This window comes from Bufo gargarizans, chromosome 3, assembly GCF_014858855.1.
Source record: "Bufo gargarizans isolate SCDJY-AF-19 chromosome 3, ASM1485885v1, whole genome shotgun sequence".
Classification (NCBI taxonomy): Eukaryota; Metazoa; Chordata; class Amphibia; order Anura; family Bufonidae; genus Bufo; species Bufo gargarizans.
The window spans coordinates 468,092,819-468,164,907 of record NC_058082.1 but is presented as its reverse complement, the minus strand read 5'-3'; the positions used below and the strand labels follow the sequence as shown (position 1 = coordinate 468,164,907).

Sequence of the window (72,089 nt, the reverse complement as noted above, 5' to 3'; positions counted from 1 at the left end):
CAGCTGTACATATATATTTATATACATGAGATACGCAGGTTATACCAGCTGTACATATATATTTATATACATGAGAGACGCAGGTTATACCAGCATGCTCCATATCACTATATACAAGAAGATGTATAACTTATATCAGCTGTACATATATAATTATATACAGGAGATACCCAGGTCATACCAGCTGTACATATATAATTATACCAACTGATGACTCGGCGTTCCTCGGGTATTTATTTATTGCAATTTTATATTAAATAACAGTGACTTTCACAATGGCCGCCCCTTTAATGGTGACCGCCCCTTTAACAGTAACTTTTACAGTGGCCGCCTCTTTAATGGTGACCGCCCCTTTAACAGTGACTTTCACAGTTGCCACCCCTTTAACGGTGACCACCCCTTTAACAGTGACTTTCACAGTGTCCGCCCCTTTAACAGTGACTGCCCCTTTAACAGTGACTTTCAGAATGACCGCCCCTTTAACAGTGACTTTCACAGTGGCTGCCCCTTTAATGGTGACCGCCCCTTTAACAGTGACTTTCACAGTGGCCACCCCTTTAACGGTGACCGCCCGGTAACAGTGACTTCGGTGACCGCCCCTTTAACAGTGACTTTCACAATGGCCGCCCCTTTAACGGTGACCGCCCGGTAACCGTGACTTTCACAGTGGCCGCCCCTTTAACAGTGACTTTCATAGTGGCGACCCCTTTAACGATGACCGCCCCTTTAACAGTGACTTTCACAGTGGCCGCCGCTTTAACGGTGACTGCCCCTATAGCAGTGACTTCAGTGACAGCCCCATTAACAGTGACTTTCACAATTAAAGCCCCCTTACGGTGACCGCCCTGTTAACAGTGACTTTCACAGTGGCCGCCCCTTTAATGGTGACCGCCCCTTTAACAGTGACTTTCACAGTGGCCGCCCATTTAACGGTGACCGCCTGTTTAATAGTAGCTTTCACAGTGGCCACCCCTTTAACGGTGACTGCCCCTTTAACAGCGGCTTTCACAGTGGCTGCCCTTTTAAAGGGAGAGGGGGGGGCACCCTAGGGATAGACCGCCGACTCAATTAACTTTAGGGAATGTATATATTCTGTTCATGTATAGTATCACACTATGCTTGATAAAGACTCGATAAAGACACACTATGCTTGATAAAGTCGAAACGTTGCATGCTGGGTGAAAAATAAACACAGACTTGATTTGAGAAGTTGGTGTGCCGCTGTTTTTCCTTTTATTTCTGCCCTTTTAACAGTGACTTTCACAGTGGCCGCCCATTTAACGGTGCCCGCCTAACAGTGACTTTCACGGTGGCCGTCCCTCTAACAGCGACTGCCCCTATCAGCAACTTTCACATTGGCCGCGCCTTTAACAGTGACCGCCCCTTTAACAGTGACTTTCACAGTAGCTGCCCCTTTAACAGTGACTGCCCCTTTAACAGTGATTTTCACAGTGGTCGCCCCTTTAATGGTGACCGCCCCTTTAACAGTGAACTCCATGGCGCCCGCCCCTTTAACAGTGAACTCCACAGCGCCCGTCCCTTTAATAGTGGCCCCTGCCCCCATGCATGTAGCAGTGTAGTTGTGCCGTCATACGTCATATGGCTGAAATATTTCCGGACCTGCGAACTGCTAAAACCTGTGATCAGTTGTTATGGAACCTGGAGTAGGACCTGCGAGCTTCTATTGGCTGATAAGGGACATGTGACCGTGTGTATGGCAGTTGGGAAATGAAGTGAAAGACTTGCAGGCTTGTTTTGGATAATGCAGGTCATTTTTGGGGAATATCTCCGGAACTGTACATCCTAGAGAGCTGAGACCCCACAAGATTTCATTGAAATCGATGGTTGTGTTTTTGAATGATTGCGGAACATACATACATACACACACATATACACTGCCTGTCCCAAAAAAAAGTCACCACCAACAAAAAGTAAAAAAATTCTCAATGGGGTTAAGGTCTGGACACTGTGGTGGCCAATCCATGTGTGACAATGATGTCTCCTGTTCCCTGAACCGCTCTTTCACAATTTGAGCCGGATGAATCCTGGCATTGTCATCTTGGAATATGTCCGTGCCATCAGGGAAGAACAAATCCATTGATGGAATAACCTGGTCATTCAGTATGTTCAGGTAGTCGCTGACCTCATTCCTGGAGCACATACTGTTGCTGAACCTAGACCTGACCAACTGCAGCAACCCCAGATCATAGCACTGCCCCCACAGGCTGGTACAGGAGGCACTGGGCATGATGGGGGCATCACTTCATCTGCCTCTCCTCTTACCCTGATGCGCCCATCACTCTGGAACAGGGTAAATCTGGACTCATCAGACCACATCACCTTCTTCCATTGCTCCAGAGTCCAATCTTTATGCTCCCGAGCAAATTGAAGCCTTGTTTTCTGGTTCACTGATTAGTGGTTTTCTTATGGCTACACAGCTGTTCAGTCCCAATCCCTTGAGTTTTTCTTCGATTTGATGTCACCAAACGTTTAAGTGATCGCCAATTACAATCATTCAAGATTTTTTTCCGGCCACATTTCTTCCTCGAATACGATGGGTCCTCACTATCCTTCCAGTTTTTAATAATGCGTTGGACAGTTCTTAATCCAATTTTAGTAGTTTCTGCAATCTCCTCAGATATTTTCTCTGCTTGATGCCAATGATTTGACTCTTCTCAAACAGACTAACATCTTTTCCCCGACCACGAGATGTGTCTTTCGACATGGTTGTTTAAGGCCCCTTTCACACGGGCGAGTATTCCGCGCGGGTGCGATGCGTGAGTTGAACGCATTGCACCCGCACTGAATCCTGACCCATTCATTTCTATGGGGCTGTTCACATGAGCGGTGATTTTCACGCATCACTTATGCGTTGCGTGAAAATCGCAGCATGTTCTATATTCTGCGTTTTTCACGTAACGCAGGCCCCATAGAAATGAATGGGGTTGCGTGAAAATCGCAAGCATCCGCAAGCAAGTGCGGATGCGGTGCGATTTTCACGCATGGGTTCTAGGTGACAGTCTATAACATGGTTATAAGGGAAAATAATAGCATTCTGAATACAGAATGCATAGTACAATAGTGCTGGAAGGGTTAAAAAAAATAAAAAAGTTAACTCGCCTTATCCTCTTGATCGCGTAGTTCCCGGTCTCTTCTTTACTAGCTGTGGGCTAAAGGACCTGTGGTGATGTCAGATCACATGCTCCATCACCATGGTGATGGACCATGTGATTGGAGCATGTGATCTGACATCACCACAGGTCCTTTAGCCCACAGCTAGTAAAGAAGAGACCGGGAACTACGCGATCAAGAGGATAAGGCGAGTTAACTTTTTTATTTTTTTTAACCCTTCCAGCACTATTGTACTATGCATTCTGTATTCAGAATGCTATTATTTTCCCTTATAACCATGTACTAAGGGAAAATAATACAATCTTCAGAACATCAATCCCAAGCCCGAACTTCTGTGAAGAAGTTCGGGTTTGGGTACCAAACATGCGCGATTTTTATCACGCGAGTGCAAAACGCATTACAATGTTTTGCACTCGCGTGGAAAAATCGTGCATTTTCCTGCAACGCACCCGCCTCTTATCCGGGCAAAAAACATGACGCCCGTGTGAAAGAGGCCTAAGAATTGAGAAGCAACTCATTGCACCAGTCGGGGTTAAATAACTTGTTGCCAGCGGAAAGATAATCGCCCATACAGTAATTATCCAATAGGAGGCTCAGAACTATTTGCTTAGTTAAATCCAGGTGGTGACTTTTTTTTCTGGACAGGCAGTGTATATACGTCCTTCTTTATATATATAAGAGACTAGCAGAAGGACGCGGCTTCGCACGGGTATATTTCATCTATTTCATTTAATGTTTCTGTGTGTCGTTAAAAGATATTGACAGTATCCACTATAACAGTGACCTCTACAGCACCCCGCCCCTTTAACAGTGAAGTCCACAGTCCCCCACCCCTGAACACTGACCCCCCACAGTGCCCCGCAACGTTAAAATGCGACCTCCACAGCATCCCATCCTGTTAACTTTGACCTTCACAGCAGCCTGCCCCTTTAACAGTGAATTTCACAGCACGCCACTCCCTTGACAGTGACCTCCTCAGGGGCTCACCCCCTTAACAGTGAAAGGAACCAGCCTTATTAAATGTAATTGGATAAAGTGGGTTGAAAATAAAAATTACTAATCCAGCTATATTCTAACCCTTAATCGTAAATAGTATTTATTATTATTACATCACATAAAAGTCCTATGAAGTCCATGCACAAGGTGTCCACCAATACCTAAAATAGGGGGATAGATAACCCTAATAATGATCCTAAAGCTAGGCCCTTTGCCCAGGGGCGACTCCTAATGGTGGAGACCCCCCGTCCTCGAACCTACCTGGCAACTCCTAGTTCACCCTACAGTGTGCGGGCTGGTAATGACCATATTAGTGGACAGAATTGGGCATGGACAGTATTGCACAGTGTATACTGCCCTATCGGTAATAATACCGACAGGTACACTATGCAACTGACTACACAACAAAAACAAAACAAAAACGACACCTAAAAAGATACCTAATGGTGACACAGACGTATCTGTGCTCAACCCCAACGCGTTTCCCCCACGGTGTGGGATCATCAGGGGGCAATTGGATATTGTAGAATCAATACAGTGATAGATGTCCAGAAGAGAGAGGCCCACACTGGGACCGCCCCAATACACCTGCTGGACAAACTACTGTGTCAGATGACGGTCAAAAGAGGATGTCAGGTGACCGTCATAAACAAGATTAAAAAAGGTTGGACCAGATGACCTTACTGGGAGGAGCGAAGGGAGGAAGGTAATATGAATCGACCGTAATGATAGATTGGACGCTCAAATGTAGATATAACGGAATGTCACTGGAATCTGTAGATAGAGAGGAGAGAAACATACATGTGTACATCCATATACGTATAAATCTATCAGGCACCAAGATAAGTTATGTGAGGGACCTTCACCAAGATTAAGGACCTCCCTAAAGAGGGGTCACTCACTGTGTCCAGATGAAGTACCAATACATATGGATGTGCCCCCACTCTTGGACAGGGCCAGCGTCCGCCTTGTCGATACAGTAAAGCCAAATGATGTAGCATAGAAACCGATATACTGAAACACGTAAGAATTGCCAATAGGTAAGATGTGAATACTGAAATTACACAGCAGAGCCTAAGTGAGGCGGAAGGGCATACCTTAAGATAATTCAGCCTGTCCCTGAAAGTAATGAGGCCATTCTTCCTGTAACACCTATATGACAAAACCATATCATCAGGCGTTTGTACCAAGTACACGTAGTGACCTGCTACACAATCATGTGATAGCTGGGGTTACTCACTTTTAGTGCCGGCCGATTGCTTATCCTCCCATGGTTGATGACTTCTCCCAGGGTCCAACAAATAGCCACTGACGGCCACCCCCTTTTTATACTAAAGCGCTCCCATTATTGAATTAACATAAGGTCCCATGTAGTGGTCGATGATATCCATTAGGGAGCCGATGTTGAAATGTGGGCTCCAACGTGGACCGCACGCCGCACAGAAGACTTCCGGTGTCGGCACCCGGATGTGACGTCAGTGCGCTCCACCATGGAACGCACGACGCACCGAAAGACTTCCGGTATCGGCGCCCAAATGTGGCGTCAGACACCTGCGCCGTCAGCTGGAGCGCAACTTGCGCAGACACAATTCAGGCTGTGAGTGGCGTGTGATGAGCACGACAACACCAGTGGACCTGCGCTCCACAGTGAAACGCACAGCAGGTCAGACAATCAAGTACCGTGTGGAAAAAGAAACTCACCACGGAATTCATAAAAAGGATATCCCTTATAGCCAAGAGGGATTAAAACTATTAGGCACAGGCCGGAATATGTCAGATTTAAATACCAAATGGGGTGGGAGGAAAACGGACTAGCCGATGGGGAGTGGTACCGCCAAGAGGGGTATAGAACCTATGTAGATGCGCAGAGATAGTTTGTTAAAAGATATGAAGAAGATATAAAGGTCAGTGAAAATATATTTGTTCACTGATAATGATAATCCCGTAAAGGTGCTTCACGCACCAGGCATAGTATTATTGGGACGAGACAATCAACCGAACCCGTGGGTAGCAAGGGAATAGAGGAAAGGGTAAGGGGAGAGGAAAGGGGAGACAGGGAAATATACCGGGAATAGACCCCAGGATCAGACGGGAACCTCAATCACAAAAAACATGAGAATGTGAGTCTCTCATTGAGTCCGTGGGGGGACTGGGATCGGAGTCTATGGATCCATTCACATTCTTTCTGTAGAATTCTCCTATCCCAGTCACCCCCACGGGGAGACGGATGGACCACATCAAGAACAGTGAAACGGAGGGACTTCGGGTTACCGTCATGGATCTCATTCACATGAGTCGCAATCGGTGTCACTTCCTTATTCTTTACATCATTAACATGCTCTAGAATCCGTCTTCTGAGCTCTCTGATTGTCTTCCCGACATAGTCCAAAGGGCAGCTACATTGGCAGAGATATACTAGGCCCTTCGATTTACAGTTAATAAAGTCACGTATCAAATAGGTCTGACCCGTTGTCGATCCAGTGATAATCTTGGCTGTGTTCACATATTCACATGCCTTACACCCACCGCATTTGTAAACGCCTATGGGCCGACGGTCCAACCATGTACCTTCTTTGACAGGTGTCGTGAAGTGACTGGTAACAAGCCGATCTCTAAGACTTTTACCCCTTCTGTAGAGAACAGGACGGACGTTCGGGTACTACCTCAGAGAGATCAGGGTCCATCTTAAGGATGGCCCAGTATTTATTCAGAATTTTCTTAACATCTTGATTGGCAGTGTCGAAATTGGAGATAATTCTTAACGGTTGGGAACTATCTACTCTCTTTTTTGGGGTAAGTAAGTTGCTACGTGCCTTGGTCCGTGCGTGTTTAAAGGCGTCATTAAGCACTACCTGAGGGTAGCCTCTAGCCGCAAATCTGACCTGAAGGGTCTTAGCTTCCCTAAAGAAGGCTTCATCACTGGAGCAGTTTCTCCGTGCCCGGAGGTATTGTCCTCTTGGAATACCCTGTTTGAGGGAAGGGGGGTGATAGCTGCTCCAGTGAAGAAGAGAATTGGTGGCCGTTGTTTTCCTGAAAAGGTTAGTGGATAGGTGGTCCCCTGCAATTGTCACCTTTATGTCCAGAAAAGTAATACTGGATGAATCATGTTCATAGGTGAAATGAAGACCAACTTTATTACTGTTAAGGTCAGAGACAAAGTGTTTAAACTCCATCAAATTACCTTTCCAAACAACAAACACGTTGTCGATATAGCGGGTCCAGAAATGTATATTTCTGGACCACCACACTTCATGGTCAGGAAAGACGTGTGTATCCTCCCTCCAGCCCAGGAAAAGATTGGCATAGGTGGGGGCACATGAGCTCCCCATCGCCGTCCCCTGAGCTGGTGGTAGAATCTAGAGTTGAACTAGAAAGTAATTATGCGTAAGGGTGTACTCAAGTAGCCTAATAATGAAGCTATTGTGTGATTTGTATTGTACACCCCTAGGCGCCTAGAAAGTATTCGATGGCTTTGAGGCTATGTGTATGTGGAATAGAGCTATACAGCGCCTCGACATCGATGCTACAGAGGATACAATCCGGATCAAGTACAAGAGCATCAATTTTATTGAGGAAGTCCATTGTGTCCCTCGTATATGCTGGGAGGGACACAACGAACTCCCTCAACACCTTATCCAGGTAAATCCCACAGTTCTGGGTGAGTGAGTCCACCCCCGATACTATAGGGCGGCCCTTCAGTGGGTTAACCCCTTTATGGACCTTAGGAAGCCCATAAAAGGTCGCTATTAGGGGTTTGATTGGTAACATAAACTCAAACTCAGGGGTCCCTATCACTTTCATCTCCAGGCCGGCCAACAAAATCTGTTTGAGATCAACCAAGAATATCTCAGTAGGATTGGATGGTAAAATTCTATAACCTTCTCTATCTTTAAGGAGATCCAGACACATCTTAATATACTGGTTATTATCAAGAATAACTAGGTTGCCGCCTTTGTCAGAAGGTTTAATTACGATACTGCGGTCTTTTTCAAGAGACTGTAGAGCCTGCATCTCCGTTCTAGAAAGGTTAAAAGATCTTGGGCTCAGACCAGCCAACTGTTCGAGGTCATTTGTAACCATCTGTAAGAATATGTCCACATGCTCGTAATTGGCTGGGGGGGGCATCCTCTTACTTTTAGGTTTTAGTCTTGTGAATGGGCCAGCTCCACTGATACGATTGTGATCTCTATTCAAATCGACGAGGGTTTGAAGATCATCAAAGTCGCCCTCATCCAAACCCAGTTTCGTGCAGGTCTCTCTATTGGAGGTTCTGAAAAATTTATGCCACTTCAGTCTCCTACAGAAGAGATGAAGGTCCTTAGTCCATGAAAAAAGACTAAAATTGGTAGTGGGCACAAAAGACAGGCCCCTCTTAAGGACCCCCACCTCGACTGCAGAAAGATCCCTGGTGGACAGGTTGATAATCTGAAGGTCTGTTACTGACCCTTGTCCAGTCGGCCCCGTAAAGGATAGGGCATCACGCTTTTCTCTAAAAAAGATGTCGACGGCTCACCCCCTTAACAGTGACCTCCATAGTACCCCGCTGCCTTACCAGTGATATCACAGTACCCTGCTGCCTTAACAGTGACCTTCACAGCAGTTGCCTCTTTAATAGTAGCCCCTGCCCCCTTAAACATTACCTTCACATTGTCCGCCCCTTTAACCGTGACCGCCACAGTGCCCGCCCCTTTAACAGTGACCTCCACAATGCCCACCCCTTTAACAGTGACCTCCATAGTGCCCGCCCCTTTAAAAGTGACCTCCACAGCACCCTGCCCCTTTAACAGTGACCTCCACAGTGCCCGCTCGTTTAACAGTGACTTCCACAGCGCCCTGCCCCTTTAATGCTAGGGCTACACAACGACATGTGTCGCGCAACATTTTGTCTCAACAAATTTTATAATGATAGGCTATGATGTCGCACTGCTACATGCTGCGACTGCGACACAACAGTAGCAAAAAATCCATCCAAGATGGATTTTTGTGTGACTGTCGCATCGCAGTTCATCACCATAGACTATAATTATAAAAATTGTCGTGCAACATTGGTGCAACATCAATGTCGCTCGACACATGTAGCAGTGTAGTTATGCCCTATGTGCCATGCGAGTTAGTGTCGTCGTGTAGCCCTAGCCTAAAGCTGACCTACAGCAGTGAAGAAAAATGGCTGGGTTGTTAAGGCAGTCCGGTTTTCACTGATCCGTTGTTCCGTTTTTTTGTTTCCATTGTGATTCCGTTTCTGTCCCGTTTTTTCTGTCCCATTTTTCCGTACGGCATATACAGTATACAGTAATTACATAGAAAAAATTGGGCTGGGCATAACATTTTCAACAGATGGTTCCTCAAAAATGGAACGGATACCAAAGACATATGGAGTACATTTCGTATGTGTTCAAATTATTTTTGCGGACCCATTGACTTAAATGGAGACACAGAAAGTGATTTGCGGGCAATAATAGGACATGTTCTATCTTTCAACGGAATGGAAATATGGAAACGGAATGCATACGGAGTACATTCAGTTTTTTTTGCGGAACCATTGAAATGAATGGTTCCATATACGGACTGTAAAAAAAAATACGGTTGTGTGCAGGAGGCCTAAACTGTGTGTATGTGGAGACTAAGGGCCTGCGAGCTTCTATTGGCTGATAAGGGACATGTGAACGTGTGTATGGCAGTTGGGATATGAAGAGAATGACCTGCAGGCTTCTATTGGCTAATGTAGGTCATGTGATGTGCCATATTTGCATTTTTGGGGAATATCTCAGGGACGGGACGTCCTAAAGAACTGAGACCCCCACAAGATTTCTTTCCAGGTAGCAAGGGATGTGTATACCAAGTTTCATTGGAATCGATGGTTTTGTTTTTGAGTGATCGCGGAACATACATACATACATACATATATACGTCCTTTTTTATATACAGTGGATGTCCCCCCTGTTAAAATGTCAGGTTTCTGTGCTGTAAAAAAAATGAGACAAAGATAAATCATTTCAGAACTTTTTCCACCTTTAATGTGACCTATAAACTGTACAACTCATTTAAAAAACAAACTGAAATCTTTTAGGTGGAGGGAAGAAAAAAATAAAACTAAAACAATGTGGTTGCATAAGTGTGCACACCCTCTTATAACTGGGGATGTAGCTGTGTTCAGAATTAAGCAATCACATTCACAATCCTGTTAAATAGGAGTCAGCATACACCGGCCATCATGTAAAGTGCCTCTGATTAACCCCAAATAAAGTGCAGCTGCTCTAGTTGGTCTTTCCGGAAATGTTCTTAGTCACATCCCACAGCAAAAGCCATGGTCCACAGAGAGCTTCCAAAGCATCAGAGGGATCTCATTGTTAGAAGGTATCAGTCAGGAGAAGGGTACAAAAGAATTTCCAAGGCATTAGATATACCATGGAACAAAGTGAAGACAGTCATCATCAAGTGGAGAAAATATGGCACAACAGTGACATTACCAAGAACTGGACGTCCCTCCAAAATTGATAAAAAGACTAGAAGAAAACGGGTCTGTGAGGCGACCAAGAGGCCTACAGCAACATTAAAGGAGCTGCAGGAGTATCTGGCAAGTACTGGCTGTGTGGTACATGTGACAACAATCTCCCGTATTCTTCATATGTCTGGGCTATGGTGTAGAGTGGCAAGATGAAGGCCTTTTCTTACGAAGAAAAACATCCAAGCCAGGCTGCATTTTGCAAAAACACATCTGAAGTCTCCCAAAAGCATGTGGGAAAAGGTGTTATGGTCTGAAGAAACCAAGGTTAAACTTTTTGGCCATAATTCTAAAAGATATGTTTGGCGCAAAAACAACACTGTATATCACCAAAAGAGCCCCATCCCCACAGTGAAGCATGGTGGTGGCAGCATCATGCCAAGGGGCTGTTCTTCTTCAGTTGGAACTGGGGCCTTAGTTAAGCTAGAGGGAATTATGAACAGTTCCAAATACCAGTCAATATTGGCACAAAACCTTCAGGCTTCTGCTAGAAAGCTGAACATGAAGAGGAACTTCATCTTTCAGCATGACAACGACCCAAAGCATACATCCAAATCAACAAGGAATGGCTTCACCAGAAGAAGATTAAAGTTTTGAAATGGCCCAGCCAGAGCCCAGACCTGAATCCGATTGAAGATCTGTGGGGTGATCTGAACAGGGCTGTGCCCAGGAGATGCCCTCGCAATCTGACAGATTTCGAGTGTTTTTGCAAAGAAGAGTGGGCAAATCTTGCCAAGTCAAAATGTGCCATGCTGATAGACTCCTACCCAAAAAGGCCGAGTGCTGTAATAAAATCAAAAGGTGCTTCAACAAAGTATTAGTTTAAGGGTGTGCACACTTATGCAACCATATTATTTTATTTTTATATTTTTTCTTCCCTCCACCTAAAAGATTTCAGTTTGTTTTTCAATTGCGTTGTACAGTTTGTAGGTCACATTAAAGGTGGAAAAAGTTCTGAAATTATTTATCTTTGTCTCATTTTTTTTACAGCACAGAAACCTGACATTTTAACAGACTTTTTATATAGATTCTTATGTCCTGACATGTATTCTCAGCCGCTTGGGCTTTCTGCTTATAATTTCTGTATTATAGAAGGCCAGGATCTTGTACTTACAGACCGTCTTAGTGGGGGGGGGAGCTAGGTTTGGGCTTGTCCTCCCTGCCAGTGGTGGCCTCTGAGATACCCGTCCCATTTAGGGGCTGGGATTTCCCCTTATCTACACTGGCTCATGGCGCGCACGTTCACGGCCATACTAGCGCCGGATATTATATCTTATCTTTATCTTCATAACTGATATGCTCCCAATGAGACTTGTACAGTTGAAACGCGTTGAGTGTGACCTAAGCGCTACTAGTTAGCCATGAAGAGTTTCTTTCAGTGCTTTATCATATGCACTGACATTATCACAGCACCGACCAAAATAGGTGTCAGGGGTACAGTACTTGAGAGTTGGGACGCCAGAACAGATACCTCCCAATAGCTCTGAATGAATTGCTCCTATTGACACCGGACATATAGTGTACTGTATTTACCTTGGTCACTACCATCCTCTCTCTATGTTGGCACAGTATAGGGATTAACCTGTAATCACCTGCAACAGAAGGTGTTATGTGGCACTCCTATTTTAAATGTATTTATCAATAAAAATATATGATTTTGTTTTAGCGTCTACACAGACAGTGACTCCATATCACAGTATACAAGAAGATGTACCAGCTGTACATATATAATTATATACAGGAGATGCCCAGGTTATACCAGCTGTACATATATAATTATATACAGGAGATACCCAGGTTATACCAGCATGCTCCATATCACCGTATACAAGAAGATGTACCAGGTGTACATATATAATTATATACAGGAGATACCCAGGTTATACCAGCTGTACATATATATAATTATATACAGGAGATGCCCAGGTTATACCAGCATGCTCCATATCACTATATACAAGAAGATGTATAACTTATACCAGCTGTACATATATAATTATATACAGGAGATACCCAGGTTATACCAGCATGGTCCATATCACTATATACAAGAAGATGTATAACTTCTACCAGCTGTACATATAGAATTATATACAGGAGATACCCAGGTTATACCAGCATGCTCCATATCACTATATACAAGAAGATGTATAACTTATACCAGCTGTACATATATAATTATATACAGGAGATACCCAGGTTATACCAGCATGCTTGATATCACTATATACAAGAAGATGTATAACTTATACCAGCTGTACATATATAATTATATACAGGAGATGCCCAGGTTATACCAGCATGGTCCATATCACTATATACAAGAAGATGTATAACTTATACCAGCTGTACATATATAATTATATACAGGAGATGCCCAGGTTATACCAGCATGCTCCATATCACTGTATACAAGAAGATGTATAACTTATACCAGCTGTACATATATAATTATATACAGGAGATGCCCAGGTTATACCAGCATGGTCCATATCACTATATACAAGAAGATGTATAACTTATACCAGCTGTACATATATAATTATATACAGGAGATGCCCAGGTTATACCAGCATGGTCCATATCACTATATACAAGAAGATGTATAACTTATACCAGCTGTACATATAGAATTATATACAGGAGATGCCCAGGTTATACCAGCATGGTCCATATCACTATATACAAGAAGATGTATAACTTATACCAGCTGTACATATATAATTATATACAGGAGATGCCCAGGTTATACCAGCATGGTCCATATCACTATATACAAGAAGATGTATAACTTATACCAGCTGTACATATATAATTATATACAGGAGATGCCCAGGTTATACCGGCATGTTCCATATCACTATATACAAGAAGATGTAGAACTAATACCAGCTGTACATATATAATTATATACAGGAGATGCCCAGGTTATACCAGCATGCTCCATATCACTGTATACAAGAAGATGTATAACTTATACCAGCTGTACATATATAGTTATATACAGGAGATACCCAGGTTATGCCAGCATGCTCCATATCACTATATACAAGAAGATGTATAACTTATACCAGCTGTACATATATAATTATATACAGGAGATACCCAGGTTATACCAGCTGTACATATATAGTTATATACAGGAGATGCCCAGGTTATACCAGCATGCTCCATATCACTATATACAAGGAGATGTATAACTTATATCAGCTGTACATATATAATTATATACAGGAGATACCCAGGTCATACCAGCATGGTCCATATCACTGTATACAAGAAGATGTATAACTTATACCAGCTGTACATATATAATTATATACAGGAGATGCCCAGGTTATACCAGCATGGTCCATATCACTATATACAAGAAGATGTATAACTTATACCAGCTGTACATATATAATTATATACAGGAGATACCCAGGTCATACCAGCATGTTCCATATCACTATATACAAGAAGATGTAGAACTTATACCAGCTGTACATATATAATTATATACAGGAGATGCCCAGGTTATACCAGCATGCTCCATATCACTGTATACAAGAAGATGTATAACTTATACCAGCTGTACATATATAATTATATACAGGAGATGCCCAGGTTATACCGGCATGTTCCATATCACTATATACAAGAAGATGTAGAACTTATACCAGCTGTACATATATAATTATATACAGGAGATGCCCAGGTTATACCAGCATGCTCCATATCACTATATACAAGAAGATGTATAACTTATACCAGCTGTACATATATAATTATATACAGGAGATACCCAGGTCATACCAGCATGTTCCATATCACTATATACAAGAAGATGTAGAACTTATACCAGCTGTACATATATAATTATATACAGGAGATGCCCAGGTTATACCAGCATGCTCCATATCACTGTATACAAGAAGATGTATAACTTATACCAGCTGTACATATATAGTTATATACAGGAGATACCCAGGTTATGCCAGCATGCTCCATATCACTATATACAAGAAGATGTATAACTTATACCAGCTGTACATATATAATTATATACAGGAGATACCCAGGTTATACCAGCTGTACATATATAGTTATATACAGGAGATGCCCAGGTTATACCAGCATGCTCCATATCACTATATACAAGGAGATGTATAACTTATACCAGCTGTACATATATAATTATATACAGGAGATGCCCAGGTTATACCAGCATGCTCCATATCACTATATACAAGGAGATGTATAACTTATATCAGCTGTACATATATAATTATATACAGGAGATACCCAGGTCATACCAGCATGGTCCATATCACTGTATACAAGAAGATGTATAACTTATACCAGCTGTACATATATAATTATATACAGGAGATACCCAGGTTATACCAGCGCGGTCCATAAAAATTGATATTACGTAAAAAGGCTGAGCTGTACCTTTTCTATAGAATGTTATTCAGATACGAAGATACGTTTCACCTCATGCTTTGCTGTGTAGACTGGGCATTGCCCTTGTGATCAGTGGTATGGGGTACTGGGGGCAGTGCAGATACTCAAGTAATTAATCATTGGAAAGTTCTTAGTGACAATCTGACTTTACACCTGAGTGACGAGGCATTTCCACCTCCAGCAGCTCTTTACAAAGCATCCCTCTGATTTCGTAAGAGGAAGACAAATAGACAAAGAGCTTTGGAGAATTATTTTTAAACATATTGTATCTCGGTGGCCAAGCACAGGTACTGCCTGAAGACAGGTTCTTCTTCAAAGATTTCCTGCTGTTTAGCTCTTGCCTCACCCACATATTCCGAGGCTTTATAACCTCACACTGAACTGCTTGGACGGACAGTTGCTACCTGAGATACCTACATGCACTGCCTGCCATGGGACCGAGGATCTATTTATTTATTATGTGCTTCCTCCCATGTAAGTTATACTATAGATTTATGTGTCATTTTCAATGAGATGAGAGGGTCAGTTTTTTTTAAATTATTCCTTTAGAGAAATATACGGTACTCTAAAGTATATATTTTTTAATTATTTTCATATTTTATTTTATCTTGTAGAATGTGTTTTAGTTATTGCATCATTGTTTTATCTTTGTATTATAATTTTTATATAGTTTTTATACTATTTTATATTTTTGTTTCATTTATTCATGTTATTATTTTAATTAGTATTATTATTAAATTTTTTTTACTTTTATCTACATTTTTCTAATTTATTTTAAAAATACTATGTTAGGGTGGCTGCACACGATGTGGATTATGCGTGGTTTTTCTGCTTGGATTTTGTGCAGGAAAAAGTGCGGTGTATTACAGAACTACCAAAGTGATTGAGGTTTGACCTGTTGTGAGGATTTTAAAATCTGCAGCATGTCAATTATTTGGGGAATTCTGCACCTTCTGTAGAGGGTTTTCCCCCTGGGCTTCAATGAGGTTGTTAACATAAAGAACAAAAAGGAACAAAAATCCACGCATAAAAGCTGCCCAAAAAATTGCGACAAAACTGCTATAAGTAGTGTGTTTTTTTGGCGCAGATTTCTTGTAGATGTTCTTCAGACAAATCCCCGCCATTTGCAGGCACCCTCTCAAAGTTAATAGGTTGAAGATGGACCTAAAGGCTGTTTGGCACTAATGTGGTCTATATTGGCCGGATCTCCGGTGCCGACCGCCGCTCCCCAACCCATTAGTTCATATCTGATAGTGGGTCTATTGTACCGTACCCATATGATGATGTCAGTTCAGTACCGCAGTCCCGTGATCATTAAACACTGTGATGCAGTCAGTTCGAATCAGGATAGCGCAGTCGGCCCGGGATACGCAGCCCGCTTTTCCTGAGCCGATCACATTCGTGTCAAACAGCCCTCTTTATAATTGGAAGTCCTCTTTCACACGGCCGTAGTGCTCCCGTGGTTGTATTGCTGGCCGCATACGGCGGTTCCGCAATACACGGGGCACCGGCCGTGTGCATTCCGCATCACAGATGCGGACCCATTCACTTGAAGGGGTCAGCAAATCCGGAGATGCGGTGAGAAACTGAAGCATGGAACGGAACCCCACGGAGTGCTTTCCTGGGGTTCCGATCCGTGCTTCCGTTCCGCAACAAAATAGAACTTGTTCTATCTTTTTGCGGAACGGACAGATCAAGATAAAGTTGAATGGGTCTGGATCAAGTTGAATGGGTCTGGATCCGTCCCAGCCGCCGCACAGATGTTGCCCGTGCATTGGGGACCACAAATTGCGGAACATTGCGAAGGCATTGACTATATTAGTCAGAAATGGAATCAATTCTGCTTGTGACGGGACAGATTCCCGGATCCGCATTCTATGCCTTTTCATCTTGTGTATTGTATTTTACCTAATCCTTTCGTGAAGCTACAGTCATTACCAAATCCTGTGTAACATAAATTTACGATTTGGACGGCGATACTTGCAAACTTTAAGACATAACGCAAGCAGTGACCTTGTGTCCTCCGATGCGTCCGCGAACAGAATAACTTATCACTCTGGTTTATTATAGGATTCATATTTGCATAGGATGTCTCTTATTCCCCGCAGCCCTCTAGTGTAAATACATTTCATTTTGACGATCCATCTTCATGAGATCTCACATACCATATGTCACCTTGGTTGCTCTTCTTTGTACACTTAGGCGTGATCCTCCTTTATGGATAGTGCTCGTCTTGCAGGAGCGCGCGGCGTTATACTGATTTATAATGCTGCGTGTCTATAATGTGTCTGCAGGACTTTACTGCTACAGAATCGTACTGAAAGAACGTTGTCAGTATAGTTCTGTAACAATAAGGTCATGCAGTATGTATATGGAATGAATAATAATACTAATAATAATGCAGAGGCACACAGCATTATAAATCAGTATAACGCCGTGCGCTCCTGCAAGACGAGCACTATCCATAACGGAGGATCACGCTCACACACGGAGCGTTATTCCCACACAGGACAGGCTCATCTGAACCATCCCTAGAGGATGCCTTCACAAGCTGCGGAAAATTCTGCCAGAAAATCCACAAGGTTTTGTGGTGTGAAGTACAGTGCAGATTTTGTTGCAGAATCAGTTTGCCATAGGATAACATGGTGGAAGTCATGATGTTGCCGATTTTCTGGGAGAATTTTCCACAATGTGTGAAGACGCCCTTATAGAGGGGCAAAATAATACTTTCTTCTCTAGAAGCCATGCCTATCCTAATACCAAGCAATATCTTGTCGGCTTTTGATGACTCAGACTGGCATTGAGCTCTCTACATCTATATATCAACCATTGCCTCCAAATCCTACTCCATTGTAGACTCACCCGATAGTGATCCATTCAGGGTATCGATAGCATGCTTAGTTTTTGCCACAATATCCATAACCGTAAGCTCATCGGCATAAGGGCTCATGCACACGACCGTATGTATCTCCAAAAAATACAAATGACGTCCGTGTGCATTGTCCTATTAACGGAACATCTGGCCCCTAATAGAACAGTCCTATCCTTGTCCGTAATGCGGACAATAATAGGACATGTTCTATCGTTTTGTGGAACGGAGTAACTTCCTTTATTTTTTGTGGACTCATTGAAATGAATAGTTCTGCATATGGTCTGCAAAAAAAATAAAAAAATAAAAACGGAGCGGACACAGGAAAGGAAATCCGTTTGTGTGCATGAGCCCTTAACCTCATCTGCCACTTTGCTGCCCATGTGGACAGTTTTATTATTGATATTTTAATTAATAATATTATTACTTTTATTTGGATGATAATGGTGATAGTTATTACTGTTGTTGTTATTATTTACATTATTATTTCACCAAATCCCATTTTTATGGATACATATTAAAATAATTCTAAGATCCTTTATGATTATTAATCATCATTTTCAATGTGTAAAACGAGCATTAAAAAAAATGTAAATAACTGCAATGATATCTGCTCGATATAAAAATATAATATTTACTGTATCTGTTATGTCAGCACGCTCTGGGTACTAGGTGGCGTCAGTTTTGCTTGCATCTGCGTTGGCGTACTTTGCACCAAATCTTTCAAATGTCACTCATTGTTCGATTCGGAGCATCAAATTTGTCTAGAAAAGGTGACTCCACTTTGTTTATGCCGGCCCCCTGCTAGAGCGACTTTGGGATCTTTTTTGAGACTTTTTACAAAAATTGAAATGATAAATCTGGCGTGAAAATCTAACCACACCCACTTTTGAGAAGCTGGGGGGGGGTCTAAAACTGCAAAAAGTCTAAAAATTTGGCGCTAAACTGCACTTGCCCCAAAATGGGAGACTTTTCTATGGCAGATAACAGGCGTAGGACCTTGATACATTACCTCCTATAAGTTTATTGTAACGTATATAGTATTTCTAAGATTCCTTTTATTGTTTTATACTTTTGAAATGCTACATGCCCGTGATGTCATACATGTCATGTACATAACGAGTACATTTTGAGCTTGGGGATAGTGGGAATTATTAATTATCCATGGAGATTCTTAGACCATGTTCACATGTGGCGGAACTGTTGAGGATTTTCCGGGCGGCGGTTTACAGCACAATATGTGTGGAAGGATTTCCTTTAAGACTATTACCACACATAAAGGATCAAAAAAGAGCGGAACCTTCGCTATGCTGCAGGTCGGAATGACTTGGAAGTATGGCTTGGTACGACGCAGCTGCCCCTTCTCACAGGGTGTGACCTTAGCTTAGGCTCGCGCCACGTTTGGTGATTACATGTTCCTCTGAACGTATGTCTCATACCTAGTCTACTGCGTACTGTTCATCTCATGAAGAGAATGTTAAGTGCTTTATCACTGAGATCCCCACCAATCACGAGAACGGGGGGTCATGAATGGAGCAATGGTTGAGCATGCCCACTGCTGCTCCCTACTTGCTCTATAGTCATCTATCTTCAGCACGGTAGTGGACATGCTTAACTGCCGCTCCATGCAGCTGAAGGACACAGGATCCCCATTCTTATGACCACTGAAGGTCCCACTGATCAGACACCCACCACCAATCACCTATCCTGTGGGGCTATCCTCTGGGACTATACTCTTAGGTAGTGTTGAGCGAACTTGTGTTTTAAGTTCGACGTCTAAAGTTCGGGTTATTGAAGTATCCCGTTATGGGTTCTAAATTCCGTTATGGTCCGTGGTAGCAGAATCCATAACGGGATACTTCGATAACCCGAACACGAACTTTAGACGCCGAACTTAAAACACAAGTTTGCTCAACACTACTCTTGGGCCCTAATGCAAATTCTGTAACTGGGCCCCACCTACCATGTGCCATTGGTGTCTTCTTATATGGCAGGGTGGACTTTGGACACCCTCAATCACCAGTGCCCGGGGTGTTACTGATGACTCCCTCCTATGTTTGGTAAACAGTGCCACCCTCGTACATGGGTTGGGTCTGGTATTGCAGGTTTTCACTGGTTCGGAGCTACAATACCAGAACCCTTCTACAGTGTCCTAAGGGCTCATGCACACAACCATATGTATTTTGCGGTCCACAAAACACAGATTCGCAAAAAAAATGGATGGCATCCGTGTGATGTCCGTGTTGCATCCGTTTTTATTTTTTTGTAACAATGCCTGTCCTTGTCCACAAAACAGACAAGAATAGGGCATTTTCTATTTTATTTGCGGAACGGACATACGGACACGGCATGCACATGCAGTAATTTCCTTCTTTTTTTTTTTTTTGTGTGCGCTCCGTGGCTGTCCTGCGGGCCACATTTCGGGATCCACAATACACGGGCACCGTTCCGTGTGCATTCCGTATTAATGGGTCCGCAAATCCGGGGATGCGGAATGGTGCAGAACGGAAGCACGGAACGGAACCCTACGAAAACACAACAGAGTGGTTCTGTGGGGTTTCGTCCCGTATTTCCATTTCACAAAAAAATAGAACATGTTTTTGCGGAATGGCCGTATCGCGGACCCATTAAAGTGAATTGATCCGCGACCCACTGCGGCTGCCCCAGGGTGGGTGTTCGTGCATTGCGGCCCGCAGCAGGCCACGGGGCGCCTACACGTTCGTGTGCAGGAGGCCTTAATGAGACAAGTCTTTCGTGAACTTCGTTTTTTAGTGCATAAAATACACACATTATTATTATGTGCAAGTGACATCACTAGGGTCAATATTTCCGATATTCACATCATCTCTACTGTGAAATCATAAAGTCTATATTGAATATAAGCAAGCCATAGTTAAATATTAACCCCGCTCAAGGATCTGGTGCAGCGCATAGCTATGCACAAGGGCGTCTGAAGCAACGGGGGAGACTTCTCAACCATGTCTTACGAAGCATGATTCTAGGAACTAGCAAAAATTGAGCAAATTGTTGACCTGATGTGATATCTACTGTTTTATGATGGTTCCGATGATCCATCTAGTGTGAATGGGGATTCTGTCCTGATGGCAGATATCATGGGAAAGAAGGGTTGCAGAGTTACTTCCACAGCTATGCAAGGTGCATGGTCACCTTCAGTGCTGCCCTCGTCATGTGTTAGTTCAGTAGCTTTCATGTCCTTTGTAAATTAGAAGTTACCAAATTTAGCTCTTGTTCTCGACCTTTGACAGTATAATTGAGGGATAATACCCTCCGACAATTTATGGTATTTGCAGTGGTTTCTTAGTTTGTTCTCATGTGTCTTGTGCATGCCGCGCCGCAGGGTATGACGAGTCTATAGAAAAGAGTAAAGAAGTAGCGAAAAGCTAAATATCTATATGTGATTGTCGGACTTTAGGCTATAGTATTTGTTTGAGAAGGTTTCTTTAATCTCCACCTTAAAAGGGCACTTATAGGTAGGATCCACCCTACTACACCAGGTATGCTGCCTGGCAGGGTTGATCCTGCTGATTACAATGATAACTGTCTTTGGTTGTGGTGTTCCTGAAAAGAAAAAAAAAGACAGTACTGAACCAAGAGACTAGGTCCGCCCTTCCGTGCACTAAAGCCCTCATTTGCATAAAAAACTAAAGTGCTTTATTTATTTTTCGTGGAAAAAGCTGCAGCCGATTTTTCACAAGACAGGTATCGTTTTAATCAGCAGGATCAATCCTAACAGGCAGTATGTCTGGATTAATAAGGTTGACCCTGCAAACGGGTGCTCTTTAAAATCCTGTACAATTTTGTGCTGATTATTATCACAGTAGTTCATTCTAAGGGACAGAACTCCATTTATCAGATACAGGGCATCAGATATAATTCTGTCTGCCTGCAACCACCACTAGAGGGAGCTCACTGTATACTCATAGCACAACTGGTACATGCTGTTCACAACATTTATTATGTGCAACTTGCTTGTCAAGGGTGTGTGGCTCAGTGGAATGAGGTATGGCTTTGTATAAGGAGGCGTAGGTTAACTGATAACTACAGTTGCTACAAAATTTTGGTGTCGGCCAAACCAACCAATGGGCCGTGTAAAGTTAGAATAAAACAGCTAAAGGTTCACCTGATTTATTATCCAGCATGAGTCACTGTGATGATTCAAATTCATTTTTAAAGTTTTGTGGCAAAATTTTGGTGCAGGGAGAAGACGCTCCAGTTCTCACGAGACTTCAGAGAACTGGAGCGATTTCGTCTATCCGGCTAAGAGCGGAGCGCGCTGATTGGATGCGCTCCGTGCCAGGGAGAAGAGAGAAGGCACGCCGAGGAGAACTTTTAAAGCCAGCCCATTTGAGGCTGGCTCATTAGCATAGACGGCGGGAATTATTCCGGGGGGGCATAGCGGACAAACGGGGGCACAGTTTGAAAAAAGAAAAAACGATCAACACTTCATGGGGGCATGTAAGTAAAGCTATGGTCTTAGTTTACATTTTTTTTTTAGGTGAAAGGTCCTCTTTAAGCCCTCCTGGCGGGTTCTGAATGGGTACATAAAAATGTGACGCTCTCAGCATTGAATAATGAAGGGATCATTAGGTACTTATGCCCCTGGCCAATGACCGCAGGTGCCCTCCTGATCTTAAAGGAGTTGTCCCATGAACAATATTCTACACGTTTCAAACCAGCACCTGGATCTAAATACTTTTGTAATTGCATGTAATTAAAAATTTTGCATAGCCACTGAGTTATTCAATGAAATGTATCTGTAGAGCGCCACCTGTTGTTTGTTCTTATTCTTATATCTTTGTCCTGCTCACTGAGGAGGCCGCACATGCTCAGTATCATCCTTCAACTGCCTCCAGAGCTGTGATAGGTAGAGCATGGACACGCCCCCTGAGCTGTAGCAGAATGGACACACCCCTTGTGCTGTGTACTTGATATAAATCTAGCAGATCAATGAATGGGGAGATCTCTGCATCCATGTGAGGTACAGGGCTGGTTCTAGATTTTAGAAAGATACTATGTGATGTCTGATTTTCATTTTTTCATTAATCATGGGAGAACCCCTTTAGCTGTACTACCATCCTCAGGGTGGTAATAGAGTTGAATACTGTGGCCAGGGTGGCGGTATTGTTTGCTGCACTGTGGTATTTGGTTCTAATGAAGAAGTATTTTGTGCTCCGTTATGGTATTGCAGGCACTGCCAACTTGTGTTGCCCCCTCTTCTGACAATGTGAACCCGCCCAAAACATAGGGCCACTTTTATTTTTATTTAAGGGCCACTTTAAGTTCCCAGTCCTCCTGTACTCCCATGAGTCCTCCTGTTCTGTCATACTGCTAAAGTTCCAATATCTTGGGAAAGCTGGGTGACAAATATTGGTAGTATCATAGCCACAATAAACCAGCTTTCATCCAGTTTTATATGGACAATCTGCTTAGTAATGTAAGCAAGGAAGCGTAACTTCAGTTGTAGCATCTACAGCAGCCGCTATGGGGCCAGGGGGAATACGAGCCCTATTGTATGAAGATGATCTGATATATGACACTAATATACATCCTTTGGTTGCGCTACAATGGAGCCGCATGAATTCTAGTTCTTTAGATTATGGCATAATTAGGAATATCTAGGTGACCACTTCTATGACAACTATCCTAGCCATATTGGAAATCAAATATACAAGGAAATATATGAAATTGTAATTTATCCAACAAGGAGGAAGTGACATCTTCCTCATCTTGCAGTCCCTGCCTCACAAAACAATCTGACCAGATGAACAGGGGGAGAGGAGGGAGATGAAGCTGCAGTATTTCTCCCTCAGTGTATCTCTGAGACTGCATGCTGTGAGAGGGGAGAGGGAGCTGCATGGTAGACATCTGGCTCAAAGCACACAAAAGTCATGGAGAGAAATATGAATGTACAGAAGCCATCAGATGGAAAGGAATGAACAATTTTTTTGGGCTACACCAAACATTTTAGTATACCCTACATCTACAGCTTCCTTCAGAGAGACTGGGTACATACTGTATGTATGTGGAAATATGGAACTTTTGCATTCCCTACAAGTGTATCTGTTAACAAGAAAATTGTACTTAGAGTTTTATTCAGTTTTAACAGGTTTATTGCCTCACAATTGTGTTTGCATAAAGCAAACACATGACAGTATACAGTTCCATTATTCTGAAAAAGGGAAGGGTCAGGAGGAACATATCTCTCCCCTTCATGTTTCTAAGTATGGCCCAGTCCCATGTGACGCAAATGTCAGCGTTTTATTTTGCTTGCTTGGAAATAACTCAGTGTGATAGATAGTCTGCTGCGTTTTACAAGAGCTGTGACCTATCCTTCGGCCGTGTGCTGTGGTAGAGTTTAATAGGGGTTGCTGGTATCGGGACGTGGTTGAGGTCCTATTGGTTGAAGGCTTCAGACTTTTTTCTAAGGAAGTATAGTATGAATGTCCATTTCCATGGGAAAGTCAGAGATGTTTTTTGATTAGAATTTTTTTTTATTAATAACAGAACCTGATATGTCAATTTTTGTCATATGTCTAATGTATAAAAAAAAAACATACATTATGTGAGGCCACCAGATGCCAAACAATAATATTCATCAGCATAGAGTTCCATCCATTGTGAAAAAAATTACATTAAATTTATATATATATATATATATAATTTTTATTTTTTTCTGAGCTCTGCAGAATGGATAAGTGTAGTGCACAATGCTTTTGCATCCTTTTTTCCACAACACATATGGTAAACATAGGGCAAAAACACAATGTGAACCCAGCCTAAGCACTCTGCATCACGACCACCATGAAATGGGGTTGTCCTGCAGTGGGTCAGTGGGATGATTCCTAATAGCCTTCGTCAGGCAAACTGGCACAGAATTTAAGGCAAAGTACAGATAACAAGTTAAGGCCAGACTTGTCTCTTTTGCTATCTAAAAGCGGTTACCCAATTTCCATTTACCCTATTAGACATCTATAAGTTGATAGAATGGGCTACTCTGTTGAGGACCTTCATTTTTTGGTCACATCATCTCTCACTCTGGAGGACCTGTCCTGTCCTGTATTACACTGACAACATATTGATTAGAATGGACACTGTGTAATGCTTATTTTCGCCAGCGGTGGTGCTGCAGAGAAATCAAACACTTACTGCCAGGTTTCTCCATAGATTACAATTAATCATTGGATTTCATAGTAGGAGGACAGTTTATAATCAGATTATTGTGAAGAAACACTCCTAACAAGGAGAAATTGTCCAAAGTGGGGAACCCTTTTTAATCCAACAGAAGACATCTTTAAAGGGGTTGTCCCATCTCAACATGTATAGCCTATTGCTAGGATATGCTAGGATATTCTACAGGACTTATGGCTTTTTTTGTAAGTCCTGTAGAAGTGAATTTGAAGGATGTCACACATGCTCAGTGTCCTCTCCTTCACTTCAGGAGCCCCATTCTGGAGATTGGAGCAGGTGCCATAGGGGGGAACCGTCCCTATATGATCTTTATGGTATGTTGTAGTGATAGGGCATAGACAATAACAAAAAATGGTTAGCAATCAAGGTATATTAAATTTGGCAAAATGTATTATTAAAATATATAAAATAGATCAAGATTAATGTTAACAAGTGGGAGTTCCAAATAACACATAATATTAAACATCTAAAATCATAGAAAGCAGACAAATGCCTCAATATAAATGCTGTTTCTATATATAATGTTGATAAGTGCGAAAATATACGGAAAAAGACTGCGCTGCAAGAGGAAAATCTTCTCTGTGTATAAAGTTCACTTTTAAATCTTCAACTAGTAGAATCACAAGCCACCTCACAATCCAACATTAGTGTGCAAACCTGTGGATAATGAAAAAAACGCACTATGGTGTAGCAGGTTCCAAACGACTAACGCTCCATGTGAACAAATTTATACTCACAAGATCCCTTGTAAGTGAAGGCGTGTATAGATATCGATGATGTCAAGATAGAGCTAGGGCTTCACTTGTCAGGTGCGCATATGAGATTTTCTTTAGGTCACTCAGATCTTAGATTACAACCATACTGGATGTCCAAAAACTCTCAGGGGAAAAGGCCACAAAAGAAGTATGTGCGTACCAGAGGTCAGGTAGAAAACAATTTAATATTGGTAAAAATTACAGCTAAAACATATAAAAATCAGGAATATAGCCCGACCCGGGTTTCGCGTTGATGCTTCGTCTGGGGCGTTAGTTGGTAATTGCAAACCACTGTGTCTTAAATGGACAGGGAACCTCCCCTGGATGACATCATAGGCTCTTCCAAAAATACAAGTTAAAACAAATCATACACACAAAATAAAAATAAAACATTAAAAGGACTGGGACCGAACCGGACAGCTGACGGCGAATATATTAAAATAAACAATTATTAATGTCACATTCGATATTCAAACCTTGTGGTTGAATGGTGCCCATACGAAACATCCACTCAACCTCTTTTTTATTCATTAAGGCTGAGCACATTCGTAATATCAAAAAAGGTCTTGAGACCCATAGTGTTTCGCTGCATTTTAAGATCCACCATGACAAAAATCCGAAAGGTCTCCGTTTTACTGGATTAGAATTAGTGCATACCCCCATTCGAGGGGGGGACTTTGTTGCCTTAATGAATAAAAAAGAGGTTGAGTGGATGTTTCGTATGGGCACCATTCAACCACAAGGTTTGAATATCGAATGTGACATTAATAATTGTTTATTTTAATATATTCGCCGTCAGCTGTCCGGTTCGGTCCCAGTCCTTTTAATGTTTTATTTTTATTTTGTGTGTATGATTTGTTTTAACTTGTATTTTTGGAAGAGCCTATGATGTCATCCAGGGGAGGTTCCCTGTCCATTTAAGACACAGTGGTTTGCAATTACCAACTAACGCCCCAGACGAAGCATCAACGCGAAACCCGGGTCGGGCTATATTCCTGATTTTTATATGTTTTAGCTGTAATTTTTACCAATATTAAATTGTTTTCTACCTGACCTCTGGTACGCACATACTTCTTTGTGGCCTTTTCCCCTGAGAGTTTTTGGACATCCAGTATGGTTGTAATCTAAGATCTGAGTGACCTAAAGAAAATCTCATATGCGCACCTGACAAGTGAAGCCCTAGCTCTATCTTGACATCATCGATATCTATACACGCCTTCACTTACAAGGGATCTTGTGAGTATAAATTTGTTCACATGGAGCGTTAGTCGTTTGGAACCTGCTACACCATAGTGCGTTTTTTTCATTATCCACAGGTTTGCACACTAATGTTGGATTGTGAGGTGGCTTGTGATTCTACTAGTTGAAGATTTAAAAGTGAACTTTATACACAGAGAAGATTTTCCTCTTGCAGTGCAGTCTTTTTCCGTATATTTTCGTCAAGTAACAGACTTTTCCCACATTGTCTTCAGACTTGCAGCGCTCGAGGATATTGGTGTATTTAACAGAGACTCTATCTTTTTATTGCTTGAAATGTTGATAAGTGCGTCTATAACTGTCTCTGATGCAATTTGCCGCAATGTCTTTCTTGTCTGTTAGCTGAGCTCCTTGAGGTTAATAGATGTCTGTTATAGAGAGCAGGTAGCAGTGCTGGAGCCCACTTTGAATGCGATACAATAGCAACAACAACAACGGCAGATCATAAGACAGTATGGTTAGGTGCCAGGCGTGATTCAGGGTCTCTAACCCCTCTACTCAGTAGCACAGATAAATGTAAAAGTGAAGGGTTTTCAATCTGAATCCATTTAAATACAAGGTGGGACCCAGCAAAGATCAGTATTGGATCATTACAGCCTGCACTGGATTCACTCTTCACAGATCAACCATACATAGAAAACACAAAGTATGTAATCTCCACGGAACTGTATGGGCTTCAACTTCACGTTATACATCCACTACCAAGGTAATATTACACATCACACAAATATTTCATAAGACCTCCACACTAATTCTTATTTGTTTTCCACAACTAGTCAGATTCAAATCCAACACCCCATTTATACAAAGCAAACTTGCTAACCACTGGGCCAACATGCTGTCCAACCACAATGGGTCAGTGTGCTACCCATTAGTGTGGTCTGGCTTCAATAGACATTCAAGAGAAGAAAGCAATGGTTTCTGAATAAGGCACCAACAGTACATGGGGGCAAATGACACACTCTAATGCTAACTTAATCGCTAATAAATGATTTACACCAACAACATAGTGGAGGAAATGGCCGCTGAGCTTTTTTAAGGGTCACTTAAAATATTTTACAACCATAAATTAAATAAATAAATTCATTTTAAAATACCATCATAACCGATACCAAAAGACCAATAATAAATTAACCATATAAAGACCAAGATCCACTCAGCATGAGCTGAGCGACACTACCCCTCTAATAAAGCCCAGCGACAGATGACACAGTGCGAAAATAAGGGAAGGGTGGGTGGGACGCTGGTCAGTTCTTCAGGCATATCTGAGCCAGCTCCGCCGAACCTGTAAATATAAAGGGGAACAGATTCCCACCATTAAACAAACAACAAATCAGAGGGCTGGAAATCTCCCCCAGCAACAGGCAGCAACCAATCAGCTGCGCTCTTCACTTGTATAAGCTGGAATCTTCTAGACCGCAGGTAAGACGCTTTCTGAGGTAAATTCACCTGTAATAGAAAAAGGGCGGGAAAAGACAAACAGGGGAAAGAAACATGGATCCTAAACAACCCCTAATTTTATACTACCTATGGTGTCATTGCCCCCATGCTTCCCCCCAAGCTAAACGCTCTGGTGGGGTTAATTCAATATAGAATACTATAAGATAAGTGGAAATGCTGAACAAACCCCTTAAGCAAGATAATATCACTGACTAACTACTAGTCGTAATAGTAGTGGTGACCATAAATGCTGAAATACATATTGTAATTCGTTATAATTTTTTTAAGTTTTGAATTTGTGATATACATGTATCTTGTCTCTTCTCCAACCACAGCCGTCCCTTCAACAAGCACAGAATCTACCACGGACCTTGTCTCTTCTCCAACCACAGAATTCCCTACCACGAGCACAGAACCTGGAAATTCTACAGACTATTTGTCTACTATAACCACAGAATCTCCTGCCACAAGCACAGAACCTGAAACTTCTGCAGACATTGACACTTCGCCAACCACAGAACTCCCTACCAGAAGCACTGAACCTGGAACTTCCACAAACCTTGTGTCTTCTCCAACAACAGAACTCCCTAACACAAGCAATGAACCTGGAATTTCCACAGACCTTGTGTCTTCTCCAACCACAGAACTACTTACCACAAGCATTGAACCTGGAACTTCCACAGACCTTGTGTCTTCTCCATCTACAGAACTCCCTACCACAAGCACTGAAACCGGAACTTCCACAGATCTTGTGTCTTCCCCAACCACAGAACTCCCTACCACAAGCATTGAACCTGGAACTTCCACAGACCTTGTGTCTTCTCCAACCACAGAACTCCCTACCACAAGCACTGAACCTGTAACTTCCACAGACCTTGTGTCTTCAACCACAGTACTCCCTACCACAAGTACTGAACCTGGATCTTCCACAGACCTTGACTCTTCTCCAACCACAGAATTCCTTGCCTCCAGTACTGAACCTGGAACTTCCACAGACCTTGTGTCTTCACCAACAACAGAATTAGCTACCACAAGCACTGAACCTGGAACTTCCACAGATCTTGTGTCTTCTCCAACAACAGAACTCCCTACCACAAGCACTGAAGGTGGAACCTCCACAGAGCTTGTGTCTTCTCCAACCACAGAACTACCTACGACAATCACTGAACCTGGAGCTTCCACAGACTTTGCGTCTTCTCCAACCACAGAACTCCCTACCACAATCACTGATCCTGGAACTTCCACAGACCTTGTGTCTTCTCCAACAACAGAACTCCCTACCACAAGCACTGAACCTGGAACTTCAACAGACCTTGTGTCTTCTCTAACCACAGAACTCCCTACCACAAGCTCTGAACCTGGAACTTCCACAGAACTTGTGTCTTCTCCAATTACAGAATCCCCTACCACAAGCACTGAACCTGGAACTTCCACAGACCTTGTGTCTTCTCCAAACACAGAATCTCCTACCACAAGCACTGAACCTGGAATTTCCACAGACCTTGTGTCTTCTCCAACCACAGAATTCCCTACCACAAGCATTGAACCTGGAACTTCCACAGACCTTGTGTCTTCTCCAACCACAGAACTCCCTACCACGAGCAGTGAACCAGGAACTTCCACAGACCTTGTGTCTTCTCCAACCACAGAATCCCCTACCACAAGCACTGAACCTGGAATTTCCACAGACTTTGTGTCTTCTTCAACCACAGATCTCCCTACCACAAGCACTGAACCTGGAACTTCCACAGACCTTATGTCTTCTCCAACCACAGAACTCCCTACCACAAGCACTGAACCTGGAACTTCCACAGACCTTGCGTCTTCTCCAACCACAGAAATCCCTACAACAATCAATGACCCTGCAACTTCCACAGACTTTGCGTCTTCTCCAACCACAGAACTCCCTACCACAAGCACTGAACCTGGAACTTCCACAGACCTTGTGTCTTCTCCAACCACAGAAATCCCTACCACAAGCACTGAACCTGGAACTTCCACAGACCTTGTGTCTTCTCCAACCACAGAATCCCCTACCACAAGCACTGAACCTGGAATTTCCACAGACTTTGTGTCTTCTTCAACCACAGATCTCTCTACCACAAGCACTGAACCTGGAACTTCCACAGACCTTATGTCTTCTCCAACCACAGAACTCCCTACCACAAGCACTGAACCTGGAACTTCCACAGACCTTGCGTCTTCTCCAACCACAGAAATCCCTACAACAATCAATGACCCTGGAACTTCCACAGACTTTGTGTCTTCTCCAACCACAGAAATCCCTACCACAAGCACTGAACCTGGAACTTCCACAGACCTTGTGTCTTCTCCAACCACAGAAATCCCTACCACAAGCACTGAACCTGGAACTTCCACAGACCTTGTGTCTTCTCCAACCACAGAATCCCCTACCAGAAGCACTGAACCTGGAATTTCCACAGACCTTGTGTCTTCTCCAAGCACAGAAATCCCTACCACAAGCATTGAACCTGGAACTTCCACAGACCTTGTGTCTTCTCCAAGCACAGAAATCCCTACCACAAGCATTGAACCTGGAACTTCCACAGACCTTGTGTCTTCTCCAAGCACAGAACCGCCTACCACAAGCATTGAACCTGGAACTTCCACAGACCTTGTGTCTTCAACAACCACAGAACTCCCTACCACAAGCACTGAACCTGGAACTTCCACAGACCTTGTGTCTTCTCCAACCACAGAATCCCCTACCAGAAGCACTGAACCTGAAACTTCCACAGACCTTGTGTCTTCTCCAACCACAGAATCCCCTACCAGAAGCACTGAACCTGAAACTTCCACAGACCTTGTGTCTTCTCAAAGCACAGAAATCCCTACCACAAGCATTGAACCTGGAATTTCCACAGACCTTGTGTCTTCTCCAAGCACAGAACCGCCTACCACAAGCATGGAACCTGGAACTTCCACAGACCTTGTGTCTTCTCCAACTACAGAATCCCCTACCACAAGCATTGAACCTGGAACTTCCACAGACCTTGTGTCTTCTCCAAACACAGAACTCTCTACCACAAGCACTGAACCTGGAACTTCCACAGACCTTGCGTCTTCTCCATCCACAGAACTCCCTACCACAATCACTGAAACTGGAACTTCCACAGACTTTGTGTCTTTTCCAACCACAGAACTCCCTACCACAAGCACTGAACCTGGAACTTCCACAGACTTTGTGTCTTCTCCAACCACAGAACTCCCTACCACAAGCACTGAACCTGGAACTTCCACAGACCTTGCATCTTCTCCAACCACAGAAATCCCTACCACAAGCACTGAACCTGGAACTTTCACAGACCTTGTATCTTCTCCAACCACAGAATCTCCTACCACAAGCACTGAACCTGGAATTTCAACGGACCTTGTGTCTTCTCCAACCACAGAAATCTCTACCACAAGCATTGAACCTGGAACTTCCACAGACCTTGTGTCTTCTCCAACCACAGAACTCCCTACCACAAGCACTGAACCAGGAACTTCCACAGACCTTGCGTCTTCTCCAACCACAGATCTCCCTACCACAAGCACTGAACCTGGAACTTCCACAGACCTTATGTCTTCTCCAACCACAGAACTCCCTACCACAAGCACTGAACCTGGAAGTTCCACAGACCTTGTGTCTTCTCCAACCACAAAAATCCCTACGACAATCAATGACCCTGGAACATCCACAGACTTTGCGTCTTCTCCAACCACAGAAATCCCTACCACAAACACTGAACCTGGAACTTCCACAGACCTTGTGTCTTCTCTAACCACCGAAATCCCTACCACAAGCACTGAACCTGGATCTTCCACAGACCTTGTGTCTTCTCCAACCACAGAATCCCCTACCAGAAGCACTGAACCTGAAACTTCCACAGACCTTGTGTCTTCTCCAAGCACAGAATTCCCTACCACAAGCATTGAACCTGGAATTTCCACAGACCTTGTGTCTTCTCCAAGCACAGAACCGCCTACCACAAGCATTGAACCTGGAACTTCCACAGACCTTATGTCTTCACCAACCACAGAACTCCCTACCACAAGCACTGAACCTGGAACTTCCACAGACCTTGTGTCTTCTCCAACCACAGAACTCCCTACCACAAGCATGGAACCTGGAACTTCCACAGAACTTGTGTCTTCTCCAACCACAGAATCCCCTACCACAAGCAATGAACCTGGAACTTCCACAGACCTTGTGTCTTCTCCAACCACAGAATCCCCTACCATGAGCATTGAACCTGGAACTTCCACAGACCTTGTGTCTTCTCCAAACACAGAACTCTCTACCACAAGCACTGAACCTGGAACTTCCACAGACCTTGCATCTTCTCCAACCACAGAACTCCCTACCTCAAGCACTGAACCTGGAACTTCCACAGACCTTGTTTCTTCTCCAAGCACAGAATTCCCTACCTCAAGCACTGAACCTGGAACTTCCACAGACATTGCGTCTTCTCCAACCACAGAAATCCCTACCACAAGCACTGAACCTGGAACTTCCACAGACCTTGTGTCTTCTCCAACCACAGAATCCCCAACCGCAAGCACTGAACCTGGAACTTCCACAGACCTTGTGTCTTCTCCAACAACAGAACTCCCTACCACAAGCACTGAACCTGGAACTTCAACAGACCTTGTGTCTTCTCCAACCACAGAACTCCCTACCACAAGCATGGAACCTGGAACTTCCACAGACCTTGTGTCTTCACCAACCACAGAACTCCCTACCACAAGCACTGAACCTGGAACTTCCACAGACCTTGTGTCTTCTCCAACCACAGAACTCCCTACCACAAGCATGGAACCTGGAACTTCCACAGACCTTGTGTCTTCTCCAAACACAGAACTCTCTACCACAAGCACTGAACCTGGAACTTCCACAGACCTTGCGTCTTCTCCAACCACAGAACTCCCTACCACAAGCACTGAACCTGGAACTTCCACAGACCTTGTGTCTTCTCCAACCACAGAACTCCCTACCACGAGTAGTGAACCTGGAACTTCCACAGACCTTGTGTCTTCTCCAAACACAGAACTCTCTACCACAAGCACTGAACCTGAAACTTCCACAGACCTTGCGTCTTCTCCAAGCACAGAATTCCCTACGACAATCACTGAACCTGGAACTTCCACAGACCTTGTGTCTTCTCCAAGCACAGAAATCCCTACCACAAGCATTGAGCCTGGAATTTCCACAGACCTTGTGTCTTCTCCAAGCACAGAACCGCCTACCACAAGCATTGAACCTGGAACTTCCACAGAACTTGTGTCTTCACCAACCACAGAACTCCCTACCACAAGCACTGAAACTGGAACTTCCACAGACCTTGTGTCTTCTCCAACCACAGAACTCCCTACCACAAGCATGGAACCTGGAACTTCCACAGACCTTGCGTCTTCTCCAACCACAGAATCCCCTACCACAAGCAATGAACCTGGAACTACCACAGACCTTGTGTCTTCTCCAACCACAGAATCCCCTACCACGAGCATTGAACCTGGAACTTCCACAGACCTTGCGTCTTCTCCAACCACAGAACTCCCTACCACAATCACTGAAACTGGAATTTCCACAGACTTTGTGTCTTCTCCAACCACAGAACTCCCTACCACAAGCACTGAACCTGGAACTTCCACAGACCTTGGGTCTTCTCCAACCACAGAATTCCCTACGACAATCACTGAACCTGGAACTTCCACAGACTTTGCGTCTTCTCCAACCACAGAACCCCCTACCACAATCACTGAACCTGGAACTTCCACAGACCTTGTGTCTTCGCCAACCACAGAACTCCCTACCACAAGTAGTGAACCTGGAACTTCCACAGACCTTGTGTCTTCTCCAACCACAGAACTCCCTACCACAAGCACTGAACCTGGAACTTCCACAGACCTTGTGTCTTCTCCAACCACAGAACTCCCTACCACAAGCACTGAACCTGGAACTTCCACAGACCTTGGGTCTTCTTCAACCACAGAATTCCCTACGACAATCACTGAACCTGGAACTTCCACCGACTTTGCGTCTTCTCCAACCACAGAACCCCCTACCACAATCACTGAACCTGGAACTTCCACAGACCTTGTGTCTTCGCCAACCACAGAATTCCCTACCACAAGTAGTGAACCTGGAACTTCCACAGACCTTGTGTCTTCTCCAATCACAGAACTCCCTACCACAAGCATTGAACCTGGAATTTCCACAGACCTTGTGTCTTCTCCAAGCACAGAACCACCTACCACAAGCATTGAACCTGGAACTTCCACAGACCTTGTGTCTTCACCAACCACAGAACTCCCTACCACAAGCATGGAACCTGGAACTTCCACAGACCTTGCGTCTTCTCCAACCACAGAATCCCCTACCACAAGCAATGAACCTGGAACTTCCACAGACCTTGTGTCTTCTCCAACCACAGAATCTCCTACCACAAGCATTGAACCTGGAACTTCCACAGACCTTGTGTCTTCTCCAAACACAGAACTCTCTACCACAAGCACTGAACCTGGAACTTCCACAGACCTTGCGTCTTCTCCAACCACAGAACTCCCTACCACAATCACTGAAACTGGAACTTCCACAGACTTTGTGTCTTCTCCAACCACAGAACTCCCTACCACAAGCACTGAACCTGGAACTTCCACAGACCTTGGGTCTTCTCCAACCACAGAATTACCTACGACAATCACTGAACCTGGAACTTCCACAGACTTTGCGTCTTCTCCAACCACAGAACCCCCTACCACAATCACTGAAACTGGAATTTCCACAGACTTTGTGTCTTCTCCAACCACAGAACTCCCTACCACAAGCACTGAACCTGGAACTTCCACAGACCTTGGGTCTTCTCCAACCACAGAATTCCCTACGACAATCACTGAACCTGGAACTTCCACAGACTTTGCGTCTTCTCCAACCACAGAACCCCCTACCACAATCACTGAACCTGGAACTTCCACAGACCTTGTGTCTTCGCCAACCACAGAACTCCCTACCACAAGTAGTGAACCTGGAACTTCCACAGACCTTGTGTCTTCTCCAACCACAGAACTCCCTACCACAAGCACTGAACCTGGAACTTCCACAGACCTTGTGTCTTCTCCAACCACAGAACTCCCTACCACAAGCACTGAACCTGGAACTTCCACAGACCTTGGGTCTTCTTCAACCACAGAATTCCCTACGACAATCACTGAACCTGGAACTTCCACAGACTTTGCGTCTTCTCCAACCACAGAACCCCCTACCACAATCACTGAACCTGGAACTTCCACAGACCTTGTGTCTTCGCCAACCACAGAACTCCCTACCACAAGTAGTAAACCTGGAACTTCCACAGACCTTGTGTCTTCTCCAATCACAGAACTCCCTACCACAAGCATTGAACCTGGAATTTCCACAGACCTTGTGTCTTCTCCAAGCACAGAACCGCCTACCACAAGCATTGAACCTGGAACTTCCACAGACCTTGTGTCTTCACCAACCACAGAACTCCCTACCACAAGCATGGAACCTGGAACTTCCACAGACCTTGCGTCTTCTCCAACCACAGAATCCCCTACCACAAGCAATGAACCTGGAACTTCCACAGACCTTGTGTCTTCTCCAACCACAGAATCCCCTACCACAAGCATTGAACCTGGAACTTCCACAGACCTTGTGTCTTCTCCAAACACAGAACTCTCTACCACGAGCACTGAACCTGGAACTTCCACAGACCTTGCGTCTTCTCCAACCACAGAACTCCCTACCACAATCACTGAAACTGGAACTTCCACAGACTTTGTGTCTTCTCCAACCACAGAACTCCCTACCACAAGCACTGAACCTGGAACTTCCACAGACCTTGGGTCTTCTCCAACCACAGAATTACCTACGACAATCACTGAACCTGGAACTTCCACAGACTTTGCGTCTTCTCCAACCACAGAACCCCCTACCACAATCACTGAACCTGGAACTTCCACAGACCTTGTGTCTTCGCCAACCACAGAACTCCCTACCACAAGTAGTGAACCTGGAACTTCCACAGACCTTGTGTCTTCTCCAACCACAGAACTCCCTACCACAAGCACTGAATCTGGAACTTCCACAGACCTTGTGTCTTCTCCAACAACAGAACTCTTTACCACAAGCACTGAATCTGGAACTTCCACAGACCTTGTGTCTTCTTCAACCCCAGAACTCCCTACCACAAGCACTGAACCTGGAACTTCCACAGATTTTGTGTCTTCTCCAACCACGGAACTCCCTACCACAAGCATGGAACCTGGAACTTCCACAGACCTTGAGTCTTCTCCAACCACAGAATCCCCTACCACAAGCAATGAACCTGGAACTTCCACAGACCTTGTGTCTTCTCCAACCACAGAATCCCCTACCACGAGCATTGAACCTGGAACTTCCACAGACTTTGTGTCTTCTCCAACCACAGAACTCCCTACCACAAGCACTGAACCTGGAACTTCCACAGACCTTGGGTCTTCTCCAACCACAGAATTCCCTACGACATTCACTGAACCTGGAACTTCCACAGACCTTGTGTCTTCGCCAACCACAGAACTCCCTACCACAAGTAGTGAACCTGGAACTTCCACAGACCTTATGTCTTCTCCAACAACAGAACTCCCTACCACAAGCACTGAACCTGGAACTTCCACAGACCGTGTGTCTTATCCAACCACAGAACTCCCTACCACAAGCACTGAACCTGGAACTTCCACAGACCTTGTGTCTTCTCCAACAACAGAACTCCCTACCACAAGCACTGAACCTGTAACTTCCACAGACCATGTGTCTTCTCCAAGCACAGAACTCTTTACCACAAGCACTGAATCTGGAACTTCCACAGACCTTGTGTCTTCTTCAACCCCAGAACTCCCTACCACAAGCACTGAACCTGGAACTTCCACAGATTTTGTGTCTTCTCCAACCACAGAACTCCCTACCACAAGCACTGAACCTGGAACTTCCACAGATCTTGTGTCTTCTCCAACCACAGAAATCCCTACCACAAGCACTGAACCTGGAACTTCCACGGACCTTGTGTCTTCTCCAAGCACAGAACCGCCTACCACAAGCATTGAACCTAGAACTTCCACAGACCTTGTGTCTTCCCCAACCACAGAACTCCCTACCACAAGCATGGAACCTGGAACTTCCACAGACATTGTGTCTTCTCCAACTACAGAATCCCCTACCACAAGCAATGAACCTGGAACTTCCACAGACCTTGTGTCTTTTCCAACCACAGAATCCCCTACCACAAGCTCTGAACCTGGAACTTCCACAGACCTTGTGTCTTCTCCAACCACAGAACTCTCTACCACAAGCACTGAACCTGGAACTTCCACAGACCTTGTGTCTTCTCCAACCACAGAACTCCCTACCACAATCACTGATCCTGGAACTTCCACAGACCTTGCGTCTTCTCCAACCACAGAATTCCCTACGACAATCACTGAACCTGGAACTTCCACAGACTTTGCTTCTTCTCTAACCACAGAACTCCCTACCACAATCACTGAACCTGGAACTTCCATAGACCTTGTGTCTTCGCCAACCACAGAACTCCCTACCACAATTACTGAACCTGGAACTTCCACAGACCTTGTGTCTTCTCCAATCACAGAACTCCCTACCACAAGCACTGAACCTGGTACCTCCCCAGACCTTGTGTCTTCTCCAACCACAGAAATCCCTACGAAAATCACTGACCCTGGAACTTCCACAGACTTTGCGTCTTCTCCAATCACAGAACTCCCTACCACAATCACTGAACCTGGAACTTCCACAGACCTTGTGTCTTCTTCAACCATAGAACTCCCTACCACAAGCACTGAACCTGGAACTTCCACAGACCTTGTCTCTTCTCCAACAACAGAACTCCCTACCACAAGCACTGAACCTGCAACTTCCACAGACCTTGTGTCTTCTCCAACTGCAGAACTTTTTACCACAAGCACTGAATCTGGAACTTCCACAGACCTTGGGTCTTCTTCAACCCCACAACTCCTTACCACAAGCACTGAATCTGGAACTTCCACAGACCTTGTGTCTTCTCCAACCACGGAACTCCCTACCACAATCACTAAACCTGGAACTTCCACAGACTTTGTGTCTTCTCCAATCACAGAAGTCCCTACCACAAGCACTGAACCTGGAACTTCCACAGACCTTGTGTCTTCTCCAACCACAGAACTCCCTACCATAAGTACTGAACCTGGGACTTCCACAGACCTTGTGTCTTCTCCAACCACAGAACTTTTTACCACAAGCACTGAACCTGGAACTTCCACAGACCTTGTGTCTTCTTCAACCCCAGAACTCCCTACCACAAGCACTGAGCCTGGAACTTCCACAGACTTTGTGTCTTCTCCAATCACAGAACTCCCTACCTCAAGCACTGAACCTGGAACTTCCACAGACCTTGTGTCTTCTCCAACCACAGAACTCTTTACCACAAGCAATGAACCTGGAACTTCCACAGACTTTGCGTCTTCTTCAACAACAGAACTCCCTACCACAAGCACTGAACCAGGAACTTCCACAGACCTTGTGTCTTCTCCAACCACAGAACTCCCTACCACAAGCACTGAACCTGGAACTTCCACAGACCTTATATCTTCTCCAACCACAGAACTCCCTACCACAAGCACTAAACCTTCCACTGACCATGTGTCTTTTTCAACCCCAGAACTCCCTACCACAAGCACTGAACCTGGAACTTCCACAGACCTTGTGTCTTCTTTAACCACAGGACTTCTTACCACAAGCACTGAACCTGGAACTTCCTTAGGCCTTATGTCTACTTCAACCACTGAACTCTCTACCACAAGCACTGAACCTGGAACTTCCACAGACCTTATGTCCTCTCCAACCACTGAACTCCCTACCACAATTAATGAATCTGGAACTTCCACAGACCTTGTTTCTTCTTTAATCACAGAACTTCCTACCAAAAGCACTGAACCTGGAACTTCCACAGACCTTGTGTCTTCTCCAACCACCGAACTCCCTACCACAAGCACTGATCCTGGAACTTCCACAGACCTTGTGTCTTCTCTAACCACTCCAACCACAGAACTCCCTACCACAAGCACTGGTCCTGGAACTTCCACAGACCGTGTGTCTTCTCCAACCACAGAACTCCCTACCACAAGCACTGAACCTGGAACTTCCACAGACCTTGTGTCCTCTCCAACCACTGATCTCCCTACCACAAGCAATAAATCTGGAACTTCCACAGACCTTGTTTCTTCTTCAACCACAGTACTCCCTACCTCAAGCACTGAACCTGGAACTCCCACAGACCTTTTGTCTTCTCCAACCACAGAACTCCCTTCCACAAGCAATGAACCTGGAACTTTCACAGACCTTGTGTCTTCTCCAACCACAGAACTCCCTACCACAAGCACTGAACCTGGAACTTCCACAGACCTTGACTCTTCTCCAACTACTGAACTCCTTACCACAAGCACTGAACATGGAACTTCCACAGACCTTGTGTCTTCTCCAACCACAGAATTTCTTGCCACAAGCACTGGATCTGAAACTTCTCCAGGCCTTGTGTCTTCTCAAACCACAGAATCTCTTAGTATGAGTACTGGACATGGTACTTCTAAAGACATAATGTCTTTTCCAACCACAGAATCTCCTGCCACAAGCGCTGTAACTGGATCTTCTGCAGACCTTGTGTCTTCTACAACCACACAATCCCCTGCCACAAGCTCTGGACCTGGAACCTCTGTAGACCATTTCTTTTCTCCAACAACAGAATCTTCTTTCTTGAGTACTGGACCTGGAACTTCTGCAGAACGTGCATCTTCTGCAACCACAGAATCCTTTGCCACAAGCACTGGACCTGGAACTTCTGCAAACCTTAGCTCTTCTCAAACCACAGAATCATTTGTCACTAGCAGTAGACCTGGAACTTCTGCAGACCTTGCATCCTCTCAGACAACAGAATCTCCTGCCACAAGCAGTAGACCTGGAACTTCTGCAGATCTTGTCTCTTCTCCAAACACAGAATCCCCTGCCATGAGCTCTGGGCCTGGTACTTCTGCAAACCTTATCTCTTCTCCAACCATAGAATCTTTTATCACGAGCAGTAGACCTGGAACTTCTTCAAATTTTGTCTCTTCTCCAACCACAGAATCTCTTGCCACAAGCTCTGGACCTGAAACTTCTGCAGGCCTTGTGTCTTCTCAAACCACAGAATCTCTTGCTACAAGCACTAGACCTGGAACTTCTAAAGACCTAGTGTCTTTTCCAACCACAGAATCTCCTGCCACAAGTGCTGGAACTGGATCCTCTGCAGACCTTGTGTCTTCTCTAACCACAGAATCCACTGCCACAAGCACGAGACCTGGAACTTCTGCAGGCTTTATCTCTTCTCCAACCACACAATCCTCTGCCACAAGCTTTGGACCTGGCACTTCTCCAGACCATTTCTCTTCTCCAACAACAGAATCTCCTGCCCCGATCACTGGAACTGGCACTTCTGCAGAGCTTGCATCTTCTGCAACCACAGAATCACCTGCCACAAGCAGTAGGCCTGGAACTTCTGCAGATCTTGCCTCCTCTCCAACCACAGAATTCCCTGCTACAAGCTCTGGACCTGGAACTTCTAAAGACCTTATCTCTTCTTCAACCACAGAATCTCCTGCCACAAGTACTGGACCCGGAACTTCTGCAAACCTTATCTCTTCTCCAACCACAGAATCCTTTGTCACGAGCAGTAGACCTGGAACTTCTGCAGGACTTGTGTCTTCTCAAACCACAGAATCTCTTGCTACAAGCACTGGACCTGGAACTTCTAAAGACCTAGTGTCTTCTCCAACCACAGAATCTCCTGCCACAAGTGCTGGAACTGGATCCTCTGCAGACCTTGTGTCTTCTCTAACCACAGAATCCACTGCCACAAGCACGAGACCTGGAACTTCTGCAGGCTTTATCTCTTCTCCAACCACACAATCCTCTGCCACAAGCTTTGGACCTGGAACTTCTCCAGACCATTTCTCTTCTCCAACAACAGAATCTCCTGCCACGATCACTGGAACTGGCACTTCTGCAGAGCTTGCATCTTCTGCAACCACAGAATCTCCTGCCACAAGCAGTAGGCCTGGAACTTCTGCAGATCTTGTCTCCTCTCCAACCACAGAATTCTCTGCTACAAGCTCTGGACCTGGAACTTCTAAAGACCTTATCTCTTCTTCAACCACAGAATCTCCTGCCACAAGTACTGGACCCGAAACTTCTGCAAACCTTATCTCTTCTCCAACCACAGAATCCTTTGTCACGAGCAGTAGACCTGGAACTTCTGCAGGACTTGTCTCTTCTCCAACCACAGAATCTCCTGGCACAAGCACTGGACCTGGAATGTCTGCAGACCTTATGTCTTCTCAAACCACAAAATCCACTGCTACAAGCACAGGACCTGCAACTTCTGCACAGTTAGTCTCTTCTACCACAGAATCTCAAGCCACGAGCTCTGGACCTGGAAATTCCACAGATATTTTATCTACGCCATCCACAAAATCTTTTGTCACAAGCAATGAGCCTGCTACAACAAAAAAATCAACTACAACCGCAACAGCCTCAACAGCATCAACAACAACAACCACAACAACATCGTCAACAGCAACTACAACAACAGCATCATCATCTACAGCAGGAAACTGTGGTGAGCCAATAAAACTGTTTTGACCAATGTCCCAGTTATAATTCAGGTATAAATTCTAAATGTATATGGGATCATTTATTAAGACCAGCATTTTAGACGTGGGACCTAATAACCCTACGCTGGCGCCAGCCTCTACATAACTTAGAAGCATCCACTGCCGGCCTAAATCCACGCCAGTTCCCTTGCTGGTCTAGGTTTAGATCATTTTCTACGCCTAAAACGGGTATATAAAATGATAAATTAAATGGGCCTGTCTGCCAGCCCGCTCCCCTTCCCTGCCCACACCACACTCTCTTTTTAGACCTGGGGTGAGTGGTTAAAAGTCACAGATTTGGCCCCAAATCCCCTTTGCAACTGAATTTGCGTATATTGGCGTATATCTTATAATAAATGACCTCCATGGTCTACCTGCAAGGGGAGTGGTAGAAGCTTTGACAAGGTACACCAAAAATGTGCTAACATTTTGCTGTAATTTCTGGTTGTATAAACTTAGACTAGACAGTATAAAAGTGCATCAGATTTATAATCCAGCAATAGCAACCTTTTATACATCTGGTGTATCTTTAGATTGTCTTGTCTAAGTTTACACTGTCTAAAAATTAGGATTAGCAAATCTAGCCCGTCATGTTTTTTGGTGGTTCGTTCTTAATTGCATATTAGATCTTTATATTGATCGGAGCTTAGTTTTCCTGATACTGGGTCCTGAATTCCCTTTAGCTGCCAGCAGTCACCACTAGAGGGATCTTACTGCATGCTGTGTTAATATTGAGTTCCATGTGTAAACAGCATGCAGCAAGCACTCTAGCTCCCCCCAGAGGTGGCTGCAGGCAGATAGAATTTGATCATTTAACTACTGTATATGGCTATGTGGGGGATTAGTATCAAAGAATCTGAGTTCTGACCACTATAAAGGTAAATAATGTAATTAATTAGAACAGGATTTTTGACTTATTTAGACTAAAAGAAGCATAATGTTGCTCATTGGTGGACATTCACGTAATATCCATGTTGTGGACTAACGGCTTCATTTCTTGTTGCAGCTCTTGCCTCTGTTTCTGTAGAACTACTCAGTGTCACCAGTGATTCGATTGCCTTCAAGCTTATTAAACAAGGAGCTCCAACCAATGCCGTCTACAGAGTGACAATCTCCAGAGGCAGCGCAGTCGTAAACCAGACTGATACGTCCAGCGAACCAGTGAGCTTCACCAATCTCTTGCCTTCAGTTCAGTATCAAATATCTGTGCAGCAAACATTTTGCCCACAAAATAAAAATTATACTTTGGCAGTCTGGACAAGTAAGTAGCAAGATTTCATAAACTTATAAAATTATCATATTTTATTAGATTTTTTTTTATGCATGTAGGGGTGGGGGATATTTTATTAATTGATTAATAAATAATTGTATTTGTAAATTAATTTTTCAGTGGTTTCCAAAGTTCATATAGACACATATCTGTATAGCAATAGTGCCTCTGTTTTTTCTGTCACACAGCTCAAAACGCAGCGCGTAGGAATGGGGTTCAATGAAAAAAATTCTGACTACCTGCAGCTACCGCCAGAGGGAGCTGAGGAGCTTACTGAATACAGTTTACACACTGAACTCTATTATAAAACAGTATTCAGTAAGATCTCGAACTACCCCTAGTGGTGGCTGCAGGAAAATATAATTTTATCATTTACCTGTATGCAGGTGAATAGTACACCTAAGCAAAATAAATCTATAAGCATTGCCAAGACCCCTTTTATTGTAGAAATCAATGGTGGACCAATATGGCATGTGATTATATATAATACAGCCAGTCACTGCCCTCTGCGGTATATGGAATGAGACCTCTGAGGCCAGTGATTGAAAAAGAGTGGATTTGGGATGGTGAGTAGTTAGTTATTATTTTCACTGCACCCCAGCCATTTTTTTTTTTTATATCTTGCATAACCCCTTTAAGCTGCAATACCCCAAACCACCTGTAGACAGGTGTTGTGCTGTTTTTGATCCTGTACAAACCTCTTAAGTTTCCAAACGTTGCTCGAGGAGTTACCTGATACTAAACGATTTTTCTTATAGTCCATCCGTGACGTATTTACCTTGTCGCTAATCCCCATCAGTGAGGGGGGGATATGTTCTTGCATTGTTTAGTAACCGCTTACGTAGACATCATTGGTCAACACAGGGAGCTTACACTGCAGGATATTGATAAGTTGTTTCCTGAAGTCTTGTGGACACAGTGAGACGTTAGCAGAGAAGACGCAGAAGAATGCAATGTTCCCGTATCTCTGAATCACCGCTTTCTGTGTCAATGCCGCTGTTTATACACAAAAGCACAAAATGCTACATTAACCAAACATATGAAGCAACTATACAATGTATCACAGGGTGGAGGTGATCGGGGAACATAGCGTCCAGAAAGCTCAATCACACGAGGGGGAAGCTGAATGATGAGAATCGCTCATTTTCCCTGCCCCCTCCACACACAGACACACCTGCTTGTTTGTATTTCCCACTACCATATGTGACCGATGTCAACTGTACCTGTCAAATGATTTATTCTTAGAAGGTTCAGCTGGGTTTGATATATGGAGGGTCAAAAAATTCCATCTCCCTCAATATTTCAACTAAGTAAGGCTAAGTAAGGCTAAGTAAGGCTACTTTCACACTCGCGTTTTGGGCAGATCCGTCATGGACCTGCAAAAACGGATCCGTTACAATAATACAACCGCATGCATCCGTCATGAACGGATCCGTTTGTACTATCTGTAACATAGCGAAGACGGATCCGTCATGAACTCCATTGAAAGTCAATGGGAGACGGATCCGTTTTCTATTGTGCCAGATTGTGTCAGAGAAAACGGATTCGTCCCCATTGACTTACATTGTGTGCCAGGACGGATCCGTTTGGCTCTGCATCGACAGGCAGACACTAAAACGCTGCAAGCAGCCTCCAGAGCGGAATGGAGACTGAACGGAGGCAAACTGATGCATTCTGAGCGGATCCTTCTCCATTCAGAATGCATTGGGGCAAAATGGATCCGTTGTGGACCGCTTGTGGGAGCCCTGAACGGATCTAAAAAACGGAAAGCCAAAACACCAGTGTGAAAGTAGACTAATGCGTGCTTAAACCTAATGTCTAATTTATCATGTCTATTGTCTCATCAGCTGCAAGAATATTTACTGCACAAATCAGAGTGCAAAAAGAAGAATACAAGGACGCCTACAGCAACAAAGCCAGCGAAGCGTTCAAGAGCTTTATGGCAAACTTTATTGCTGAGGTGAGAAAAAGGAGGTTAATAATTTATCTGCGATAGATAGATAGATATGAGATAGATAGATATAGATAGATATGAGATAGATAGATAGATAGATATGAGATAGATAGATAGATATGAGATAGATAGATAGATAGATAGATAGATAGGAGATAGATAGATAATAGATAGATAGATAGATAGATAGATAGATATGAGATAGATAGATATGAGATAGATAGATAGATAGGAGATAGATAGATAGATAGATAGATAGATATGAGATAGATAGATATGAGATAGATAGATATGAGATAGATAGATAGATAGATAGATAGATAGATAGATAGATATGAGATAGATAGATATGAGATAGATAGATAGATAGGAGATAGATAGATAGATAGATAGATATGAGATAGATAGATATTAGATAGATAGATATGAGATAGATAGATAGATAGATAGATAGATAGATAGGAGATAGATAGATATGAGATAGATAGATAGATAGATAGATGTGAAATAGATAAATGATAGATAAATATAGGATAGATAGATCATAGATAGATATAAGATGGAGAGATAGATAGATAGAATACTCAGCAGTGACGGATTCTCACTTCAGGAGACTGTCTGATCTCTGCCCAGACTTTACCTCAATGGAGGAGGAAGAGAGACTCTCCATACTGCTGAGGGAAGAGGAGAACACAGCGGCCACAGCAGCACAATATATTACTGCCTGCCATAGACTGAGAGGAGCCTGATATACCATGGAAACCCCACCCTGGATGTGCCCAATCCCCTAAACTTACCCTATACCCCCACCCTGGACATGTCCCCATTCCCCAACCCTACCCAATTATTTCCCACTTGCTTTGGCAATGCTAAAATGTATTTAGTCCTGTCAATAAAGCTGATTTGAATTAGATAGATAGATAGATAGATAGATAGATAGATAGATAGAGAGATAGATAGATAGATAAATAGATACATATATTCAATCTACAGCACCTAAACCAGCCTATGTTCATTTAAAAAACTTGTTAAATTATTTGTTAGATTTGAATGTATCCGTACAGTGGACCCCCAAAATACATTTTACTGGTGGGCCCTAGGTACCCCAGTCCGACACTGGATAGATAAATAACACATGGTTGTCTGTTCTTAGTTTTAATGAAAATCTCTGACGGTATGGGCCTAGCCTCTCACCAGCCTGTACTGTATCCTACAAGCATGTGAGATTTCTGCAGGTTCATTGCACAGACGGCTCATAGGACGCTTCTGTAAATGTACTGTGAGCTAACATAATGATTCAGCTTTTACAATAGTTACCTTAGAAGTTGAATAGATTCAATACTGTGAGATTATTACACTTTATTTAAACTTCACTGTCTTGTGAAAGTGGCTTCGCTGAACTACAGTATCAAAGTACTTGGTAGATGTAAATTAAAGGGTATGTCCACTTTTGATTAGTGCTCATGCACATGACCGCACCGGCTACCGGCCATGTGCATTTCACATTTTGCGGAAAGGAATAGCTGGCCTCTAAGGCCCCTTTCACACGGGCGAGTATTCCGCGCGGATGCGATGCACGAGTTGAACGCATTGCACCCGCACTGAATCCTGACCCATTCATTTCTGTGGGGCTATTCACATGAGCAGTGATTTTCACGCATCACTTATGCGTTGCGTGAAAATCGCAGCATGCTCTATTTTGCGCGTTTTTCACGTAACGCAGGCCCCATAAAAATGAATGGGGTTGCGTGAAAATCGCAAGCATCCGCAAGCAAGTGCGGATGCGGTGCGATTTTCACGCACGGTTGCTAGGAGACGATCGGGATGGAGACCCGATCATTATTATTTTCCCTTATAACATGGTTATAAGGGAAAATAATAGCATTCTGAATACAGAATGCATAGTACAATAGCGCTGGAGGGGTTAAAAAAATAATAATAATAATTTAGCTCACCTTAATCCACTTGATCGCGTAGCCAGCATCGCTTCTGTCTGTCTTCTGTGCTGTGTGCAGCAACAGGACCTTTGGTGACGTCACACTCATCACATGATCCATCACATGATCTTTTACCATGGTGATGGATCATGTGATGACCGGAGTGACATCACCACAGGTCCTGTTGCTGCACACAGCACAGAAGACAGACAGAAGAGATGCCGGCTGTGCGAGCAAGTGGATTAAGGTGAGCTAAATAATTTTTTATTTTTTTAACCCCTCCAGCGCTATTGTACTATGCATTCTGTCTTCAGAATGCTATTATTTTCCCTTATAACCATGTTATAAGGGAAAATAATACAATCTACAGAACACCGATCCCAAGCCTGAACTTCTGTGAAGAAGTTTGGGTTTGGGTACCAAACATGCGCGATTTTTCTCACGCGCGTGCAAAACGCATTAGAATTATTTTTTTTCTCACGCGTGTTCCCGCAACGCACCCGCACATTTTTCCGCAACGGCCGTGTGAAAGAGGCCTAATAGAACAGTCCTGTCCTTCTCTGCAATGCAGACAATAATAGGACATGTTCTATTTTTTTGTGGATATACGGAAACAGAATGTGCATGGAGTGATTTCCATTTTTTTTCCGTTGAAGTGAATGGTTCCACATACAGGCCACTTAAAAAAACGGAACAGACAGAAAAAAATACGTTAGTGTGCATGAGCCCTTATTGTTTTTTTTAATAGAAATATATATATATATCGGACCGCAAAACACTACGGACGTCTGAATGGACCCTTAAACTGGATAAATCATTGGGCTATACCATTCGACAGTGCAGAGACAAGGGTGTCAAAGAAAGACGTGTAATCAGAATTTCAATAAATGGTTATAAGTCTCTAATTAAATAGATGAATTCATTAAATAATAATTACAATAACCTTTTAATAAACATTTACAGTTTAACAATTGTCATTGGGCAGTTCCAGTAACAGACCATGCATCTGAAATTGGGGGGGGGGGGGGGAATTTGCATATTTGACTGGATTTGTGCTTTAATAAATATTATTATGTGTCCTAACATATGTCCTCCATACATCTTGTAATTTTCAGTTAATGAAATACCTGAGCAACGATTTCAGAGAATTAATTAATAGGAATCGAATGAGAATTGAGGTGACGAGCCTGAAAAACGGCAGCGTCATTGTGGAATATCAAATCCTCACCAACATCGCTGACAATATCACTTTGCCCTCTGTAGAGGCAAATTTCACCAGTGCCCTTAAGCAAAGCGATGTTCTGGACGTAGATAATTCATCTTTTGTGTTTAAAGGTATGTACTAGTATTTTGTAATGTTTGAAGTCCAAAGCCTGACGCTGCACTACTCAGAGGTTGTCACTGTCATGTACAAAAATATAACTACTATAATACTGCCCCTATGTACAAGAATATAACTACTATAATACTGCCTCCTATGTACAAGAATATAACTACTATAATACTGCTCCTATGTACAAGAATATAACTACTATAATACTGCCTCCTATGTACAAACATATAACTACTATAATACTGCCTCCTATGTACAAGAATATAACTACTATAATACTGCTCCTATGTACAGGAATATAACTACTATAATACTGCTCCTATGTACAAGAATATAACTACTATAATACTGCTCCTATGTACAAGAATATAACTACTATAATACTGCTCCTATGTACAAGAATATAACTACTATAATACTGCTCCTATGTACAAGAATATAACTACTATAATACTGCCCCTATGTACAAGAATATAACTACTATAATACTGCCTCCTATGTACAAGAATATAACTACTATAATACTGCTCCTATGTACAGGAATATAACTACTATAATACTGCTCCTATGTACAAGAATATAACTACTATAATACTGCTCCTATATACAAGAATATAACTACTATAATACTGCTCCTATGTACAAGAATATAACTACTATAATACTGTATCCTATGTACAAGAATATAACTACTATAATACTGCCTCCTATGTGCAAGAATATAACTACTATAATACTGTCTCCTATGTACAAGAATATAACTACTATAATACTGCTCCTATGTACAAGAATATAACTACTATAATACTGCTCCTATGTACAAGAATATAACTACTATGATACTGCTCCTATGTACAGGAATATAACTACTATAATACTGCCTCCTATGTACAAGAATATAACTACTATAATACTGCCTCCTATGTGCAAGAATATAACTACTATAATACTGCTCCTATGTACAAGAATATAACTACTATAAAACTGCTTCTATGTACAAGAATATAACTACTATAATACTGCTCCTATGTACAAGAATATAACTACTATAATACTGCTCCTATGTACAAGAATATAACTACTATAATACTGCTCCTATGTACAAGAATATAACTACTATAATACTGCTCCTATGTACAAGAATATAACTACTATAATACTGTATCCTATGTACAAGAATATAACTACTATAATACTGCTCCTATGTACAAGAAAATAACTACTATAATACTGCTCCTATGTACAAGAAAATAACTATTATAATACTGCTCCTATGTATAAGAATATAACTACTATAATACTGCTACTATGTACAAGAATATAACTACTATAATACTGCTATGTACAAGAATATAACTACTATAATACTGCCTCCTATGTACAAGAATATAACTACTATAATACTGCCTGCTATGTACAAGAATATAACTACTATAATACTGCTCCTATGTACAAGAATATAACTACTATAATACTGCTCCTATGTACAAGAATATAACTACTATAATACTACTCCTATGTACAAGAATATAACTACTATAATACTGCTCCTATGTACAAGAATATAACTACTATGATACTGCTCCTATGTACAGGAATATAACTACTATAATACTGCCTCCTATGTACAAGAATATAACTACTATAATACTGCCTCCTATGTGCAAGAATATAACTACTATAAAACTGCTTCTATGTACAAGAATATAACTACTATAATACTGCTCTTATGTACAAGAATATAACTACTATAATACTGCTCCTATGTACAAGACTATAACTACTATAATACTGCTCCTATGTACAAGAAAATAACTACTATAATACTGCTCCTATGTACAAGAAAATAACTATTATAATACTGCTCCTATGTATAAGAATATAACTACTATAATACTGCTACTATGTACAAGAATATAACTACTATAATACTGCTATGTACAAGAATATAACTACTATAATACTGCTATGTACAAGAATATAACTACTATAATACTGCCTGCTATGTACAAGAATATAACTACTATAATACTGCTCCTACGTACAAGAATATAACTACTATAATACTGCTCCTATGTACAAGAATATAACTACTATAATACTGCTCCTATGTACAAGAATATAACTACTATAATACTGCTCCTAGTGTACAAGAATATAACTACTATAATACTGCCTCTATGTACAAGAACTATAACTACTATAATACTGCCTCTATGTACAAGAATATAACTACTATAATACTGCCTCCTATGTACAAGAATATAACTACTATAATACTGCTCCTATGTACAAGACTATAACTACTATAATACTGCTCCTATGTACAAGAATATAACTACTATAATACTGGCTCCTATGTACAAGAATATAACTACTATAATACTGCTCCTATGTACAGGAATATAACTACTATAATACTGCTCCTATGTACATGAATATAACTACTATAATACTGCTCCTATATACAGGAATATAACTACTATAATACTGCTCCTATGTACAAGGATATAACTACTATAATACTGCTCCTATGTACAATAATATAACTACTATAATACTCATCCTATGTACAAGAATATAAATCGTCTCTTGTCTATCGATGTCATGCTATACATTTCCGTTCTATTTTTTTATAATAATGTGTATTGTATTTTCAGCTCTGAACGTCTGCGCATCTGATCAGAACGGTTGCTCTGCGAATGCGACCTGCACATCTAATGGTGGACAATCTACATGTCAATGCTTTTCTGGTTTTGTTGACACTAGTCCAAGTGCCCCAGGGATCACATGTGAAGAAGGTATGGAAGATTCTTTCATATTTTGAAATTCGTTCACGCTTCGTTTGTCGGTAAAAGCAGAATTGCGTTATGTATTCTGTTACCACGGACCATGACGCAATTCTATGACAGAATAAATAACGCAATGCCTTTAGAGGCATTCTGTTATTCATTCACTTATAATAGAAGTCTATGTGCTGCAAAACGGATCCGTTCCGTTATGCAGGCTATAGACTTCTATAATGAGGGAATGAATAGCATTATGGTCCGTGGTAACGGAATCCATAACGCAATTCTGCTTTTACCACCAAACGAAGCGTGAACGAATTTCAAAATATGAAATTCGCTCATCTCTATTTCTACATACATGTATATAATATACAGTAATATGACGTATTTGATCAGAAGCCTTCTCTGTACTCTTTCAATAATCGTCAGAACCTACTCTGTGCTGATGAGAAGCAGCAATTCCCATACAGTGCTCTCTAATGTGAGCTGTCCTCAGCTTGGAACTCGACTCATGTTTTAAAGGTCTTTAAAAGTGGCAAACAATGACTCACAAAAACAGTTTTCTGGAGGAGTAATATTATACATACCTCTATATTTGCATATTTTGGAAATCTCCGATTTAAAATATAACCCACTTCTGCTTCCAAAACCCTCTGATATGTTGGGAGAAGACAATATTTGGAGCCAAATGTCTTCACTTGCCACCAACCTTTTAAAATATAGGCGACTATAAGAAACTTTGTAGTGTAAGTTATCAGAGAAAGATGCCTCTTTCTCCACTTATCAGGCTCCCCCCCCATACTATCATTCTCCATCATCTTAAACGATTGAGACAGACTGTCAGCTCACAAAAAAAATCTAATTAAATGATGTCCAGAGAACTCTATGGGGAATAGGAGGGAGTTGATAGTCCGTGAGTTGATGGCAAATGCTGATAAGTAGAGAAAGAGGACATTTTCTCTTATATATTGTGCTGCACTGTGGTATTTGGTCCTGCCGGGGCAGTATATTGTGCTGCACTGTGGTATTTGGTTCTGCCGGGGCAGTATATTGTGCTGCACTGTGGTATTTGGTTCTGCCGGGGCAGTATATTGTGCTGCACTGTGGTATCTGGTTCTGCTGCGGTGGTATTTCGTGCTGTACTGTGGTATCTGGTTCTGCTGGGGCAGTATGTTGTGCTGCACTGTGGTATTTGGTTCTGCCGGGGCGGTATATTGTGCTGTATTGTGGTATCTGGTTCTGCTGCGGTGGTATTTCGTGCTGTACTGTGGTATCTGGTTCTGCCAGGGCAGTATATTGTGCTGCACTGTGATATTTGGTTCTGCTGGGGCAGTATATTGTGCTGCACTGTGGTATCTGGTTCTGCCGGAGCAGTATATTGTGCTGCACTGTGATATTTGGTTCTGATGGGGCAGTATATTGTGCTGCACTGTGGTATCTGGTTCTGCTGGGGCAGTATATTGTGCTGCACTGTAGTATTGCTAGCCCTACCTACTTCTGTTGTCCCTGCCTACTTGTATTGCCTGAGATTCTGTCGATCTGGATCCGCCTACGACATGGAGCCACTTATAGTTTTTTTTTCCAGGGCCCCTGGTAATTAGTCATTAGTATTCATCAGTGCTAGTAAAAGGGGCGGGGCCGTGACAACCATATAATATTCCTATTAGTCTTAGAATCACGTTTTGTTATTGATATTTCCTGTCATCTTTATGCAGATATTAACGAGTGTGCCTCGAGCAACCTGAACAACTGTTCGCTGCTGGCGACCTGCACCAACACTGTCGGGAGTTATCAATGTCAGTGCAAACCAGGAACTGAAGATAAAAACCCTACCCTCCCCGGACGAGACTGTTTGGGTGAGTGCAGTCTGATATAGTAATATTAGTATTCAGGAGTGCTAGTGAAAGGGGCTGGGCCGTGACAACCTTATAATATTTGAGACAGGTGCCTCCCCCTAGGGCCCTCTATGTCGCGCGTACCATTTGTAGGAAATGCCGAGTGGTATAATGGTGCGGCCTAAAATGTCCCTTTATGTGTGTCACGGTGCTCCTACCTGGATTCAGCTGGACCACAGGCTTTGGCTCCGAAGCAATAAGCAGGGGCAATAATTGAGGGATTTGAAGGAAATAATTTGAGTCCAGACCTTGTCCCCTAGAGTTGAACAGCAGCTTTACTTTGCATAAACATTTCTCCAAAATGGTATACAGGCTTTGACTTTGTCCGAGCAGGCTTTAGCATTAAACTTGGCAGGCAAACTCATCTCTGCTACATCTGTTTCTCGCTGGCTCTGCTGTACTGACAGGCTGGCTGTATAACTCAGCTTCTTCTTTATGCTGCGCTTTCTTTCTTTGTAGTCTGGTCTGTCTCCAGATTAGACCAAGGAACTTTTCTCCTGGCTTCTGAGGCTTTAAGCTTTTCCCTCCATGGCCAGCAGAGCTTAGGGTGCTCTAGTTGGCTTGGGCACGTCCAGAAGGGGCGTGTACCTCCACCTGTCCCCTAGCAGGGGATAAGCTAGACTGACTAACACTGGTCCCCACCCTTCCTACATGAAGTGGGACTCTCACACTCCTCCACAGAGGGGGGTTAGAATGGAATGGAAAGCTCCATTCTACCTAACTGTAGCTCTGCTGTGTTTGCTGCCACCTGCTGGTGAACCAGGCACATTACATTTGAACATAACAGTTACATTAGAAATAGGAATGCACAGCGAAGTGGTAATGCCACTCTGGGGCGTTACATATTTACATTAGTATTACAATCACATTTTATCTATATTTTCTGTCATCTTTATGCAGATATTAACGAGTGTGCCTCGAGCGACCTCAACAACTGTTCGGATCTGGCGACCTGCACCAACACTGTCGGGAGTTATAACTGTCAGTGCAAACCAGGAGCTGAAGATAAAAACCCTACCCTCCCCGGACGAGACTGTTTGGGTGAGTGCAGTCTGATATAGTAATTGTAGTATTCATTGGTGCCTCACGGCTGGCGACCTGCACCGACACTGATGGGAGTTATCTTTGTTGGTGTTCCCTGGGAATGCAGGATCTTAACCCCTCCAGTGCCGGGCAGCAGTGTCTTGGCATTTCTGTATTTTTAGACTTTTTGCCAATACAGATCAGAAAACGCTTGTTTCTGACCAAAGACTACAGGGGTCATTTACTAAGTGATATACGCCAGTTTTCTGGCATATATCTGTCGCAGATTGTGGCGCAACTGTCATTTGCACCTCAATCTGCGACTTCTCCCCGTTCACTCCAGGTCTAAAAAGGGGTGAGGCAGGGAAGGGGACAGGTTATTTTAGGAGTAGAAAATGATCTAAATTTAAGCGAGCAAGGAAGCCATCTTACATTTAGAGCGGAGGTGGATGCGCCAAAGTTATGTGTCCGCAATTGTGGACAAGAATAGACAGTTCTATGGGGGGTGCTGGCCTGGGTGTATTGCGGATCTGCAATTTGCGGATCCGCAATACACCACAGACGTGTAAATGAACTCTTAAAGGGATTGTCCACGTTTTTTTTTTTTTCTGTTTACGTTCCGTTTTTTGCGTTCGGTATACGGTCCATATTTACGGAACCATTCATTTCAATAGGTCCGCAAAAAAAACAAAATGTACTCCGTATGCATTCCGTTTCCATATTTCAGTTTTTCCCTTCCCTTCAAAGGTAGAACATGTCCTATTATTGCAAAAAATTGGATGGGACGGCTCACCCTGCTTTAGGATTACTATGGTGCTCCAACTGCAAATGTGACTCCTTATGCTGAGTGCCCTTCGCATAACGGACAAGGATAGGACTGTTCTATTAGGGGCCAGCTGTTCCGATCCACAAAAAATGGAATGCACACAGACGTCATCCGTATTTTTTGCGGATCAGTTTTTTGCAGACCGCAAAATACTGAAAAAGCCATACGGTCGTGTGCAATAGGCCTTAACCTCAGGATAGGCCATCAATATCTGATCTGTGGGGGTCTGACCCCTGCACCCTTGTATAAGAGATGTTTCAGGACAGCCAACTTCAAGTGGCGGAACCACACAGACCCATTCCTTGTGCAGTGGACACTGCTGGTAACAGCAGCGCTGCTCTCATTCTCTTAATGGGGTATTCCAATCTTGGACATTGGGGGCATACCGCTACCATATGCCCCCCAATGTCTGATAGGTGCGAGTCCCAACTCTGCGCGGCAAACCTCTATTCATTCCTATGGGAGTGTTGAAAATACCTGAGCGTCGAGCTCAGCCATTTCCGTCAGCCCCATAGAAGTGAATAGAGCGATGTCCGTGCTTGCGCAGTGCACTTCCCATTCATTTCAATGGGACTTCCTGCGACCATCACCTATCAGACTTTGGGGGTATATCCTAGCGTTATGCCTCCAATGTCCAAGATGGGACAACCCCTTTAAGCTACTCCAAAAGAGATAAAGGGGTTGAAGCATGGTGCAATACCCCTGCCAACCAAATAATGATAACCTATGTAAATCCACCACCCCCCCACCCATGGTGGTCTCTGTCAGTCCTGCGGTGATGACATCACACCGCAATGGTGATGCTTGCATGACCATTGAAGCAAGTGACTGACAGCAGCAGTCACAATTGACTGCTTGTAGTAGGTATCGGTATTGTGGCATCAGCCTTTTACACCCCTCTGTCTAATCACGACATCTAAGGGGTTAAAACTCTGATCCTGGTGCTTGCAGACTGGTGTCATGTGTGTATGACCACTTTTACATAGTGGCTTTTGCAATCAGAATAGTTACCAGGCAGCTTGCGCAGAGTCCGCCCCCTATCAGGGACAGCGCTGTCACCACGGTTTACAGTCACAACCGTGTCAAGAATGGACATCAACCGCAACTGAAAACAACGGGGGTTGGATCTCCGTGAAGTTGCACGGGGACTTTTTGGCACAGAACTCACACCAAATTTCCCCTGTGTGAACATACCCTAGGGCCCCTTGCAGACTGGCGTGTCCGGATTAGGTCCGGATGTGTTGCAGATGCGTTCAGTGAAAACTGCTCGATTTTGCAAGCAAGTCCTTCAGTTTTGTTTGCGTTCGCGTTCAGTTGTTCAGTTTTTATCGCTCGGATGCAATGTGATTTAATGCGTTTTAATGTTTATAAACAACATCTCTTAGCAACCATCCGTGAAAATCTCATCTGCACTTGCTTGCGGATGTGATTTTCATGCAGCCCCATTCACTTCTATGGGGCCTGCGTTACGTAAAAATTGCAGAATATAGAAAATGCTGCGATTTTCAAGCAACGCACAAGTGATGCTTGAAAACGCACATGTACACAGACCCATTGAAATGAATGGGTCCGGATTCCGTGCGGGCGCAATGCGTTCGCATCACGCATTGCACCCGTGCGGAATACTCGCTCGTGTGAAAGGGGCCTAACACCGCCAGCAGCTGGAGAAGGCTCAGCACATTTGTCATACCCACATGGCAGATGTCACTAAGGGGTTAAGGAGAACCATGGACGCTTCCTTTCCCTGAACTCATGTGAGGAGCTCAGACACCTCACAGGACGTATCTAACCTTCAGGCAGAAATCTCCTAATTAGTGATAATTATGGGTCGGCCTGGACCTTTAGCCTCTGGGACTTTTCTAGACTCATTTAAGCTGCGCAGTAATTCATGTTTTACTGAAGAAACCAAGGAGACAATAGTCGTCCACAAGACACGTGAGATTGTAGAACAGACAGTCCACCCTGTTCCATATACATATGTGCCTTCAGGAAAATGGTGGCCTCGGTGAGCAAAACATAAACTAGGCCTCAAGGAGACGAGCTGTTGCCCATAGCAACCAATCCAATCACTGCTGTCATTTTCTAAACATGGCTGAGTGCGTGTTGCGGACAGCAAGCATCGAGTCTGCAATACACGGGCATCGGCCGTGTGAACTCCGTGCTGCAGGGCGGACCCATTGACTTGAATTGGGTCCGCAATTCGCAACATATGGCGAAAGATCTGAAGCCCACGGAAACACACGGAATACGGACTTTATGTTGTAAAAACCGGACCCATTCATGTCAATGGGTCTGCACCGCCATATGGGATTCACATGGCCAGCGCCTGTGTATTACAGACCGTGCACGGCGGCCATACCGTCATGTGAATGGGGCCTAAATAGCAGGTCCTCGCACCGTGTAGGTGACCCTCCTACACCCGACCTCTGCCTGAACCCATTGTGATCCTTACAATAAAAGGTTTTCATCCCGTGAAGCTGAGTCAATATTTCCTCTCGTGTGAGAGACTATTAACGCTGAGACCGCGACAAACATTCCCACAGTGCGTCCCGGATGACTCCATATTATGGTCGTGCGTACAATGGGCTGAAATAAATGAGAGATCTCCTGCCCCCACATATGTCACAGAGATGGGTGACTGCCAACACGGCCACCATTACTGGTTACCAAGCTTTCCCACAATCCTCCACACCTGTGGGCTCTAGAACAGCAGCCATATTGATTTTTACCCAGCTTTCCCCAAACCAGGGGAAAATGCGGGATGCCCACGTGTTTTGCGGTCCACAAAACAGATACTGTCGTGTGCTGGTGGTTTTAATTTTTTGGCTGACAGGCGAATTCTGAAAATTTTCTACAGAAATTTGGCGCTACCTCGACTTCCTCACCCTCGTCTCCCTATGTGATGTATTATACTCCGGCCTTTATGAATGTCACTGACTGTATGCCATTTATCTTCCAGATCCCGTCATCTGCTACAGCTCCACCACATTCTGCTCTGCTTCATCTACCTGCAAGATCGATTCCCGAGGCCAGATATGTGCCAGTAAGTATCCGGATCTGTCTATATACACCACACGCTCGTCTATTTGTATAGGTCCTGAAATCTATAGATGCTGCAGGGCTGAGTTGTGTGAGAAATCTATAGATGCTGCAGGGCTGAGTTGTGTGAGGTGTCGTGCTGAGTTTGTCATTTGGCACACCTCACTGTCATGTCAGGATGTATTTCTTCAAGGACACAAAGCATGACTCTGTCCTCTCTTTTTACTGTGTTCTACGGAAACAGCAGAGCTGAGCTTGCCAGGTTGAGTGAAAAGGAGTTGGGTGTAGCAAAGGCGAGTTTGTCTTTTGGTGCAACTCATGCTACCTGAATACCAGTCAGCAGTCTAGAGTATATATATATATATACTATTTTGAGGGGTCAAGAGTTGGGACTCACTTTTGATCCCCAAATTTAGTGTGCCCATTGCAGGACAATAACAAAAATTCAGTTTGCAGTCCTAACCTTGTAATTAGATCTTCTAGTCAGGGCAGGATACACCTTCTACGTGCCCTCCTGGGAAACCTGCTTGTGGTGGGGCACTTGCCCTGACAGCCCCCTCTAGCTACAACCATACCCATTGCAACTTCTCCTTTATCTATAATAGAAGGGGGTTCTCCACTTCCTTGACAATAAGAAGATCACAAAGTGTCCTCCAGCTGGGACCTTCTGCGATCAGTGGTGATCATCATCTGTGGTGACACCTGGTAGTAAGTGTTTCATTTCCCTGCAGCACCACCACAGGCCAAATGAAGCATTACACAGTGTCCATTTACTTCAATGGGTTGACTGTATAATGGAGGACAGGGCGGGTCCTCCAAAGTGAGAGAGATGCTCTCTTGTCAAGAGGACACCTCTCTATTGCTTCCTTAATAGGGTGTATGACGATAGATTTTCTAACCTGGACAACCCCTTTAAGTGTCCAACGTCATCATCTCTTATGATCTTCTCCTTTCCACAGGTAAGCAGGCATTCCCGTCCACCGTCCTAATGACTAAAGCTAATTTTACCAGCGACCTCTATGATAAATCCAGCCAAGCCTATAGGAATCTATCAGAAAACTTCACAGGAAATGTAAGTAAACGATCTGTGGTCCAGACCTTATACTTTATGTAATTCCAATCAAGACATAAAGGGGCAAGGTTCTCTGAATGACCCCTATCCATGGGGTCTATCAGGGCACCTGAGAGTAATGGAGACCCTGTTATTGCAGTTCTTGCCGTCAGGAACCTTCTCGAAGGTCCACGTTCTTCCGTCTTCACCAATGTTTTTGTCTTGTGTGGACTGAAGTCTTATATTTTCTTTACAGATTGCCAAGAACGTGAAGACTGAGCTGAATCTTGACAGCTTTGAGATCGTCGTGGTGGGCTTCAGAAGCGGCAGCGTGTATGCTCACATGGTGGCCATCACAAACTCTTCTTCACCAATTAACATGACGGCATTAGAAGTAGCTCTGAAAATAGGGGCAGAAAAATTCCTGAATACTCCAGTTTTGGTCAATGTGATGCCATGTAAGTAGCACAGCTCAGTGGAGGGCTGCCTTGATAAATGATAAAATTCAGTATGCCTGCAGTCACCACTAGGGGGAGCTCACCCTATATGGACTTATGCAGCTATTGTAGGCAGTCAGCTCTCCCTAGTGATGGCTGCAGGTATCGTGTCTCAGTGCAAATTGGATTTTTTTTTTAAATCTCATCTAGAACTATTTGAAATCTTTGTGCAGCTTTTTTTCTCCTGCGTGTGAACATAGCCTTAGTATGTGTGTTCATGGAAGGATCTTTCAGTGGTGAAAACACTTCATGTTAGTCTATGGTCATTAGTCACTGTTACGTGATCAATAGATCTGAGATGATTGTTATACATGGAAGGAGACGAGATGCTGCCAGACACTTCCGGCACCACTTATATCTGGGAGAAATATTAGGGTCACGCAAGTGAAATCTAATTGTCCCCATCTATACTTCTCCTCATGGAAAAGGGACTAATGGCCAAAATCCCCTATATACATATATATATATCGGATCTTAAGCATTGCTGCTATTACTAACTTGATAACATCGCCACCTAGTGGTGACTTGCAGTAAAGACAGGAGTTTGGCCTATATTGTAAATCAGGGAGGCTCAACCTGTGGCCCTCCAGCTGTTGCAAAACTACAACTCCCACCATGCCCTGCTGTATGCTGTCCGGGAATGATGGGAGTTGTAGTTTTGCAACAGCTGGAGGGCCGCAGGTTGAGCATGCCTGTTGTAAATGATGCCTTTCGTGCCTGTTTTAACTCTCTCAAAGTTAATAAATGACTATTATATGAAACTCCATATCTATGTATTATTATACTAACCTAAAATAATCCGTAAATTTTACATGTTGCCGCGCACAAGTGTAATATAACAGTATTAACACATTGTTTCCTTTCATTACAGCAATACCCACGGTCCCGACCACAAGCCCGGCCCAAGACAATGGCTGGAGGACGGCAACCATAGTCATCGCCGTCCTGCTGGGACTCTTCTTATTAATAGTGGTGGTCTTGGCCGCCTTTTGGATATACACCAGGCACCGGGTTGGAAAATACTCGCCTTATTATGTGGAGAACTCTACAAGGTCTAGCTACAGGCAATTCTAGGGAAAACAGAACAATATGTCGCCTGATGTATCCGTATTTATTCCGCCATAATATACAGTGACAATTCTTTTCAGAATTCTTGGACTACCAAATGGCGGAATTAAAGGACTTTGCAATATAGATGAAATGTCTAATATTTGAAATGATAGTATTTTATAGGAAGCAATATAAATACATGAAGTAACATGGATATACTGTATCTACCATTTTATTATATATCTATTTGCCAAAACCAAAGAAAAAAAAAAATCTATTATAGTAATATATTTTGTAAAACTTTTTTGTACTGAAGAATTTTCTATTTGTGTCCTTAATATTATCCCCTTTAAGAACGGTCTCCATTTCCTTTCCCCTCGCTTCCTTGTCTTACTTGTACAGGAACAGCAGGTTTGTGTAGCCCGCTCGGTGACCACTTCCGTACGCGTAACTGCATGTACTGCGAAAGTGGTCACTCAGACAGGAAGACAAGAGGTTGCTAGGCAACCCAAGATAACACACCCTGCAGAATATTCTATGGGGGAGCTGCGTGGATACAGTTAATCATGGACGGTTGTGCCGTCTCAGAATGTCTAAGGCCCCTTTCACACGAGCGCGTGATGCTCCCGCATTGCTCCCGCACGGAATCCGGACCCATTCATTTCAATGGGGCTGTGTACATGAGCGTTGGTTTTCACGTGAAAATCGCAGAATGTTCTATAATCTGCAATTTTCACGCAACGCTGGCCCTATAGAAGTGAACGGATGGTTGCTAAGAGATGTTGTTTGTATACCTTCAGTTTTGTATCACACGCGTGAAAAACGCATTAAATCGCATTGCACCCGCGCGATAAAAACCGAACTGAACGCGATCGCAGACAAAACTGAATGACTTTGTTTGCGAAATCGCGCATTTTTCACTGAACGCGTTCGCAGCGCATCCGGATCTAATCCGCACACGCTGGTCTGCAAGGGGCCTAACTATGTGAGAATTGGGGCGTAATCAACCAATAATCGCATTATCAGTGCCTGTATCGGGATGAATGAAAGTCCTCGTACTGTTGCCGGAGAGCCTTATACATGAACAAATGTCACTCTCGTAGGTTTACATGATGATTATATATAAATATATAGTTAGATTATATTAAATATGCATTCATTGCACATGTCTATTATGAGGGGCGTCAGATGGAAGTCGTCTGCCGTTCTGTATGGGACTGGAGTGGGGCCAGAAACCACAGCCCATAGCTCTCATTCCCAAGTCCAGTCACCGCTTCCTAGCTGGCTGGGAACATCACTGGAATCCGTTGTTGGGGGTCATAGTTATATTCATATTGTTGTAAGGCCCATATATGTATATAATGCAATAAAGCCACGTGTATCATGTGTAACACTTAATATGTATACCATGTTTTATTTATTATGATGCTATTTAAGCTGAAGAGAATAAACAGATTATTTTACTAGCGTGTGGTTTAGTCTGAGTTATTGATTGGAGGTCAGAATCTAGGACAACGGTCACCAGCAGGGGGAGCTCAGGAGCTTACTGAAGACAGATGAACAGATCCTATTGTATTGAGCTCCCCCTAGTGGTTGCTGCAGGGAGACTGGAAATGTATTGTTTAACTCAGTAAGCATACAGAGCATTATGAGCTCTGTACATATCAGTCTAATCGGGGATACGGTAATTACATTATCATTGCTTTACTTTGAGGATAAAAAAGTGCATAAGAAGAAATCATAGGGCCCAACTGTAAAACACACAACGGGCCCCCAGCTCTCCAACAAATGCTTTACATCTTTATTCATAGTGAGGTCCAAAATGTTGCACAAATGCATCTTTTTTCTGATGTCATAAAACACATAATTGTTCCTGTATCAACGATAATATTATCTATTTTTTTTTATATGGATATATATGTATATTATTTTTTTCAGATTTGTAAAGAAATGTTTACAATTATTCATTTGGAGTGATGTAACTCCACAGTATATATCCTTGAAATACCTTTAAAATAAAAAATTTACACATAAAACACATAATTATGGCTGCCGGCTGGCACCAGCAGGGGGAGCTAATGGCTATGATTACATACAGGTAGAATTTAGAGGAGTTGTCTGAGATTATCCTCAGGATAGGTCATCAATATCAGATTGGCGGGGGTCGAATCCTGGCACTTCTGCCAATCAGCTTGTCGGTAAGCTCTGCATCCTCTCCCTAGGCCAGGGATCATCAACCTTCGGCACTCCAGCTGCTGTGACACTACAACTCTCAGTCTGCACACTTTCTTGGCTGTTCTTTTAACTCCCATAAAAATGAAAGGAGGATTCTGGGAGTTGTAGTTTCAGAACAGCTAGCGCATCAGAGGTTGCTGATCTCTGTCCTAGGCCATGTGACGTCACGTTCATCGGTCACATAGCCTATGCACAGTTCAGTTCCATTAAAGTGAATAGACCTAGGCTCACAGTAGGTACAGTATGTCCACATTGTGCCCCTCACAGTAGTAATACCCACATTGTGCCCCCTCACAATAGTTATGTCCACATTGTGCCCCCTCACAGTAGTAATGCCCACATTGTGCCCCCTTACAGTAATGTCCACATTGTGCCCCCTCACAGTAGTAATGCCCACATTGTGCCCCCTCACAGTAATGCCCACATTGTGCCCCCTCACAGTAGTAATGCCCACATTGTGCCCCCTCACAGTAATGTCCACATTGTGCCCCCTCACAGTAGTAATACCCACATTGTGCCCCCTCAAAGTAATGTCCACATTGAGCCCCCTCACAGTAGTAATGCCCACATTGTGCCCACACAGTAGTTACATATTTACATAATTACATAGTAAATACGGTTGAAAAAAGACATAAGTCCATGAAGTTGAACCAAGGGATCGGTGGGAATCCCAGAAGGAAGTGAGACTCAGATTTCTACACGTTTGCATAAGTATTAATGTTGTTTACTTTTAAGAAATCATCTAAACCCTTTTTAAAACGGTCCCCTGTTCCTGCTGTGACCACGTCCTGAGGAGTCTATTCCACAGATCCACAGGTCTTACAGTAAGGCCTCATGCACACGACAGTATTTTTTCACGGTCCGCAAAAACGGGGTCCGTAGGTCCGTGATCCGTGACCGTTTTTTCGTCCGTGGGTCTTCCTTGATTTTTGGAGGATCCACGGACATGAAAAAAAAAGTCGTTTTGGTGTCCGCCTGGCCGTGCGGAGCCAAACGGATCCGTCCTGAATTACAATGCAAGTCAATGGGGACGGACGTTGAGACAATATGGTGCAATTGCAAATGGATCCGTCCCCATTGACTTTCAATGTAAAGTCAGGAGTCCCTTTATACCATCGGATCGGAGTTTTCTCCAATCCGATGGTATATTTTAACTTGAAGCGTCCCCATCACCATGGAAACGCCTCTATGTTAGAATATACTGTCGGATATGAGCTAGATCGTGAAACTCAGATCTGACAGTATATTCTAACACAGAGGCGTTCCCATGGTGATGGGGACGCTTCAGGTTAGAATATACTGAAAAACTGTGTACATGACTGCCCCCTGCTGCCTGGCAGGTGCTGCCAGGCAGCAGGGGGCAGACCCCCCCCCCCCGTTTTTAACTCATTGGTGGCCAGTGCGGCCGCCCCCCCTCCCGCCCCTGTAGTTAACTCATTGGTGTCCAGTGGGCCCCCCCCTCCCTCCGCTGTAGTTAACTCGTTGGTGGCCAGTGGGCCCCCCTCCCTCCCCTGTAGTTAACTTGTTGGTAGCCAGCCCCCCCTCCCTCCCCTGTAGTCAATAAACCAGGATAGTCCATATAAATGTAAATAAACATAAGTCCTTGGAGGCTCAAAGGATCACATGAGTCCGTACCCAGGCTTGCAAAGGTTAAACAGGGGTTTCCCGTGAGGGGCTACCTGGGCCCATAATGTAGTCCCCAAACCTCACAGGTCGATGCCCCCTGGTAGAACGGGTGGACCTCCTTACTGGCAGGGATTCTTCCTGCCTGGATTCAGGAATGTCAGAGGAGCCCACCGCCTCTGGAGCTTCTTCAGGAGCTCTCTGGGGTAAGGTGTCCTGAGGCTGAGGGCTAACAGGAACAGGAGCAGGAACCAATAAATTCAACCAAGGCGTGAGGGCCCAGTAGAGCGGCTCTTTATCATGGATTAAGTTCTCCACAGCCCGCATAGGGTCCATAGGTGGAGCTGGCAACTCTACTACAGAAGGCTCAGGCTCCATATCCTCTGCCGCTGGTTCGCTCTCCATACAAGGCTTGAGGCGGTTCCTGTGGACGACTTGGGAACCTTTTCCGTCTCTGGAGACTTGATAGATGTGGACTGCAGCATTGGGGATGGCAGTAATGATATAGGGAATCCTTTCCCACTTGCTGTCCAACTTGCTGGTCCGGTGGTTGTTTTTTAACCACTGGAAAGGTATGTGGATAGCTCACCACCCTCCTCAGTAAGGTAGGGGTGCTCTAGCCGAAAGACTGCTCACTCTATCAGTCCAAAGGGATAAGAAAAATGGAAAAAAACGGCTGGCACTCACTATGTGGTTTCACATAGTGATAATAATAAATTGTTGTTTGATGTGAAACCACATAGTGAGTGCCAGCCGTTTTTTTCCATAGTTTTTTAACCACACCTTGTCTCCGAGGGCCAGAGGTTCCGCATGGGCAGCCTGATCATAGTCCTTTTGCTGCCTCTCCCGAACAATCTCCATTCGTCCCTGGACGATCTCCTTAGCATCGAGGAGACGCCTTTGGTGCTCCACTACCCAATCAGTCCTGGGCAGTGGGTTGATCACATCCGGCACTTGTACCCCTAGGGAGTGATCCGCAGGCAATCTCCCTTGTCGGCCAAACATCAAATAGAACGGGGTGTAACCGGTGGAACAATGGATGGTGTTGTAAGTGTACATAAGCTGCGGCAACAGAGTAGGCCAATCACCCCTCGTCTCAGGGGGTACTGCTCTCAGCATTTCAATGAGAGTCTTATTCATTTTCTCACAGAGTGTGTTACCTTGCGGATGATAAGCGGTGGTCTGGACCTTCTGGCAGTTGTGTAGCAGGCACATCTCATGAAACAGCTGTGACTCAAACGCAGACCCTTGGTCGGTGAGGATCCTTTCTGGGCAGCCGTAGGGCAGCAGGAAATGCTTCCAGAACGCCTCCGCTGTAGTCTTGGCTGTCAGGTCTTTCACAGGCACTGCTACGACAAACTTGGTGAAGTGATCAATTATAGTCATGGCATACGTGTACCCTGAGCGACTTGGCTCCAACTTTACATGATCAATGGCAACAAGTTCTAAAGGAGTCTTACTTACAATAGGATGGAGAAGCGCCCTCTGGTCATGGCGTTCAGTCCGCCCCACAGCACAGGCAGTGCATTCTCGGCACCATTTCTCAATATCTTCTCTCATCCCGATCCAATAGAATCTTCGGCGAATGGTAGCCTCAGTCTTTTGCACACCGAAGTGTCCGGACTGGTTGTGATACATATCCAGCACCAGGCTGGCATCCCGACGTGGCAGGAGAATTTGGTACACTCTATCATAGGACACTGGATCCAGACTCCTTCTGAGCAACAGGCCTCTTTGAAGGAATAGTTGGTGGCGATGTCTCCACAGTCTCGCTAGCTCTGGGTCTGCACTCTTCCTGCGGATCCTCTCAGGGATTTTCCCACTGGTAAGGAAGTCAAGCAGTTCACCGAGGACTCTACTTTCGGACTGGAGCTTAATCCATCTTTCTTGATCGCCTCTGGACTCAGGACCATCTGATGAGGAAGGATCAGCAGCGGGGGAATCTTCAGTACGGATATTATCCTGCTGGGTAAATTTATTGTAGAACGCTGGCATCTCCACCTCTTCCCAGGCATCTTTTGGTTCATCTGGGGCTTCTGTAGTGGGGAGTCGTGACAGAGCATCAGCGTTGTCGTTGGAGCGGCCTGCCCGGTATTTCACAGTAAAGTCATAGTTGGCAAGGTGGGAGGCTCATCTTTGCTCCAGTGCCCCTAATTTGGCTGTATTCAGATGCGCCAAGGGGTTATTGTTCGTGAAGGCGACAAATGGTGTGGCAGCGAGATAGTCCTTAAACTTTTCGGTCACAGCCCACACTATGGCAAGAAACTCCAGCTTGAAAGAACTGTAATTCTGGTCGTTCTTCTCAGCTCCCTTCAGGGATCTGCTGGCGTAGGCAATTACCCTTTCTTTGTTATCTTGCACTTGAGCCAACACGGCCCCCAGGCCTCTTTTACTGGCATCTGTGTAGAGGTGGAATGGCTTCTGATAATCTGGGTAACCCAGAACAGGGGGTTCAGTCAACTTCTTCTTTAGGAGTTGGAAGGCAATTTCCCGTTCTTCATTCCATTCAACAGGAATAGGAGTCTTTTGGCTCTTCTTTGGATGCCCCCTCAAGAGTTCCTGGATGGGATCCGCAATTTGTGCGAAATGCGGGATGAAACGCCTGTAATACCCTGCAAAACTGAGAAAGCTTCTCACCTCTTTCACGGTTGTTGGAGTAGGCCAGTTACGGACAGCAGCAAGTTTATCAGGATCAGGCTGTACTCCTTCGGCACTGACAACGTGCCCGAGATATTTGACGGCTGGTTTAAGCAGGTGGCACTTGGATGGCTTGATTTTGAGGCCATATTTGGTAAGAACTTGAAACACCTCACCCAGGTGCTTTAGATGGTCCTCATACGTCTTGGAGTATATAATGACGTCATCCAGGTATAATAGTACCGTCTCAAAATTCCTATGGCCTAAACAACGTTCCATCAGCCTCTGGAACGTTCCTGGAGCGTTACACAGTCCAAACGGCATATAATTGAATTTAAACAGGCCCATAGGTGTAGTGAAACCAGTCTTTTCTCGATCTTCTGGGGCCATGGGTACCTGCCAGTACCCACTGGTTAAGTCCAAGGTGGAGAAATAGGCTGATGACCCCAGGGCAGTCAAGGACTCTTCAATGCGTGGCAAGGGATATGCATCTTTGTGGGTGATTTGATTGATTTTCCTGTAATCCACGCAAGACCTTATGCTGCCATCTTTTTTCCGGACAAGTACTAGGGGCGCAGCCCAGGGACTATGACTGTCCCGGATTATATTAGAGCCTTTCATCTCTTGTATCATCTCTTTCACAGACTGATAGGTAGTAGGTGGTATGGGTCTGTGCCTCTCCTTAATAGGAGGGTGAGAGCCAGTGGGTATGGTGTGTTTGATTACACTGACCTCTCCATAGTCCGTGGAGTGCTTGCTGAAAGCCTGGTGGTGCTCCTTCACCAGCTTCAGGACTCCCTCTATTTGCTCCTTTGGGGTGGATTCGTTCCCCACATGTAGTTCTTCCCACCAGGATGTCGTTGGGGTGCTGCTGCTCTGTGTGGTCTGGAACGCCTCCGTGGAAGACAGACGGATCACATCCTGGAAAGACACCTGGAAAAGCTGAGCAACGGGGCAGTGTTTAAGGAGAGTAACGGGATGATCACCAAAGTTGATTAAACGGACAGGCACTTTACCTTGAGACACGGTCACCAGGCTCTTGGCTGTCCGTATGAAGGGATGATCTTCAATGGGAATAGGTTCCACTAGGGCTTGATAGTCCTGGCCCTGGATCCCTAATACAGCACGGCACCACAGGATGATCTGGGAATTTGGAGGCAAAATTACCGGCCGGTTATCCCGGATCCGGACAGTACAAATTTCTCCTTTCTTGTTGGCGAACCTTTGTTGAGCGCACAGCACGCTAATAGTCTTTTGAATAACTCTTCTGGAAGCAGGTGAGGCTGAAGATATGGTTTGATTCAATGCTTCAAGCACTTCGGAGTAACAATTTTTAAGAACATTAGTCCCTAAGATCACAGGGTGTCCTCCTTTATCTCCTGCTTGTACCACAATCACGCCTTGCTGTGGCAGGGTGGCTTCTCCCACCTGAAGGGTAGGTTCCCAATACCCATGCACTTTCACTGGCTTACCGTTGCTAGCGATGATATCTAGCCAGGACTTTGGTGGCTGGGTGAGGAGACTTGGATCCCAGAACTTGTCAAAGGCAGGCCGTTGAATGGTGGTGACCTGCGACCCAGTGTCCAACAGGGCTTCAAAGGGTATCCCGTTGATACATATATTAATTTTTGGACGGGATCCTACATACTTAGGCATCCAGCTTGGATCTTTTGGACCTACTGTTCTACCTCCCGAGGGGCGGTCCTCTGCCTCAGGGGTTGCCCGTTTAACTGCCAGCACATTGATTCAGTATGTCCATATTTCTTGCAGTGGTGGCAGACAGGCTGTTTTCTACTTCTGGGCCGGTACTTCGGTCGCCCATCAGGCTCTTTTGGATATACATCTCCATATGCAGGTGGGAGCCTCGGGGGAAAAGGACCTTCATCTTCCAGTAACAGAGGTCTCTCCCACTATTTTCTTACACACCTTCTCCAAGCTTAGAGTAAGATGGTTCACTTGCTCCATTAGTGCGGCCACCACATCTGTGACCAGGGCCTGGGTGGCCTGACTGACTCCTGCCGGCCCCACATTAACAGTCTTTGGCTGGCAAGCCTGAGGTTCAGGGAAGGCTGCTGGCCCTGGAGCAGGGTTCTGGCCTAGTATACTGATGGCCAATTCCTTAAAGTCCAGAAATGTACAGTGGGGGTGTTGAGCTGACAACATCCGTAGCTGGCCCTTTAAATGTTCAGTACCGATGCCCGCAATGAATTGCTCTCTAAGAGTCCGGTCCTGGTCCTCAGCTTCTTTAGGATCCACTTGGACTACAGCTCTCAGTGTCTCTTGTAAGGACAGGGCAAATTCGCGGAGCGACTCTCCAGGCTGCTGCTTTCTGCTGAAGAAACGCATTTTAACTTCTGACACCGTTCTGGCCTCAAATGTGGTGCCCAAGCGTTCAAAGATCTGTTCCAGGCTACTCTTCTCAGAACGGGGCCATGACATTACTTACCTGCGGGCGGCCCCTTCTAACTGAGCTAGGAGGATCTCCATTTGTTGTTCAGCAGTTATGGGATAAAGCCGGAATAAGGCCAGTATCTGCTCCCTGAAGTCTTTTAACTTGTGGGCTTCCCCTGAATAACGTGGGAACCAGGGGGCCCCGAAATAGTACGGCATGGTTAGCGGCATCAGGCTTGGCGGTGCCGCGGCGGCAGGGGCCCTAGAGTCGGCTGCGGGTACTTCGGCAGGCACGACTGGGGCTGCCTGTCCGATTTCCTCAGCTGCGGACATGGCGTTGCTAGGTGGGTATAGCCCTTTAAATGTAGCGGAGTGGACCGGAGCGGCAATGGCAATAACTTTTTTTTTTTTTCAGACAAGTCTTTGGTTACTAACGGGGGTCCCTCCGGTGCCCTGGCAGGGGTCGGGAAGCTTCCGGTAAGGTAAGCGGAGAAGCCGGCAAAAGTTTTTAAAGTCTGTACTTACTCCGGTGGTGCTCGCTCCAGGTCTCGCGAGATGCGCAGCTACGGGTGTTGGACGTCCTGCGTACCGCGTCAGCAGATGGGCGCAGCCTCTCGTAGCTCCGGGACTCAGGTACGCGGCACCTTTTCCTCCAGACAGGGCGGCGTTCTTCTTCCTTGTTGGCTGGGCGATGACTCCGCCTGGTTCTTTTCGCGCCAAAGTCCTCTTTTTCGCGCCAAACAGCTCCACGAGGCGCGCTTGTAATCCAGTCAGGTTAAGTGGGCAATATGGCTGTCTATTCACTGACAGCAAGCGGTGACTTAAATCGGCAGCAAACAGTCCAGATAATACAATCTTCACACCGCAATTATCACAGTTCACTTTGGCCCAGCAATTTTCAATAAAGCAAATAGGGCTTGTCACTTTAAGGCAATAAACAGCACACAGTTTTTGTATCCGCAATGGCGCAGGAATGTTCGTATCCTGTTCGTGACGCCAATTTATGCAACACGCCAGACCTGCAGGGTAAAGCGACAGTGAGGTCACGGTATGGGCAATCGAGGGTTACTCACTTTCTGGAGGACCCTGGGCAGGCATGCAGCAGTGAATGAGAGGCAGACACTAGTTCCTCTGGGGCACACTCTGTATGTAGAGACCTGGCCTGATGTTGGGTGAGGTGCCCTGGATGTTGCAGGTGTTTAGAGTGCCTGAGGCAAGGTCCCTTTAAGGTTCGTGACGCCAGTGCCTGTAACGGTGGCACACCGGTTTTTCAGGAGCAGTAAGTGAGGTACACGGGTGATATGGTGAACCAAACGTTGCTTTACTTGTAACAGTCCAACTTTATACATGCAGTACAGAAGAGGTTAATGCAGTCCTTTACAGTTCCAAAAGCACAGCAGGTTTATCACAGCAGGTTTCAATCTTGCAAGATACTTGGAGGGTATATAATTAATACTTGGCAGTGCTATGCTGCTCTATCCCCACAGCTATGCTAGCTGGCTGGATCCCAAGGCCCGGATGCCTATTCGCTGGCTTAAATCCTTGGTATGAATTCCTTCCTCCAGTATTGGCACTTGCTTAAGGTTACAAATACCTTTGCTTCCTAGCTCTCTCTCTGCTTCAGGTGACAGATGACTGCAGGTTGCTCCCAGGAGGTGCTTTCCTACTACTGGGGTATCTCAACTGAGCTATCCTTAGCCTCAGGAGCTTCAGGCTGACGAGGTAACTCCTCTAGTCCCCTGGAATACACTACTTCTCCCCTGTCTGGGCCTTCCTATATATATCTAGGGCTCTCTAGCTCCCTCTAACGTCTTGGAGGCTAAACTACACCCTGACAGGCCTGACACCCAGATAACACAGGGAAAATACACCAATGCAATACAACACATTAACCTGTGTAGTGCCCACCTTTACCTAGTGGGACACTACAAGGGGAGGGAGGGGGGGCTGGCTACCAACAAGTTAACTACAGGGGAGGGAGGGGGGCCCACTGGCCACCAATGAGTTAACTACAGGGGAGGGAGGGGGGGCCGGCCGCACTGGCCACCAATGAGTTAACTACAGGGGGGGGGGGGCGGCCGCACTGGCCACCAATGAGTTAAAAACAGGGGGAGGGGTCTGCAGGGGGCAGTCATGTACACAGTTTTTCAGTATATTCTAACCTGAAGCGTCCCCATCACCATGGGAACGCCT

At 44.2% G+C, this 72,089-nt stretch overlaps 1 protein-coding gene across 1 annotated transcript; it reads left to right on the top strand.

Annotated features, from left to right (window-relative positions):
* The first annotated feature begins 28,916 nt into the window (after positions 1-28,916).
* LOC122931679 (mucin-17-like) lies at positions 28,917-61,034 on the top strand. The gene is given in 12 exon segments (XM_044285747.1): positions 28,917-42,312; positions 43,353-43,607; positions 45,464-45,576; positions 48,623-48,842; positions 51,501-51,641; positions 53,345-53,485; positions 54,425-54,588; positions 54,591-54,711; positions 58,333-58,416; positions 59,372-59,484; positions 59,720-59,921; positions 60,832-61,034. Coding segments are annotated over 12 exon segments (15,153 nt in total).
* The last annotated feature ends 11,055 nt before the right edge of the window (positions 61,035-72,089 follow it).